The sequence below is a fragment of the Patagioenas fasciata genome, chromosome 3 (assembly GCF_037038585.1).
Source record: "Patagioenas fasciata isolate bPatFas1 chromosome 3, bPatFas1.hap1, whole genome shotgun sequence".
Classification (NCBI taxonomy): domain Eukaryota; kingdom Metazoa; phylum Chordata; class Aves; order Columbiformes; family Columbidae; genus Patagioenas; species Patagioenas fasciata.
In genome coordinates this window covers 119098578-119154692 of record NC_092522.1, presented here as the reverse complement: position 1 = coordinate 119154692, position 56115 = coordinate 119098578, and the positions used below count along the sequence as shown (strand labels likewise).

The 56115-nt window shown below is 49.0% G+C and overlaps 1 protein-coding gene across 1 annotated transcript; it reads right to left on the bottom strand.

The window, feature by feature from the left end:
- Positions 1-409: 409 nt before the first annotated feature.
- TNFRSF21 (TNF receptor superfamily member 21) lies at positions 410-37212 on the bottom strand. Its single transcript, XM_065835181.2, has 7 exons — positions 37056-37212; positions 30321-30975; positions 28124-28621; positions 12525-12790; positions 6187-6240; positions 3203-3422; positions 410-1838 (listed from the first exon to the last, which is right to left on the bottom strand). The coding sequence occupies exons 1-7, from the start codon at positions 37107-37109 to the stop codon at positions 1609-1611; spliced, it is 1977 nt and encodes a 658-aa protein (XP_065691253.1). The 5' UTR covers positions 37110-37212; the 3' UTR covers positions 410-1608.
- Positions 37213-56115: the final 18903 nt, after the last annotated feature.

The window sequence follows — 56115 nt, the reverse complement described above, 5'->3', positions numbered from 1 at the left end:
AGCACAGCAGCTGCATCCTGGAAAATTAATACTCCAGCCCACGCCAAATGCCTGCAAAGCCTTTCGGAGCTTGCATAAAAACAAGCCTGGAAGCCCCGGCAGCCACCTGATCTCCCCACCACTATGGGGATTAACATGTGTCCCCCACCCCGGCTCAGCATGGGATGGAGCACCCCTTGGGATGCATCTGCCCCCGGCTGCAGAGCGCTCCAGCAGTGACTGTGGGGCTGGAGGCAGCACTGTCAACAGAAAGCAACCGCTTTTTGGCCCCAAAGCTAAAGGGGAGAACTCCCTCATCACCCCAAAATCTCCCTTTTCACCCCACCAATGGGCACCCTAAGCAGCCACTGCTCTGACCCAGGTGTCCCTGAGCAGAAGCAGGTGTTAAGTAAGTTAACACAGAATCATGTCAAGTAACAAACACCTAGTATTTATTAATAAATTAGTACACTGGAAGGCAATTTTTCAATTCATTCCCCTCTTCCCCCACTCCCACCCCTTCCCACAGGGTGGCACATGCCACCCTCATATCATGATTTCTTCAAATTGAGCATAGTACAGACTGTTCATTACGGGAGCATAATAGTTGCAAATATAATCAGACAGACTTCTTACGATGCAGCTTTTTTTCCCCCACCCCCACCCCCCTTTGTTTTTCCTTAATAAAAAGTGAAGTGTGATTTGAAGAGACTATTAAGACCAGGTAAAGGTCTTTGGAAAACCTATCGGCCACGTCTGTATAAAAAAAAAAAAATAAACAACCAAGAGACACGAGTGTAAAAGCAGAGCTTGGTTTAAGTCTTACAGCAGGAGGAGAGCAGGAGCACCAGCAGCCGCCTTCGCCTCCCCGTGTCCAGCTCCCTCCGGGGCCCCGCTGCTCCCGCACGCCGCAAGGCAAGATAATTCCTTACATTCGACTGAAGGCAAAGGACCTTTTCATCACCTCGAAGGTTGGTAGGGCTAACCCTTTTCTTTGTTGTTAAAGCGCTTTTGCTTTAGCTTATAGGAGCGCGATGCATTGTCCGGGTGAAAACCATACAATAAATAACCGTGCTAGTAAAATCTCAGCAATGGATATGAGCTATACAATAGTATGTTAAAAAAAAAATAGCTCAGGTGGGAAGCTTAGCTGCTTTAAGAGACGGTAACCAGCAACGATTTTCTTTTTGCGTGTTTTCGCCATTTACCGCTCCAAGGCGAAGGGAGGCGGTGGGAGACGGTCACTCCGAGCGATAGCTTTGACAGAAGAAGTGCGTTACAGAGCAATCCCCGATTTGATGTGTTAAATTACACCAGATTCGTGGTCTTTTAGTTCGTTAACTGCATTTTTTTTTTTTTAAAGTGCATCAACTGATCTGATTGGAATGAGAACAAGGAGCAGAGAGGCTCGGGGAAGGGGGCAGAGGGTGCAAAGACTTGGACTTAGCGATAGTTAAGGTGGAGGGGTGCAGCGCTGGTTAACTGCGCCCCCTCCAGAAACCAGGGACACCTCAACAAAAATACTGGCCATATATTCTACAACAAAACCTGCCTGCATATTGTCGGTCGTCTTAACGAGTGCCAAGCTAGCTCTAGCAGATATTTGGAGAGCGTGCGGTGACCCAGTGCCTACAGTAAGTCGGGAAGGTGGCTATAGACAGAGTCCAGGAGGGTCTGGCTGGCTTCCTGGCTCTTGACTCCGGCAATCTCAAATAGCCTGTCCAGCTTGTCTTCGGCCTGCGGGATCTCCTCTATCACGTGGAGCTCCTCGGGGTTGAGGATGTGCAGCATGTCATCAAAGATGGGCTGCAGGTCGCAAGGGTCCAAGCGCACCTGGCGCAGGACGGTGTCCTTCTTTTCTGTGGGAGGGAAGGAGAAGGTGGTCAAGAAACCCCTCCAGAAACCTCTGCTAACCAGGGCTTGTTCTCCTTGGAGACCTCAGTCCACACTCGGGTGCCATCTGAGGAGGGACACACCAACAGGAGAACTGAGGGAAAAGGTGGAAGGTGATGGGGAAGGGACGAGACAGGGAAGCCAGCGGTGCTGAGGCACCTAAATCCAGGATCCCACTAGAGCAAACACAGCATTTATAAACGCCGAATGGCCAATACTGAAAAGTGAAGAGGAAGAGGAGCCAAAAAAAGCTGAATTCTGCTCTTTTGTGTTGTTTTCATTGGCTCAGCTTCATTTCTGCACTCAAGTATAAATTCGGTAGGTTGACTGAGCTCAGTGTTTCACCATCTTTAGAAGTTAAAGAAGATTAAATGCAGCAAATTACAAGCAGTAAATTAAACCTCCTCAAAAAAGTGGGGGTGACTAATGGTGATTGACATGTCAAGCCACATGCTGCAGCAAGCAGGGCCAAGGGTGGAAAAAATTCAGTCTTGAAATGACGTTTTTCTGGTTTCACCTCATGCAATAACCCACAGGTCAACGCAACAGCCAAAATTCATAAGAAAATCCCCTCCAACATCCAGGGATGCTACAGCTTCACTGGCAGCACTTCAAAGACTTAAAAGCCTTTAAGGGTGTTTTCCCTTCTCAAATCTATATCACCTCTGCTAACAGGATGTTCTGGTGTGGAATCAGGATGTGATATACACATGCCAGAGAGCCAATCTTCCCAGTTATTTACTTAAATGATATAGAATCACAGATTCATTTAGGTTGGAAAAAACCTTCAAGATCATCAAGTCCAACCATTAATCTAACGCTGTCAAGTCCACCTCTAAACCACGGCCCTAAGAACCTCATCTACACATCTTTTAAACCCCTTCAGGGATGGTGACTCCACCACTTCCATGGGCAGCCTGTTCCAATGCCTGACAACCCCCTTCCATGAAGTATTTTTTCCTGATATCCAATCTAAACCTCCCCTGGTGCAATTTGAGGCCATTCCCTCTTGTCCTATCACTTGCTACTTGGGAGAAGAGACCAACCCCCTCCATGCCACAACCTCCTTCAGGTAGTTGCAGAGTGATAAGGTCTCCCCTCAGCCTCCTGTTCTCCAGGCTGAACTTCCCAGTTCCCTCAGCTGCTCCTCATCAGACTTGTGCTCCAGACCCCATACCAAGCTTGGCTGCCCTTCTCTGAAGGGCTTTCACAGCCCTTCTCTGTTGGGCTGAGCCACATGTGGCTCTACCACATGTGCTGACCACAGGGGACATGCCATGGCATCCCTTCCGTCTTCCTGCTTCCCACCCCCCAGAGCTGATTTTGGTACCTTTGGTAATAAAAGAGCCCGTCCGGCTGAGCGCGGAGGAGCCGCTGGAGGTCGAGTCGCACCGCAGGAGCGGCTCCGCTTCGTCGACGAAGAAGCATTTCTTCTCCGAAGGAGAGGGCTCCACGGTGAGGACGGCCGCCTCGGGGGGCTTGGGGCTGGGGCTGGGCGCGGGGCTGAGCGGGCTGGGGCTCACGGGCAGCGCCAGTCTGTCAACCTCCACCTTCGGGGGGAAGAAAGAGAGGGAAAATTAACTTGGAGGGATGCTATGCAGTGGGGTCACACTCAAAACCATCTGCATCATAGCTTTCAACACACCCCAGCCTGTCCTTGGCAAGTGGTCTACGAATCCAGGTGGACCTCTCCTCCTCCTCCCTGGGGACATGCTGACCCAGAATGAGCACTGGAGGTGACCTGGAGCAGACATAAGCACTGGGATTTGGCACCCTAGATCTCAACAGGCAGGAGGGGTAACATCACCTGCACTCTTGGTACGAGCAACCACAGCAGAGCATTTTAACCTGGTTTTCCTTCTCACTCTGTATTGGGTTTGTGTGGAAAGGTTGTGGTAGCAGCGAGGCTACATGGGTGGCTTCTATGAGAAGGTGCCAGAAGCATCTCTCACGTCCAACAGAGCAAATGGCAGACGGCACTGAGACAGACCCACTGCTGGCCAAAGTTGAGCCAGGGGTAGCACCTCTAGGATAACATAGTTAAGAAGAGGGGAAAATAAACAAAAAAGCCTCTGGGACATAGCAATTGCAGCCAGAGTCAGGAGTGAGAATATGTGAGAGAAACAACTCTGCAGACACCAAGGCCACTGAAGAAGGAGGGCAGGAGGTTGCTCCAGACACCAGAGCACCTGCAGCCCATAGTGAGACTGGCTGGCCCCCCTGCAGCCCATGGAGGTCCATAGTGGACCAGAGATCCAACTGCAGCCTGTGGAGGACCTCACACCAGGGCAGGTGGGTGCCCCAAAGGAGGCTGTGGCCCCGTGGAGAGCCCACACTGGAGCAGGATCCTGGCAGGGCCTGTGGCCCCATGGAGAGAAGAGTCTGGGCTAGAGCAGATTCGCTGGCAGGAGTGGTGACCCCATGGGGACCCACACTGGAGCAGTTCATGAAGAACTGCAGCCCATGGGAAGGACCCACATTGGAGAAGCTCATGAAGAACTGTCTCCCGTGGGAGGGAGTGCACAAGAGAGGCTGGAGCAGGGGAAGAGCATGAGAAGCTCTCCCCCTGAAGAAGGATGAGCAGCAGAGAGAACTGACCACAACCCCCATTCCCCATCCCCCTGTGCCACTGAGGGGAAGGAGGTAGAGAACTCGGGAGTGAAGTTAACCTTGGGAAGAAGGGAGGGAGGTGATTTTAAGATTTGGTTTTACTTCTCATTATCCTACTGTGATTTGATTGGGCAGCATCCCCACATCCCAGCCTGGCAGCTTGGGCACCTTTGCAGGTCACCAGGTCCTCCCCAGACAGGTTGCTCAGAGGACCTTTTAATACAGGGGTGTCAAACTCACATTCACCAAGGGCCACATCAGCCTCGTGGATGCCTTCAAAAGCTGAATGTAATTTTAGGACTGTATAAATATAGGAGTAGTTACATTTATGTCGTCCTAAAATTACATTCAGCCCTTTGAAGGCAACCACGAGGCTGATGTGGCCCCTGGTGAACGTGAGTTTGACACTCCCAATACAATATTTAACTTCTTCCCAAACCCTGCATCCCTGCTCGACCTGTCAAAGCAGATTTGTAAGCCCTTATCCACGTGGAACCCACTCTCTCAACCCTCTTCACAACGCTGTTTTCTCCTCCCACAGAAGAAAGACCCGGCAATTCCTGCTCACACGCTTTTGCCTGCTACCCAGGGATTAAAATGCAAAACTCAGATTAAAGGCTGCAGGACAGGGAGCCACTGAGCCACCTCTGCACTGGCATGGATGTGCCTGCGCATTCCTCATCCATGTCGAGGAATTTGCCACCCACAAATCACATGTCTGCTGAGAAGCCCATTAGTTCATATTAAATTAACACTGAAGCCTGTTCGTGGCAGAATAAAAGGGTTTCTTTTCCCCCCGCTCCCCATTGAAAATAAACAGGGAAGGATTTGTTCTAGCTCAGCATGTTATGCAACAGGCATGTTAAAAATAAAAGTCAGCTTTAATTTTTAATTAAAAGAATCTGCCTTCTCTGAAAGTCCCTTTCCAATACAGCTCATCAACGAGAATGAGCCTATTGCCATTAATGGGGGAAAAGCAAGGGAAGCACCAGAACAGTGTCTGGCCGCTTTCCAAATTGCAACTCACCCTGATTTCCCCTTTAAAAATAACAAACAGTCTTTCGGGGTTTGTTTTTCCTCGTGCAATTTGTCTATTAAATATCCAATCACAAACCTAACTCCTGATTTCCAAAAAGGGACCCAATAACTGAGGATCAATGACTGGGAGGGGCAGGGAACATCCAGCTGCCCCGGTTCTGCCTTCCCAGCAGAGAGGAAAAACCCTTCCCAGAAGCGTGCAAGTCATTTGGAGTTTAATTAAACAGCTGCTAAAGCTGTTTAAGGGAAAAAGAGAAGACAATAACCCGAGGTTATTTGACTGTAGGCGTCCTGGGAGCCCTAAGCTTCCCAAATAGCTCAATGGTTGCAAGGCTTACGAGACAAAGTCAACAGGATGCTCGGATTTGTGTTAATATTTAAACTGTGGGAAGAAAGCGAGTGGGAATGAAGGTTTTAAAAGGCCGAGGAAAAGCAAAAGGTTGCTGCGAGGTGAAGCCTGTGGAATAGGTGTAAAAATACACTATTCATAGCCTGTGACTCATCTGCTTGAAACCACCTTGGCCGTTCCTATTTTTGAGAACGGTGGTGCCCAGGCGAAACCAAGCTCTGGCTGGAAAAAAAAATAAATATAATAATAAAAAAAGCCCAAGCAAAACAAAGCACTCTGCAGCCCTTTTGCCTTCCCAGAGCCGCCGCATTTCTCACCTTCGCGTCGTCCTTGCAGGGGTCCTGCGCTTGCCACTGCGGCTGCATCTGCACCTGCACAGACAGACACACAGCAGACTGTCAGACACACGGTCCACCCAAAGGTGCCACGGTGGCTTTGACACATCAGCAACCTCCTGCAACCGGTTAGTTGTACCAGGGCACCCCACCAATTTAATTCTGAGTGCTGCAGCAAGAGGTTTACAGTGCCAAAGAAAAATATTGCTAAAAGCTCCTGTGTACTCAGAGCCCTTTGGGATGTGGTTCGAGTACCAACATCCTTTTGGATCCTAATGCATCTGAGAGGATGCTTGAGGTAGCTCAGGGTGTCTGAAGCTTCTTTCTAAAAGAAAGAAAAGGTGACAGGAAGGGATGAGTGCAGAACCTGACACAGACTTGGGACTTTGTTTTCTTTTCACAGCTGCTCCCAACAGCTCTGTCTGAACTGGCTGGTCCCACTTTCTGCCTATGTTTTACTGTACAGCAATAAAAGCTCAACTTGGACAAACACACAGGGCAGCTGCTGTGCTAATGTAAGGAAGGAGAAGCCACAGGCATTAAAAACACCTCTCCCTTGGGTGATGCTTCCCTGAAATTCCTGCTGCAGCACCCAGGCGGTGAGAAAAGCCAGTGGTGGGTCTGCTGCTGCATCAGCTCAGCTTTGTGCAGCCATGTTTGGGTTGGGTTTTCTCGCCCCAACACAAACAAGACTCAAAACTATTGCTGGTTTAAAATTAAATATAAATACAAAACGCGGAAAATTTGTCAGGGAGCTGGGTTTAGAGGAGCAACCTCCGCAGAGGCCGGCTCCACACCCTCTTGGGACTGGGGATAAATTTAGCACCAAGGCCACTGTTTCCCAGATTCCCTGCCAAAAAGATGACACCCAGCTGACACCAGCCTGATTCCCAGGTTTGGTGTGTCTCTGTGGGGGATGCGGTGGGGGAAACACTGGAAAATGAGGCAGGGTGGGCTGGATGATGCCGTGGATGCAGGTGGTGTTGAGGGGGGATGCTCTTGCTATGGTGCCCCACGTACAGGGAGGATCTACCTGGATGAGCAGCTTCATGGCACACATGGCAGTTGGAGATCCACCCTCAATGCAGACCAGACCTCGGAAGACAAAACACCACTGGCCAGGCCACAAGGTCTCACTGAGGTGGCAGATGCTGCAGAGCAGAAGGCAACCCCTTTGGCCAAGTTGAGATGAGCGTGAGGGTGCTCAGCACTCTGTGGTAGGAAAGCCCAAATGTCTTTCCCATGTCCTTCACTTAATCACAGAATGTCCTGCATTGGAAGGACCCACAAGGATCATGGAGTCCAACTCCCGTCCCTGCACAGGACAATCCCACAGTTCACACCGTGTGTCTGAGGACGTTGTCCAGTCTCTTCTTGAACACTGTCAGGCTTGGGGCCGTGACACCTCCCTGGGGAGCCTGTTCCAGTGTCCAGCACCCTCTGGGTGAAGAACCTTTTCCTCATGTCCAACCTGAACCTCCCCTGGCACATCTTCCTGCCATTCCCTTGGGTCCTGTCACTGGTCACCAGAGAGAAGAGCTCAGCCCTGCCCCTCCTCCTCCCCTTGTGAGGAAGCTGTGGCTGCCATGAGCTCTCCCCTCAGTCTCCTCTTCTCCAGGCCAGGTTTTATAAGACTGCTTGACACCATCTCTGTGGTAGAGCTGGTGTTCCTCAACATGAGGTAGCCCTGGAGAAGAGCTACTCAAGTCAAGCCTCACTCAGGACAGACAAAGTCAGGACTGGAGAGGGTATAGACACCAAGACCAAACCACAGCAATCCACAGAGGAAGCAGCTCTTCCCCACCAGCCCCAGCCATTTGTGAGCCAAGTGCTTCTCCAAGCAGGAGAAGATATGTTCATGAGAGCTCCTGGTGACTTCTCCTGCTTATGAATTTGGACATCCACTTTTTTCAACTCAAATCATGATGAAGAGTTGACGAAGCCATGATGAAGAGCTTTTAAACTTAACTCCACGTTAGTCAGTACCAACTTCAGCATCTTCTCACCCCATCATCTTCTAGTTTCACCCTATGCTCCCAAGTCCAACATACATCAAACACACAGAGCAAAGGAGATGTGGCTACCACAACACGGAAACCTCATTAATAACCACTTCTACTACAAAGTTTACATTTTTGTGTTTATGTTATTTATATTACTTTATAAATCAATAATTCTTTGTTTATTGCACATTGTCCAGGCTGGTTCAAACCCAGCCTTGGGTTTGACAAAAAACAACTTGTGGTTTAGAACAAACCTATTTGAAAACAGCAATGCTCACTCCAGCAAAACCCAACCAGCCATAGCCCTGCCCTGAGGCTTCAACCACTTGATCCTACAGCTTTGTGCCTCAAATAAAACCTGTTTCAAGTCCAGAAGGGAAAACTGAATACAATTTTGGTTTTGTACATGGCTCCCTGGGCATCTCCCAGCCATCGGACCTCTGCCAACCCCCCAACTGGGAAATGCAGTCAACAGCTTCACCCTCACTCTACCATTGACGCCTGATGTTAACGCAGTGCAAAACTAATTGCTAATAATTGGGTCCAACCCAGTTCTGCTTTGCCAAAAGAAGAGACGAAGAGGATGAGCAGAAGCTGTTTGGGCCTGAATTTGGGGAATGCTGCTCCAGCTTCTTGCCCCTTCTCTCCCACCCCCCAGGGTTTTGACCTGCAAAAGAGGAAGAACAGGAGCCAAAGGCACTGCCACGGCCTGGACACGAGGCTGCTTTCACATCCTCTTCTTCTCCAGCACCCCCTAAAAACCCCAGGGCTTAACCTCAACACCAGACCCAGCCCTGACATATCTGCTGATTCACGGGATTATCTGTGATGTGCAATTAGCCATGGACCTAAACCTTGTCGGGCTCAGGGCTGCAGCTCCCCCACCTCCATTTTTCAACATGTCCCTTATTATTAGATTATTTTTTAAGCTTTGCTGAGGCTGCGCTGCTGAACACCCAGAGCAAGGCTGTTTGCTTCCCCTCCATCCATTCCCTGAAATACTGCAGCCAAGCCCAGATGAGCCATAAACAAAAAAGATATCAGCTTCAAGCATTGCTCACGGTAGGACATTCATGGTAGCAAACACGGCCAGCTGTCCCAGCAACACCCCCGGCAAGCACAGACACCCCTGGCTATCTGCAAAATGCTGTTACACACCCCCAAAAAATCCAGTTACCCAGCGCCTGCGTTATACTGAACTTTTCCACTTTTAACCCCAAAATGGAAAATTACAATTTATTGCGATAGCAGTGGAAAACCTCTCCCCTTCCCCCTTCTACCCTCTAATTTTGCTGTTGTCAGCATCATTAATTTGGGGTGTGCCTGTGCTCACTAAACATTGCCCGGGCTTGTGTGCCAGTTCCTGGCGAGCCTGCAAGGGGAGAGATTTTGCAAACCTTGAGCCTGACAAGTGTATGTGGTTGGGGCAGCCTTTAGCAGGAGCCTACAAGTTAAATGCACCCCAAAAAACCTTCCCACAGCTGCTGTGCTCACCATATTTTCTGGATCAGCTGCAAAAAAACCAAACCAAACCAAAACAACACCAGAAAAAACCTAGCAAAGTGATTCACAGGGCTAATCTCGTTTTAACCTAAATTCATTCAGCCCAACGCAAAACCAGTATAATCTTCCCCAGCTAAAAAAGGTAGCGAGACTTGAGCAGAGTCCTTCCCCACCCAATAGAAAATGCTCCTGCCATGTACAGAAACGCTCCAGGGACTCTCATTAATTCCCTTATTCCTATCGGGGGATGTAAATATTTGAATTTCAGAGCCCGAAAGGCTGCTGAGGGAATAGGGCATCACAGGAGGGAGCAGCTTTGCCTCTGCAGGTTTCACAGGCTGAAGCCAGATGTCAGATAAAGGATTTGGGATGAGGATGTGATAGCAGTGGGATGGGATGGTGAAGGGAGGTTGGCTGGGTTTAGGGTACCAATCTGCTGTCCAAGAGATATGTCATCCAGTAACACAATTTTTACCTATGAGTTGCGGGTGTTGGTACTTTCTCAGTATACAGGGCCATAGGGAGAGGATGGGGAAGCGACCATTTGCACACAAGGATGCCAAGTAAGGGCCAAAGGCATCACAGAGGGCGCAACTACCCACACATCCTTCCCAGGCTCATCTGAGACACATGGCACACATGGGATGCTTGCTGCTGGGCTGGGTCACCCCAAGGGCTTCACCCTGCTAGCTGCCAGGAGGATGCATTCATGTGCATTGCTTATGAGAGTCCTCACTCCCTTCACAGAATCATAGAACAGTTTGGCTTGGAAGGGACCTTCAAAGCTCATCCAGTCCAACCCCTGCCATGAGCAGGGACATCTTCACCCAGATCAGGTTGCTCAGAGCCCTGTCCAGCCTGGCCTGGGATGTCTCCAGGGATGGGGCATCCACCACCTCCCTGGGCAACCTGGGACAGGCTCTCACCATCCTCACTATACAAATTTCTTCCACATGTCTAACCTGAATCTCCTGTTTTCTAGTTTAAAACCATCACCCCTTGTCCTATCCTAACAGGCCCTGCTAAGAAGTCTGTTCCTGCCTTTCTTATTGGTCCTTTTAAGTACTGAAAGGCCATAATAAGGTCTCCCCAGAGCCTTCCCCAGGTAGAACAACCCCAACTCTCTCAGCCTCTCCTCATAGAAGAGGTGTTCCATTCACAAAACAAAAAAGCTCTATTTTCTGTTGCTATTATATCTCTTTTTTTTTCCCCAAGCCAGCTTCTGCAGGGCTGCTTGCTAGAGAGGTGCAGCCCAGCATCCCCACCTGCCACCAACGGGGCAACCTGCTCCTTCCACCAAACCAGTTTGGTGCAGAGAGAAAATGCCTCGATTTGTCTGCGTTTTGGACAGAACAATTACCAAGAGTCAAAACTGAATTAGCTCTAATTAAAGGCTTTCCAATCAGCAGATTTGGCCCCCGTTGCCCAAACCACTTCTCGCAGCTTTCTACATCCCTCCCACGGCCACTCCATCACTGCCTGCACCTGCAGAGTGGGAGCCGATCCAGTGAGAAGAGGCAGACAGGTTACAGCAGGTAAAAGCTGGCAGAAACGCAGCGTGCTGCCGTGCTGAATGTGCACCCTGGGGTGATTTTGAGTTTTGACATCTCACGTGTCGCTTCAGTGCAGCAACTGGTCCAGGACCTTCAGGGCAGAAGAACACCCAACACCTAAGGCTGATCATGAGGGATACTCACGCAAAAAAATCTGATCAGATGCATGGGGGAGGAGGATATGCCAGCTCAGGTAAATTTGTTAAGAAAAAACAACATATCCTTTGCTGAAATGAGCCCTGTTTCTCACATGAACCCACCTGAGTCACCTGCTCAAAAGATCAGCAACCCAATTTTATCAGTTTCTAGACAAGTGAAAGCTGTATGGGACCATCACCTTTACTAGCACTTGCAGAAGACCACCAAACTATCAGAGCCAAAAACCCAAAAGCACAGTGACAGCTAAGGCAGCGGTGGCCAAAGCAAACATGACTGAGGAACCTTCCAATTATTCACAGTCAGCTGAGACCCTGCTGCAGGATATGCTGCAGCAATTTATTTATTCATTCTCTCTAAATATGGGACAGCTTGTTTTAAGGCCAGAGCTGCCACAGAAGGGCAAAAACTCTAGAAGACAGTACACAGGGACTCCCCCATGCCACCCATCCCCTGCTTGGAGGAAACAATTCATTGCTCCACAACACCAATGTTTAGTGCTCAAGGATGCTTGGCCTTTCTCACAGAATCCTGGGCACTTAGTTTTAGCATTTAAGAGGAAGCTGAAAGGTGGTGGTTTTTTCCTCCCTGTCCCCAACACAAGGGCTCAAGTACCAGGTCCTCGTGACGACCTTCAGAGACACATGGAAACTACAACATGTGGGACTACCGACCTTGTCAAAACTTTGACAAAGTTTTGAGGAAAATTTGGCAAAGCTTTGCTCAAAAGTAACATAAGACTTAAATGTAAGCCCCTGAGAAGTTCTGAGGGGCAGGGGGGAAGAAATTTTAAAATGAGGGTGGTGAAACACTGGCCCAGGTTGCCCAGGGAGGTGATGGATGCCCCAATCCCTGGAGACATCCCAGGCCAGGTTGGACAGGGCTCTGAGCAACCTGATCTGGGTGAAGATGTCCCTGCTCATGGCAAGGGTTGGACTGGATGAGCTTCGAAGGTCCCTTCCAAACCAAACTATCCTCTGATTCTATGGAGCCCAGCTACTTGGCTTTTAGGCAGGCTTGATCCCACACACCCCCATCCTCACCATGGCCAGACAAGACGTGCACCACATCAGACAAGAGCACCCAAAGCCCAGCCCATCGTTACCGGCGTGGTGTCCTCCATCAGGCCTCGGATCTTCTCCACCACGTCGTTGCGGCGGTGCTGGCGGAGGGCGCTGATGAGCTGGGCCAGGCTGGCCTCGGGCCCGCGGATGGTCCAGTGCTGCAAGGCGGCGTAGGCGCGCTCGTGGTCGGCCGCGTAGCCATTGGAGAAAGCCGCCACCTCCCGCTCGCTGGCGTTGCAGAGGAACTGGTAGATGTCCTTCCACTGGCTCCCCACCTGGGCTGCCACCAGCTTCAGGATGTCGATGCCTGTGGGGCAGAATTGCTACAGGTGAGGGGTGGGGGTCTGCAGCCTCTCAGCATTGCAATTCTAAGCTTTAGCAAAGCTTTTCCCACCCCCAAATAGCCAGGTTCTTCTTCTCTTTAGGTGGTGTTTGTTTGGAGATTTTTGGGGTATCTTGTCAATGTTTATAAATTTCTCAAGGGTCAAGATAACAGACTCCTTTCAGTGGTGCCCAGAAATAGGATGAGGGGCCCTGGGCACAGGATGAAGCACAGGAGGTTCCATGTAAACAGGAGGAGAAACTTCTTTCCTTTGAGGTGCCAGAGCCCTGGAACAGGCTGCCCAGAGAGGTTGTGGAGTCTCCTTCTCTGGAGACATTCAAACCCACCTGGACACATTCCTGTGTGATCTGCTCTGGTGAACCTGCTTTAGCAGGTGGGTTGGACTGGATGATCCCCAGAGGCCCCTTCCAACCCCAGCCATTTGTGAAAGACCTTTTATGGAGCTCTGCAGACAAGTAGCACACGTAACGTGCTCAACACCTCCTATGCAAGTAAGGGGTGACAGACCCATGGGTTGCTCCAATTGAGGCACACCCACCCTAAAATAAAGCATGTTAATTTAACTGTAAAAAAACCCTGGTACTTGGCCACCACACGGCTGCAGGAGCAGGGAAGATGACAACACAGTCGCCTCTACATCTGCATAGCAGTCACCACTTTGGATTAAGAGGTGAGTCACCAAAGCATCTCTATAAAGATGAACATTTCCATAGCAGAGCACCTACAGCAGTTATGATCATATGTAGAGCCACTTCCAGCCTAGACTCGTGGGATGACTCAGTTACAGGACAGGAGACCCTACTCCAAGCAAGTGTTGAGTGAATGGAAAATCTGCTATGCGATCTGAAAAGCAAAAATGCAGAGCCTCCCCCAGAAAAGCCCTCGAGACACATTGGTTCAAGATGGGGAGAGTTTCCTTCCTTTAGCTTTGGTAACCTTGCAAACAGCACCTCATGCTTGTACCTCCTCACAGGTCAGGAGTCAAACCTTCAAATAAAGCCATAGCAGCTAATTAACCCTGTTTAATCAAGCTGAGCAACACCTTGTTTCAAACTACCACATGAAGGCTTGGTGTAGGTGACCTGCAATGAGAAACTCACTTTTTCCAGAGGTAACCACACCTAGGGTTTCCTCATGGACCAACACACGTCTGTCACTACAGAGACTGTCTCTCTGTCCCTCTGCAGGCACGACAGTGGTGACAGCAAAACCAGCTGCTTACGGAGGATTATCAAAGTCAGAGTCTTCCCTGCTGGCCTAAAATGTCACAATTTCTAACACAATTTAGATCAAACCTCCCAACTGCACCTTCATGTCACAGCCCGGATATAGCCATACAGATAGACACAATAGGTATATATATAAAAATATATAAGCTATACAGCCTGACATAGGAATATTGATATCTCTTTTTACAGATATATTTAAACTACACAGCCTGATATAGAAATTTTAATGTGTGTATATATGTATATACATACACACTTTTATCTCTCTCTCTATATAATATAGATATTTTATAACTGTGTGTATATACGCTTATATACACTCACACATATTAAAAAAACCTATGCAGACTGATACAGATTTTTTTACTCGAACATTTCTGACTAATAAAACAAGCTTATCAAGACCTGCTATACATAGACTTTAGTTATCGCTTCTGAGCCAGATAATGTAGCCATGACCCCACAGCTCCCAGAGCATCCGCAGCCGGTGTTTGACCAGCTCTACAGCCAAAATGCTGAAATACAACCCGCATTTTGCATACCCCTACCCTCCTCCCACCGTAACCACCAAACCTCCCTCTTCCCAGCTGATTTACAGCAATGTAAATCTCTAATCACGGATATAGGAGGGCCAGGGTTTCTCCTGGCATAAAAGCTCAGTCCAGCGTGCAGCAGCCTCCCAAAAAACAAACTAAGCACAAGACTTGGTTTTAGTTACAGAGAGACTCAGAAGAGGAATTTGAAAAGAAAAAAGGCCTTTTTCATTATTCAAAATAAGCCCAAGACAAAGATGATGTTCCCTAGCATTTAGGAACAAGAAAAGGCTGCGAATACGCTATTGAGATTTATGATGGGGCTAATTATCTGAGGCACATAAATACATACTATCATCCATCATGCTTCAACATGCTAGCAGGAATTAAGCCTGGCCTTGTTAACTCCTCCCGTTTCTCAAATTCCTCTCCCTTGACATCCTTACGCTGGGGCTGGCTGTCAGTCCTGTGCAGGAAGGACAGACAGCCCAGGTCACGCTGGCACCTTTGGGTATCACACCCCTCTGTCGGTAAGAAGCCCAAAAGCCAACTCAGGTTTGAAGTCATAGCCTTTAAACCAGAAAATTCAACCAGTTTTGGCAGCAAAATCAGCAAATCACTGGGTTTACGCAGCCAATGCTTAATTTTATAATTTTATCACTTGACCCAGGAAAAAAATATGAATCCCTGACTTTGAGGGTACGAATAGCTCTGCAAGGTTTGTGCACCAAGGTAACAACTGCAGTGCAAACAGGGATGAGCAGGTCTGCTGCTGCCTGTTATATATCGATATGGATATATTAATATATATAGATATAATGATATAGATAAATCTCAGTGCATTAGTTGTCATCCCAGTGTGTAAGTCATTATGTCAGAACTTTTTCTACCCTCATATTCAGGGATTATTTTTTTTTCCTGGGTTGAGTGATATATAGATAATGCTGCCCATTTACATCTATCTATATATATATATATAGATCACAGATCTGGAATATTGTGTCCAGTTCTGGGTCCCTCAGTTCCAGAAGGACAGGGAACTGCTGGAGAGAGTCCAGCGCAGGGCAACAAAGATGATGAAGGGAGTGGAGCATCTCCTGTGTGAGGAAAGGCTGAGGGAGTTGGGGCTCTTGAGCTTGGAGGAGACTGAGGGGTGACCTCATTCGTGTTTACAGATATATAAAGGGTGAATGTCACGAGGATGGAGCCAGGCTCTTCTCGGTGACAACCAATGATAGGACAAGGGTTAATGGGTTCAAACTGGAACACAAAAGGTTCCACTTAAATTTGAGAAGAAACTTCTTCTCAGTGAGGGTGGCAGAGCCTGGCCCAGGCTGCCCAGGGAGGTTGTGGAGTCTCCTACTCTGCAGACATTCAAACCCGCCTGGACACCTTCCTGTGTAACCTCAGCTGGGTGTTCCTGCTCCGGCAGGGGGATTGGACTGGATGAGCTTTCAAGGTCCCTCCCAATCCCTGACATTCTGTGATTCTGTGATTTAAAAAAATAAAATGCTACCCATTTTATACATAAAAAGAGCAGAGCCGGTCCCCCCAACAGTGCTGTCCTGCAGTAAGACAAAGTATTACAGCCAGGTGGGAGCTTTGCCCACATCCACTCCCACACACATCAGCCATATAGAGGCATTAAAACAATTTGCTGGTTTATGACCTCTGCGTGGCACATCCAGTCCTCCCGAAAAAGGAAAAGCCCCTACGCTACCTGCTCCCATCTACGTATTTAATGCTGATAAATCCCAGTATTTACAGCTGCTGTACTAGCGAGAAAAGTTTTCAGCTGGTCACAACTTGATTTGCACCAGTTTTATGTGGTGGCATGACATTTATGTCCTAATGTTCTCGCACAAGATTTATGGCAAAACACTCATGCTCCTACTGACATTTTCAAGTTCAGTATATTTAATCTCACTGTTCAATAAAGTGGCCCCATAAACATGTTTATATCCCTTAGCAATAATATCCCAGGGCATGAGAATGCACCAGGCAGCAGAGGACTTAATGGTGCGTAATAATCTTTGGAGAACAAATGTTCCATTAAAAACAAATTTGGAAATGTCTACCTTAATACTATAAGAACCTTAAACTCATTTTCTTGCAACTATTAAATGAATTTAAGCCACATATGTTCGCTCCATCCACCACAATATTGTGCAAACAAAACCCCAAAGAGATATGGAAGAGACACAGATGTGAGCACAGATTTGGCTCCAGTCAGTTAGAAAACCATTGCTCCCTCTGTTCTTGAAAAATGAGATTATAACCATTACATGACAAGTTGCGGCTGCACACTGCCAACTATTACTGCTCAAGCCATTTACAGTAACTTAATTCACTTGTTCAAAAATAAAATAAAATGTTAATGCTTATAATAAGCTTAGAGTCCTATTATTTCTATATTTCCATAAGCCCTACAGGTTACTCTGTAGAGCGCTAATAGTGCCAGAGCATCCTGTTGGGATGGAAAGGTACCCACCAGGGTGCATGAAGCAAAACAAACATTTCCACCTCGGGTACCAGGTCCTCCTCACCACCAAACTAGGTGGACCTTCTCCCGCCACGCTCATCCGCACACCAAGGCTGGAGACAACACTCAAAGCCCTCCAGGCTCCAGTAATCCAAACTGAAATGGCCGAGCTTGGCAGGGATGGTGCTTTAACCCACCTGTTTCATGTTTCACACACGAGGCTGGTCACAGCCACATCAGTGCAATGGTAAAGCTGCTCTGAGCTTGCAAATACCAGAGAACAACCTGAGTCCCCCTCCTTTTTTTGGAGACGGGCCATGGGAACAGCCTGGGAGAGCTGCCACCACCCTGCTGCTAATGCAGGAGGCACCACCACCAGCAGGAACCATCACCATTTTTCACCCAGCAATGCTTGCCTGAAAGGACACTGGAATTGAAGAGGAACTCTTGCTGTGAAACCTCCTGAGATGAGTCCAGCAGAGCTGTGTGTGCAGTCGCCATCCCAGAGAGGGCAATGGCAGCATCTGAAGGATGCAGGACATCCATCTTGTCTTGGGTACCTAGACAAGTGGCATTTCAACTGGAAACGTCTAAACATTGTGACGAACCAACTCCATGTATTTCAAAGGTGGTAATAAGCCTGGAGCAGTGAAGAATTCCCCTTCAAGCCAGGACAAGACTTGTACACAAGGAAAGGCAAAGCCTGAGGGTGGATGATACACACGGTAACATGGGTGCATGCAGGGTGCACTAAAGTCACTCGGTTTGTTCAGCCTGGAGAAGACTGAGGGGAGAGCTCATAGTGGCCACAGTTTCCTCACAAGGGCTGAGCTCTTCTCCCTGGTGACCAGTGACAGAACCTGAGGAAATGTCAGGAAGATGTGCCAGGGGAGGTTCAGGTTGGATATGAGGAAAAGGTTCTTCACCTAGAGGGTGCTGGACACTGGAACAGGCTCCCCAGGGAGGTGTCACGGCCCCAAGCCTGACAGTGTTCAAGAAGAGACTGGACAACGTCCTCAGACACACGGTGTGAACTGTGGGGTTGTCCTGTGCAGGGACAGGAGTTGGACTCCATGATCCTTGTCGGTCCTTCCAACTCAGGACATTCTATGATTCTAGGCAGGCCTACAGTCAACAGAGCAAATGTAGACAGTTCTGCTCACACAGACAGGATGGACAGACACCTGCAGAGCACTGCAAGCGAGCAGTAGTGCCGAATATGTGTTCAGCTCATCTACAAAGATGCTGAGCTGAAAGAAGGACCTTCACGGAGAGGCAGGGCAGGTCTATAAACAGGTCTCTCACCTCCAACCATGTTGCTCGCCTCAGTCTTCCTCACAAATGTTATTTCAGTGACTTCCAGATGCTTTTTTTTTGAATCTGATTCAATGTTTTCCACATCTGTTTTCAACTCCTTTGGACGTCTCCTGCCTCACTGCTTGTGCGCAGTTTGACCTAGACAGGGCACTTACCCCTTCCACTCATGAACATCGCTGAGATGGTCATCATAGAAGTGCATGGGACTCAATTGTGCTTTAATGGTTTGTTCAGGATAAGCGTCACTCCTCTCTGACATTACTTATTCACATCTTCAAGTAAACTTGAGAAGAGTGGAATAGCTACCCCACCAGAAGGCTACACCCAAGCACCTGACAGCAGATATGGCAAAGTTTAACCACAGCCCAGCCACAGAGGAGCTTTGGTTCCTTCCTCTCCCCACCCTCTCACAAACAAAAAAATACACCGCTATTCTCATTTTCAGAGCTCAAGCCAAAAGTAATTTGTTATTTTGCAGAAAACTGGTGACTGAGAAGCTGCCACCTTCAAGGAAAAATCTCATGCTCAAGTCTACAGAGCCCTCCCAAGCCACATGTCCTGTGGTACCACTCATAACAACGGGATGTAGCACAGAAGGGTTAACACAACACCAGTTTAAGTGCTAGGATGTCTTATACAGCTGGGAAGGAAAGGTCAGGAGATACTCCACAACCTGTGGCACACGTGTGGTCTCATCTAGTGAGCAGCTCACATGCCCAAGCTTCCAGAGCCAGCTTCATGAATTTCCAGATAGGTTGGATTTCAGGAAATCCACACTCCATCCCTTCATTCACAGGGATGAGTCCCACCAGTCTGCCCACGACACGTGCAGGAACTGACCTCCACCATCCCAGTACCAACCTGGAGCTTCCACCACCTGCCCAGTAACACAGGTATCCCAGAGGTGGGCAGTATTAATTGTTACACTCACCCAACACACAGACCAATGGCTTGTTCATCAACACAATCCAGACCTCCCATAATATAGACATTGAAATTCAACTTTTCTCTGCAAAAGGACAGGACTTGCCATCACTGAGTCCTCACCCTGCATGGGAAGAGCTGCCATTTCATCACTTTCTCCATCTGCCCATTTCAGAGCACATGATACCATGCGAAATGACAAATCCTGACCGTGACAAACTGGCTGGATTTCGACACTTGCACAGACCCAGAGGATGAAACATCATGGGTGGAGAGCACAGCCCAAGGGCACACACAAGTCAGACGGGAGAACCACAGTGATGCAGCCCAACCCTCGCTTTTTCAGATAAAAGCTCCAAATCACTGCGAACAGAGCTCTGTGCCTGAGCTCATCGCACCCACCTCCTCCAAATATCACCCTGACTCATGCAAAACAGCCACAGCCTATTTTTACCTCCCAGAACACACCAAGCGCCTGCACGAGCAACTGAGTCAGGACGCAGCACATCCCAGCTCCACTTGACAGGACACCATGGCTCAGCCAAACCAGCATGTAGAAATCCCAAACCCAAAACACAAGTACCCTTTCAAAATGTGAAAGTTTCACCATTCTCCCCACAAAAAAGGGGAGGTTGTTTAAAACTAAATGCAAACCTCCCATCCTACCCCCACCCCTAAATATACTTTATGTCCTAAATGAGGAGGTTTGGAAGATGCTCAAGGTCCTGCACGTGGGTTGGGATAACCCCCGGTACCAGTACAGGCTGAGGATGAAGGGATTGAGAGCAGCCCTGCCGAGAAGGACTTGGAGGTGCTGGTGAATGAAAGACTGGACATGAGGCAGCAATGTGCACTTGCAGCCCAGAAGGGCAATTGTATCCTGGGCTGCATCACCAGCAGCGTGTCCAGCAGGTGGAGGGAGGTGATTCTGCCCCTCTGCTCCACTCTGATGAGACCCAACGTGCAGTTCTGTGTCCAGCTCTGGAGCCCTCAGCACAGGACAGACATGGACCTGTTGGAGAGGGGCCAGAGGAGCCACAGAAATGATCTGGGGCTGGAACAGCTCTGCTGGGAGGACAGGCTGAGAGTTGGGGTGTTCAGCCTGGAGAAGAGAAGGCTCCAGGGAGACCTTACAGCAGCCTTCTAGTACCTAAAAGGACCTTTGAGAAAGACGGAGAGGGACTTTTAATAAGGACATGTAGTGATATGACAACAAGTAATGGATTTAAACTGAAAGAGGGTAGATTTCGATTAGATATATGGAAGAAATTCTTCCCCATGAGGGTGGTGAGGCACTGAGCAGGCTGCCCTGAGAAGCTGTGGATGCCCCATCCCTGGAAGTGTTCAAGGATGGGTTGGATGGGCCTTTGAGGAACCTGGTCCAGCAGAAGGTGTCCCTGCCCATGGTAGGGGTGGTGAAACTAGATGGTATTTAAGGTCTCTTTCAACCCAGACCATTCTATGATATAAATATCCAGACACCCACAGATGCCAACCTAAGGATTGAATTCACGTCCTGTATTTTTTTGCCCAGATGAAGCCTTGGCAAGCAAGGAAAAAAAAAAAGTCTGCCTTGTTATTTGAGGAGTTGTGTGTGAAAGCCTTACCAATGTGAGAAATCACAGTCCTCCCAGCGCAGAAACCAGTACTGGGTTTTTTTTGGCAAAAAACACCTGGGCTCAGTGTGTTTTTCTGCAAGGACAACCCTCCTCTCCCCACCGAGCTGCCCTGCCTTCAACACTCACACCTACACCTTAACAGGCAAGGCACGAATTCTGATCCCTTATTCAATTAATCCAGGGGCCTCCTAGGAATTTTGACCATGGAATACTATTTTTTTCCTGTTTGTGTTTTTTTTTTTTCCCCATTTTTTTAAGCAGACTTAGGAGCAAACGTACCAGCTCCCCAGGGCAGCTCTGCGGAGCCATGCACACATTGTGGACAGACGGCTTGGGTAGCAACACGATCAAGCACTGGTCTTCAGGTCGGCTAAAGCAGCAAGGCTGAGGAGCTAGATATGATAAACCTGCACATGATTAAGCTTCCTCCTCTCTACACAGAACAGCAGCCTCCCTCATTTGTGTTTTCCAAGACTCCCTTTTACCATTAAGCCTCTGTCAGCTCCATGTAGCTTCCCAAAAGGTCAAGGATGAGTTTGGGGCCAACCTGAGCAAAGTTTTAAGACAAGTGGTTTAAGGAATACGTTTTTTTCAAATAGTCCTGAGACATCACCCCAAAGCTCCCACAGCAGAACTCTGCGCTGCAGATGAAGGGTTGCTTCATCCCACCCTGAAGTGGAGCATCATGTTCATGTTGGAGCAAATACAGCTGAAAACACAGAGCTCCCGTGCAGCCAAATGAGCTCCAGTGAGGGGGCATCCTCGTTTTAATGCTCAGTTGTGCCACAGCATCCATATTTCTCATGATTCCCAGCACACCCCTTCCAATTTAAAAAGCTCCTTTTCTGCCTAGGTCTCACTGTGCAGAAGTGGACAGGCTGATGTTAGAGGACCAGCAGTCATATGCCTGTAGATCATTAAGCTGCAGATACCAGGAGAGAGATTCCTCTGAAATAAAAAAACAAACACCAACCCGCAAACAAAACCCAACACATTCTGCCTCTCTGTTTTGGCAGGTAGACAAGACATTAATCCCTCATCTCACGCTTTGCCTGCCAGAGTCATATTAGGGTTTGCACACAAGCACAAGGCTGCTCCTCGCCAAGCATAACCGCAATTACCAAGTTATGTGAGCAGTAATGGGCACACCTGCCCTCCTGAGACGCTGTCAGCCATCGCTGCCCTACCTGTGGTCTGGGCACAAAACCCTGAGGTCACAGGTTGAGACTGGCGACGCTTTTAACCCCATCGCTCCTCCCCATGCTCTGCAGATTTGCAGAAGAGACAGAATCCCCAAGGGTGTGTTTCCACAGTAGCTCCCCCATTCTCACCCTGCTTCCCAGCGTGATGCTCCTGCCACCAAGCTGTGACCTACTCGGGAGCTGATCAAGGAGAAAGAACACCTCTGCAAAACAAAACCACTACACTAGCTGCCTTTCATCTCATTTACCCATATGAGCACTAAGGAGGAGTTCTGAAGTAGCATCCAGTGCCAGGAGTCACCCTGTAGACCTGCAAGTGCCATCCCTGCAGTTGGGTTTCCCTATTTGTGATAGCAGCTGAGTATGAAACAATTTAAGGCTTAAGAATATCCACTGCTGGGTTGTTTCCCTGCACTCGTTTCCCTTCATGAGGGGCTGGATCTACAGGAGAGATTACAGTTATGTGTGGGCTTGTTTAGTCAACGCACTGTCTCTTTAAAAGAGAATCAAGTAATAGTACTCTGATAAGCATCTTCCAACACTAACCATAAATGAGTATCTGATTCCACATGAGGACAAGTCTTCAGTGACCCAAGATGTCCTGATGCGAACTGCATGCGCCCGCTGCTCGTATTCACGGGGGATGCCCTGGAGCAGCAGCGCAGGGCCAGGCTCTCCAGGGCACAGGGCTTTCCAGCAAAGCTCTTGTCCCTCTTCCAACACCCTCACTGACCTCTTTTGGAGCAGACCAAGCTCAGGTTTAGCCCAGGTTCTACAGCAACTGAGCTACTCCCTACAAATCGTCAACAAAGATGGTCCCGGCTCCCAGTGTGATGACAACTGAGCATCCCAACAGCTGAGCAACCAAGACCCCAAATCCCAACACTCCCCCCCATCTTTTCAGCCTCATCCCTCAACTCTCCACTCTGCTTTCGACCCTGAACCATTTCCAGCACATGCTCATCTACCTGCAGTCAAGCATCGGCTCCATCTTGGCTGCAAAGAGCAGTTTATCTCTCCAATTATTCAACCAGAGGCTTCCTGGCTTCACTCTCACCACCCACTGCAATAATGTGCAATTACCAGACTTGAAGAAAAATCAAAGGGAAGCAGCATCTCATGCCAGGTCAGTGCTGCCAAGATCTGTTCTTCGGTCTTTTAACTCCAAAAAAATCACCAAACTCTCTTCTTGCCTCTTAGCACATCTTTCAGGCAGCATCTTCCATACACAGGAGGTTTTACCCCAAAACAAAACATTTTACAGCCTTCGCCTTTCATCTTCTGCTACTCAATGGGTGAAAGTCAAAGGCAACACTACCAGCAATGTCTGCAAGATTATTTCAAGTCCATCTTCACGTTTGGCATAGACTGATGTCCAATTTAGCATTCCCAAGACATTCAGGCTTCAATTCTCCATTTTTATTACAAGCTCAACTCCTTGCCTTTGGCAACAGATGAAGAAAGGACTTGGGTATTTGCTAAAATGAAGGTATTGTTTAGAAGAAAGTGCTTCCAGTGTGTAGGCTGCTCTTGATCTTCTAAAGAAAGCCGTCATACAAGGTTAAAACCACAGAGCTCTATCAGCCCAGTACCCACGGCGTTCAGGCACCACACTGATTATTTTTTCTCTGGAAATCTTTGGCAAACCGCTTTTCCCCTTTGGATTCCCATCTGCAGGGTTACCATGTAAGAGCCAGCTGAAGCAGCAAGAGGTCCATCTTCTCCAACCATAACTGCACCACTGATGTTTGCTCTACCTTTTTGATCCCACATAGGTGAGATCTTGGGGCTCTTTCTTGGGAGAGCCCCTGTCATTGGGACGGACACGAGGACAGACATGGAGGTAGGGTGGCTGCTAACTCAGACCATTAGTCATCAGAAACTCTTCCCAGATCTCTGAACCATTTAATCCTGGGAGAATCATTGGCATTTGCCGCCTTGGCTGGAACACGTCCACGTTAAGGACATGGGTCTTGTTTTAACACCGGCCTCCCAAGCTACTGCTATTTTTAGGTTTGGGCTGTTATTTAAGGCATGTATTATGACCAGAGGGAGCACAAGGCAGAGACACCAGCTCATGGGAAGATGAGGACAAGCAAAACACCCTGTGATAACAAATGCTGCCCAAGACTGCACATATATCTCAACTATTTAAGCAACTCGGTATATTAAGTCCCACCAGGAACTGGCCGAGAGTTTGAGCAGCTGCTTCCACCCTAAAATCCTCCTCTTTTGGGATGTAGCCCAATCACAGCGAGATGTCTTTGCTCCAGCGCTGAGCAGGGCTGATGTCACCCAGAACTGATGGCCTTGAAGGAATCACTAATAAAATCCTTCAAACAGGCAAAGCCTTGGGTGCCCATCCAGCACGACAGGAGGTGCGAAAGGTGCCGGAGCAATGGCAGCCACCCAAGCACAGCTCCTCAGAGCAGAGGCTGCAGCACCTACGTCAGAGCCGGACTTCCCTTTCAAAGGTTAAAGCTGTTTACTGAAAGGATTAGGAGGGAGGAGATGGTAAACTAGGAGGAAACAGGGGGAGACTGTGCACAACAGCCACGTACACAGGCTTCACCCAGCAATAAACACACCCCAACCCCTTGTTGGCGTGACTGCCAACGTATAGGTGGGGAGGTTATACGGATGTTGGCACATGGTCAGCACCAGACCCCAGGATTTCAGCCCCAGAAGATGATTTCTTGCCCTCCACACCCCTAATGCAATCACAAACCAGGCTGGCGCCTGAAGACCTGGGGAGAAGCTGTGGTCCTCACATCTATGGAGGCTATGCTGCTGCTTACCATAAAGGGATCTGCATGGGAGGGGCAAGACTTTCTCTCTGTGACAGCCTGAAGTTTGCCCCTGGCTGTTTTCACCCTTATCTGAAATGCTGCCTCAGCCTGATTTGGGTACAAACACTGCTGGAGCAGCAGAGGGCTGAGCCATGACACTGCAGCTCTACAAGTACATCTTCGCACAGGGGTGTCAAACTCACATTTACCGGGGGCTGCATCACCCTCACGGTTGCCTTCAAAGGGCCAAACGTAATTTTATACAGTCCTAAAATTACGTTTGGCTCTTTGAAGGCAACCATGAAGCTGATGAGGTCCTCGGTGAAAATGAGTTTGACACCCCTGTCTTAGCATAACAGACAGTTATTAAAAAAAACAGTCACTACATCTTCTCTGATTTCAAGTAAACAGAGTCTTAAGAGTCAGTTACTTCAACAGGAAAAGCAAGGAGGGATTTACACACCACCACAGAGAAGAACAATTTCCATATCTGACACAGCAGAGTACCATCACCAGGAAAGAACTAATGAGCCATGCCCTTCCAGCTAAACCCAACGCGACTTACGCAACACCAGTGCTGCAGTAAAAGCACGACAAAGCATTAATTGGTTTGCGCTTGTCTGTCTGCCTTCATTGCACAAAGTTCAGCTGAGGATATTCAGAGGCGGGAGGAAGTCATGGAGCCACCCAGGCCAACACGGAACCAGCGTGACCACTGCAAGAATGATTGGGAGGGATGTGCCAAACCACCCAGTCAGGAGCCCCGAGGAACACGGCTGAGAGAGTTGGGGTTGCTCAGCCAGGAGAAGAGAAGGCTCTGGGGAGACCTTATTGGAACAATTCAGTACATAAAAAGGGCTGATAAGATAGGGACAGATGTTTTAGAAGGGCCATTTACAATAGGACAAGGGGTGATGGTTTTAAACTAAAGGAGGGGAGATTCAGGCCACACATGAAGAAATCTTTTACAATGGGGTGGTGAAACCCTGGCCCAGGTTGGCCAGAGAGGTGGTGGATGCCCCATCCCTGGAGACATCCCAGGCCAGGTTGGATGGGACTCTGAGCAACGTGATCCAGGTGAAAATGTCCATGCTCATGGCACAGGTTGGACTAGATGACTTCTGAAGATCCCTTCCAGCCCAAACGGTTCTATGATTCTAATTTGTCTCCAGACCTAAGGGGCTTGATCAGATACTGGGCCAGTTTATCAGCCAAATATGGTTTTGCTATTATGTCCAGCTTACTTCCCAAGACAAAGGGAAAACTTGGCCAATATCTTGTGAATCTGATACACTAGTTCAATCCATCTGTTAAAGGACAAAGACTTGAACAACTCATCTTGGGAAGCACAACATGACCCATGAACAATGCTGACCCCAGAGAATGAAAATATCTAGGAGGTGGGGTTGTACATACATGGGTTAACATAGCTTCATTGCTCACCATGTATCACCTTCTCTTATCTGCAGTTTCTTTAGCCTGAATCATTCTTGGTGACCAAACACACAGCACTGCTCACAAAGGCAGCTCTCATGTGGCCTCCAGAAGAAGGTTCAGATGGGCCTTTCAGCACAGGGTCTGAAACGCCAGGTTAGAAACCAAAGCAGTTTGGTTTGGTCCCTGCACTTGAGCACTCCCCAACCTGTTCGAATTCAGCCTCTGCTCTGAGATAACAAACATTTGCTGCTCCAAAAAATAGGAAAGTGAGAAATTCAATCAACTGGTAATTAAGGTCACGTGGAAAAAAGTTACTACAAGTTAGTAACAACCAGCTGGTTTTGGCCAATGAGCCACGGCCAAAGCCATGCAGTATTTCTGGCAGCACCCACAAACAAGGATGTTTAATAAGGTTCTGCAACACCATTGTAGATCACTCACCATTGCCCCAAGGACCATACTCTGGGTACCACAGATTTTAGGGACAATGGAGTGCAGCGGTTACTGGAAAAAGTTATTGCGAAGGGAACAAAAAGCACAAGAAACCACACCCCAAGAATTCAAAAGAGTTAAAAGGAAACCAATAAGTAGAACAAACATAAGAGAAGGCACAAAACTAATTCTAACAAGATCTTACTGGTTCTATAAATGCATTAAACAAAAGCAAACAAAGTACAGGCTTATTAATCAGCAGGAAGGAGAAGAGAGTACATGACAGAAGACGCCCTACTCAAAGCTGGCTTTGCTTTGTACTTAAGCGCTCAAGGATGACTTGCATCAAGCACTGATCTCTCTTAAACCTTCCAACCTTTTTTCAATCCATTCTTTGTATGTCCCTGCCTTGTTAAATGTGCTTTTCTAAAGGTGAAGTGTGAAGGGAAGTTTAAGGTTGAGCAACCTCAACCCAAAATAAGGCCTTGTCAGGGCTGTCTGCAGAGGATAAGAGGGGTCAGAACTGCAACCACAGCTTTGCAGAGGAAGAACCACACATCCTGCTAGGGAGATCATAGCAGCTCGGTGGTTCATGCCACCATTAATTTATCATTGACTTTTACAAATTCCAATATAATAACCAAAACGGGTCATCTTTGCAGTCTCATCAAAAAGCTGGCAGCAAGACATCCACCAAAAGAAGAGAAAACAATACAAACTGGATCCTCCAGAAAGACCTCATGACACTGATGGAGTGGTATGCCTCTATGACATGGTCTTTAAGGACAACCTTCCAGGCTCCAGCATGGACAAAGGTCTTGGAAACAGAAAACAGTGGTTGGGATTTAGGACTAAGAACCTGAAATAGAGGTGTTGCCAAGAGGTGGGGGATGACTCAACCTTCCAGGAACAGATGGGGTGAGGGAAAAAGGACAACATGAAAGACAAACAGACCCACATCTGAGTCACCAAGAAAACAGGCAGAGAGTGAAATAGAAGAAAAGTGGAAAGGGAAGGAAAAAAAAAGCCTTTGCTCAAGATCCTTCCACCACGAAGGGGTGGGAAAGCAAAGGAGAGGAACTGGGGCAAGTAGGTGACATTCCCTCCATTAACCCCTCCTTTGGGAGCAGAGACACACCACAGGAACAGGGACGGTGAAAAGCCAAGGATGAATAAACATCTGAGGAACCAGTGTGTGGCTTTTGGCATTGCTACAAGACTCAGCAAGTCAGAAGAGCAACCAGTCACTGGACATTGGAGCAGCCTTTCCAAAGCATTGCATGGGATATTAGAGAAGATGCTAACACCCACAACCCCAATCACTACCACTCACCGTGCCCATTGCAGTAATAGATCCACTTCTCTCTGTTCTGTGTGGGGGTGGTGGACTTTTTCATAATAGCTTTCTCCACAATGGCACTGGGATCTTGCCTGGGTCCCTTCTTCAGAGTCCGTGAGCTCTTCCTGACGCTGCAGACGACTATAACGACCAGCACCAGCAGCAGGAAGAGGACGATCATCCACGGCAAGTGTTCATTGATGTCAAAGTGCTGGTGGACGTTCTGCTGACCTCGCCGGGGGGGCCTGTATGGTATGCTGGACTTCTCACCCCCCGACATCTCCAGCGCTGACTGCTTCTCCAGCGCTCGGCTGGTTTGCTTGTGCCGGTAGCTCTGTGCCTGGCTGGTGATGCCAGAACCAGCGAGGGTCCTGCCAGCACCGTCCGTCTCGTTGGCAGAAGTTTCGTTGTTGTAGCCCGTTGGCTCCGTCGTGCCACTGGATGTGCGTGGCACAGGAGAGGGGACAAAGTCAGGAACTGAAGAGTTCAGACCTGCAAGAGGAGAGGAGAGTTCAGTGTCACGGCACCGGAGACGCGATACGGCATCATGTCACGGTCTGAGACTTGTCTGAGCATCTGCTCGGCCAGCAGACAGAAACCCAATGCCAGGCAGCGAGAAAGCGAAGAGGTAAAGTTGAGGTTTGGCTCTGGGTACAGTTACAGAGGTAGGTTCAAGGTAAAACTGACCCTTGTTGGTTAAGGCTAGTGGTAGCTCTTTAAAAAAAATGAGTTATTACAGGCATGTTGTCAATCTGTGTTTGTCCCACATTCAGTATCTCTTGGAAAACCTGCAACTTTGAGGGAGTTGATGCTTCTTTCTTCAGTTTATTAATGATAGTTTTACTCCAGTTGTGGAATTCGGTATTTGGGCTAGAAATAAGTAACAATTTGAAGGCTTAGTATCTCTCTATTGGGTTTTGTCAAGGGAGCACAAACATTTTTATCAGCACCACAAGCAGCTGCAGATGCGTCAACTACAAAACCGGCTTCTGAAGCAACAGGAAAAAACCCCAACTTCCTCATAAGATCTACTTTCCATCTTTATTGAGCTTTCTTATCAACCAACAGCTCTGCGGTCCCAGCCAGTTGCATGATCAAAGCCTGGTGAGAAGAGGAAGGGCTTACTTTGGAAACTTGGCTTTTGAAGATCATATCCCATCCCAGTTGAGCCAGAAAGTGAGTGTAAACATCTGTAACCTGATTTTGCTTCTGCCTTGTTTATCCAAAACACTGTGACTAGAATACAAACAGGTAAAATGCTTTAACTTTTACCTAATTGTCTACAGTTGATTTCAAAGGTCAGGGAACACCCTCCCGTCCTCTCCCAATGACACATAAATGTCATATCAAGCTTTGAGACCTAACAAAGGAGAAGCACTGGGTGTCTACCACTGTCAACACTTCCCTGCTATTGTATTTACCAACTCAGGTGTAAAGGCCAACAAAAGTTGCATTTTTTTATTAAAACGCCCCATTTGAGACACTGTAAGGAGGCAGCTTCTCAGAAAGTGCTGAGCACCACCTCAAATGGGGCCCCACAGCACCACTGCCACCAGCCATGGCTAAAGCATCTCCATAAAGACTGTGACGACGATCATTTCCAATTAAACATGAGAATGAGAAGGTCAGCCTGGTACTCCCCACAGGTGACAACTAATGGAAATCTCATAGGTTAAAGAAAACAACTTATGGTACAGCCCAGCCTCCTGCGAGAGTTGTTTTGGCAACGCTTACCATTCAGACCAATATGCTGGCACACTACAGGGCGAAACTGAGCAGGGAAAGCACGGGCAGGAAAGCAGAGAAACCCTCAGGGAAACAGCCTGATGGAGCAAAGCTCCTCTCCTGATGGGCTTTTCTGGCTGCACGCTGCTCAGGTTTGCCCCAAACACACCAAGACTTGCGCCAGCACAACATACAGACAGGAAAAGCGGCTGAGGAACGTGATGTCCTTTCAATTCAAACAGCAGAACAGGCGGGAGTCAAACCACAACCGCAGTCTCCGTGAAAATGGTACTAAGAGTGGTTTAACAGCACTGAGGGCAACCTGATGCACTCTGGGGCTGCTTTCTGGCCACAAAGCAAAAACATCATCTATGCTTTAGACCAGACTGCCCTTTAACAGTCTAAAGCAAACCTTGACTGAGGCAGGAACACAAGCCCATACCTGTGTTTTAGTGGTGGACATTACCTTTGGGAAGCTGAGAGGTTGGTGGAACTTCATAGGGCTCTTCATCTGCTTCGGTGCTTGACGAAGTCAAAGACGTGTTGGGAAGAGACGCTGGAGAACCACAGACATTGTCACTCTCCTTTGTCCCCGGCTTGATGACCACCATGTTTTTCGCAAAGCAGTCCGTGTATGTTTTGCACTTCATCACACTAGAAGGCACATCAGAAAAGGTACCACGAGGGCACGGCTTGCACCTCACGTCTTCCGTCTCAGTTCCTTTCTTGCGGACGCCCCAGCCGACCGGGCACACCGTGTAAGGGACACAGGTATCGTTCGTCTGAAACGTACCCGACAGGCAAGTGCACTCACGGTCGGTCAAGGCAGTACAACGAGTTTTCTCGATCATTGGCAGTTCGCAGGGTTTTCTACAAGGGTGGCACCGCTCTATGCCGTTCTCATGCTTAGTAAAAGTCCCATCTGGACAAGGGCTGCACTCTCTTAAGGTACTCTTCGTACAGTGTTTCGACACGTAGGTTCCTGCAGGACATTTGTCGCAGATCAGCTCTTTGTTGGTGGCACGGTCGAGGTGGCGGTACTTGCCGGGGGGGAGGCTGATAGCGTTCTGCTCGGACGTCAGCTTCGACTGACCGTCAGCAGTGCCCAGGAGCACAAACAGCTGGAAGACAGACAGGAGGTTGTTAATCAGCAACAGCACACGACCAGAGCCCTTTCTGCCAGCGATCCCTTGTGGGATCACAAAGCACATCCCAGAGCTGTGGGACCACAAAGATGTTTCCGGACCCAAGGGGAGGGACCTCAGCGAGGTCGGGGTGGAAAAGAAGCGGTGCAGATGGCAGCAGGCTCTCCCTGACACACCGCCACCTACGACTATCATTCCTTAAATTTGACACCACGCTTCTCAGCGAGACTAAGCATCATTTACACTGCAACCCTGCCAGGGCAGTAAATACTGCTAATTGTGTTTCAGCAGTACGTCCTACCTGGCCACCCCTGGAGAATTCAGAGCAGCTTTGCGTTTTGAGGCTGAGAGGTTCCAGCACAAGCCAAGAAGACAAAAAACCCACATGCAGGTGGCTGCTCTGACCTGTAAAGCTTTCGCCTTCCGTATTTGTTCATCTGCACTTGTTCAAATAGTTACCTTTCCAAATAACGCAAAACTGGATGAAATTCAGGCTAGCAGGTGTTACCGGATTATTTCTCAGCCCCTCTGCCCTTCCGTAATTTATACAACCCCACGCAAGCCTAGGGTTTGGCGAGACTGCAGGGGATGTTCTTCTTCGAGCACCCAACCGCATCTGAACCCTCTTCAAACCAGATGTGTTCGCAACAGGAAAGAAACCCCGACGCTATTTTTAAGCCGTTTGAGGAGCTCTGCTGTAACTTAGTTCCTCATTGCATCAGACACAGGTAAAAGGTTTTGAGACACTGAACTGCACCCAGCTGGGCTTGGCTAGATGATGGGTACAAATCTATTTACCTATATCAAATCCCAGGGATTTATTCCCTTAATTCCTTTGCATTGAGGCTGCTCCACCTCCAAGAGATGCCTCATTTACCAAACAGGACTTCTGCTTCCTCCAGAAGACCACAGATTCAACATCAGTTATGCCAGCAGAAGTAAGACACCAAGAACAAAAGGCATCTCAAAAGAAAGGCTGATACAACCTTATACAACATACAAAACAATAGAAAAAACATCTTCAAACAGCCACAGGCTGGGTTAGGAGGAACAGAGAGGAACAAGTCAACGTTACTTTGAATTTCCAAAGACGCTTTCCTACACTGAAGGTAAAAAGACCAGAGACCCTAACGCTTTTTAACGGCACAGCCAGGCACATAAATCACTTGTCTATGTTATACAAGCCCTTATTTTTGCTCTGCTACCTATTCTGGGCTGTCAGCCAGCAAGAACACATTCATAAGAGGGGGGAAAAAAAAAGCCTCCCAACAAGATGACTCTGCAGAAGGCACATCGCAGCAGAGCCGCAAGCCGCGCCGCATCATTTTTGGTGCAGTCTCTTGCTTCCTGGAAACACACAGCACATTTCTGTCTCACCTGCTAAATAATTTACAGCTTGGGATTTGTACAAAACGCTTCATTTTTTTTTTTTTTTTTATTATTTCTTTTTTCCCTCCCGAAGCAGCAATTACAGAGCAGGCAGAAGCAGGCGAGCCCGCAGGAGCTGACGAGGATCCTGCAGCGGTCGGGCTAATTACAGCACGTCAAATTAAAAACAAAAAGCGGGGCTGCCTTGGCAGGTGGCAAAGGCTTACAGGATGCACTCTATTTTTCCCCTCCTTAAGACATGATTTAACGAAGCGCTTAGCTGGTTGTAAGGAAGCCTGCTGCCCATAATCCTCATGATGCAACCCTGAATTAGCAAACCAGATGCAGCAGGATCCCAGGGGGGTCACCTGTGTTATTCATCCTCCTCCCTGCGCCAGCACCAAACGGGACGGGGTGTCGGGAGAGGCTGGAAAAGCCCTGGTTCTCCTGCCATGGATGAGCTGCGTTGCCACCAGCACAGATCCCGATTTCTCTCTCTGCATTGAGTCATACCCTGGGAAACCCATCAACAACCCTGTTACAAGTATGTGCCATGGGTCCCATCCTGCTCTCCCTTTTCTGCTCATCTCCGGCATCTTTCCATCTCTCATCTGCATAACCAAAGCCCATGGGATCTGCACTACTGTAACAGGATCGGGTTTGTTTTTCAGTTGAGTTTGAGGTTTCTTTTCAAACCTATCTCAAGCAAAGAGGTACTAGCGCTTTTGAACATCTCCAGATCTTCAGCTGCACATGTGCTTCCAAGCTTAGGGACAACAGCAAGTCCCAGTGGGGGAAGGTTAAGCAGAGTTGAGCATCTGCTACTTATCAAAGAATAATTTTGGTTGTAAGAGATATTCAAGGTCATCAAGTCCAACCATAACCTAACTCTGGCACTAAATCATGTCCCTAAGAACCACATCTCTGTGCCTTTTAAACCCCTCCGTGGATGGTGACTCCACCACTTCCCTGGGTAGCCTGTCCCAATGCCTGACAAACCTTTTCGTGAAAAACTTTTTCCAGATATCCACTCTAAACCTCCCCTGGTGCAACTTGACACCATTTCCTCTCATTCCATTGCTTGTTACCTGGGAGAAGAGACAAACACCAAATCACCACAGAAAAAAGGAATTGGTGCAATACAACACTATAGAGCAGATTTGGTTTCAAGACGTTTCGGTGCTGTTCTCCATGCCCAACACAGGAGCAGCTCTCGACTATGAAGCCAAAAGAATCAAGAAGACGGGGTGACCACGATCCCAAAGAGCATGCCCAGTTGAGCACTGATCACGGAATCACAGAATGTCAGGGATTGGAAGGGACCTCGAAAGCTCATCCAGTCCAATCCCCCTGCCGGAGCAGGAACACCCAGATGAGGTTACACAGGAAGGTGTCCAGGTGGGTTTGAATGTCTGCAGAGAAGGAGACTCCACAACCCCCCTGGGCAGCCTGGGCCAGTGTCTGTCACCCTCACTGAGAAGAAGTTTCTTCTCAAATTTAAGTGGAACCTTTTGTGTTCCAGTTTGAACCCATTATCCCTTGTCCTACCGTTGGTTGTCACCGAGAAGAGCCTGGCTCCATCCAGGCCTGCCCTGCACCACTCAGGAAAAGGTGTTTCCCAGCCACTTCCACCAGTTCCAACATGTGGAGGTTTTATGGTACAAGGAAAGCAGATCAGGCCAGGCAACACACTCATTTTCACCTCCCACACCAGGGAAATGGCTTAGACAAGGGGACCTTCATGCTCGGCTGCAAACAAACCCTCGAGCCACAGCTGACATGGGCATGATCCACCTTACCACCCCCCAGCTTGATGTCTCCATCCCAATGGTTGCATCTAAGCCATGCCTCCATCACCCTCTTAATTAATTGCATGCTGCAAAAGGGTAATTTGCACAGTTAATAGCTTTTAGGGGTCACAAGCTTCCTGGGCACACACATGAGGGACGTGGCTGGCAATACAACAGCTCATTTGGGACCCAAACCCACTTGGTGGCCCAGTGAGGCAGAACACTGGGAGAAAGTTGGTAGAACTACAGGCATTTGTGTTCTGAAACAGCGTGACACCTCCAGGCAGCCACAATCTCAGGTTGTGTACAGTGCCACCCTGCTGCCAGCCCTGCAGGGAGGCAGCAATAAACCTGAAAAATATATTAAAAAAGACAGGTCAACGCAGGACACTTGACCCTGGTAGAGAATAGCAAGGCCAGAGAGCTGTAAGACAGTAGAGATCGACAGTGCTAAATTAATACTCTGGGGAACTGTTTCTGAGCAAAATCAGCAGAATTTAGTAGAAATGGTAGCTGGCTCCATGGCAATGCCTTGGCACAGGTCAGGGGTGGGCTGCACAGCCCTTCCCAAAGGTCAGCTGCACCCTCCGCCGACCAGCACCGGGAAATCTCTTGCGACATTTAAGAAGGAAAAAACAAATAATAAAACAAACCCAGAAAGACAAATAAACTGGTCTGGAAGTTTTACGGTAACTTTGCAGCAGGGAAGAGCCCATCTCCTGCCCGGCTCACTGTAAAAAGGATCAAGTTACTCTCTCTGAAAAAAGTTGCCTGTGAGGAGAGTACCAAGGAACAAAGCAATTTTCTGCTTCTTGCAAAGCATTCAGCTATTTCAGCTGGTTTGGGGTTTGTGAAACCAAGAGTCCAGGGCTTACCCTGCTCAGCGGTCCCTTCATTACATCTCAAGAGCAAAACGCAGGCAGCCGAGTGTGCCAAAACGGCAGCACTGGCACATCTGGTCCCCATGAAGGAAAACCCAGCAGCTGTTTCCGCAGCCAGAGCCAACCAGAGCTCACAAGCATCCCCAGCGGCCATGGTTCTGCTCCAAGCAGATGAAATGCCCAGGGTCCCCAAACCTCCAAATCAAAGCAAGGTGACATCGTGCTGGGTATCAGGGGAGATATTGGAAACTATCTCGCAGCTGCTGGTGGACACCCAAAGCCCACGTCAAGCAAGGGAAACCACAACCAACACCAACCTTACGCAACCGCTGCCGAGCAGCTATCGCTCAAAAAACAACCAGGCAGATTTGGGTTTGCTCCACCACTAAGAGACCCACCAAATATCGATTTGAAGTTACTTCCCTCGGGCTGGAAAAACATTAACTCTTTGTGGTGCTAAAGGGAGTTGCCCAAAATTTTGAAGATGTCGATGTCAAATGAAGAATCCCTGGCCGGTGGCCAAGGGAGCATCCTGCCAGGATACGAGCCAACGGGAATTTTGTCCTACAGCTCGTTTGCTCGTACAATCAGCACATGCAAAGTGTGAGTAACACACATGCACAAGCAATGCACATTTGCTCAGTCTTGGCTTCATTTTGGAAAACTGCTGTTGCATTTCCCTATACCTTTTGATCAGGGGTGTCAAACTCACTTTCACCGGGGGCCGCATCAGCCTTGCAGCTGCCTTCCAAGGGCCAAATGTAATTTTAGGACTGTATAAATGTAACGACTCCTACATTTTTACAGCCCTAAAATTACACTCGGCCCCACTGAAGGCAACCGTGAGGCTGATACAGTCCCCGGTGAAATTGAGTTTGACACCCCTGCTTTATATCACTCTTTTTTCCCCCTCCCCCCTCTTCTATACCCGCCATTCTCAGCTGACCTCTAGGATCCCGGCTGGAGCTCCATATCTCAAGCTCCCCATCAGCATCTCATCTTCCAGATGTGCAACAGCGCTCGCCTCTCCCAGTGGGAAACCAGTGCTCGAGAGCACCCGGTCAGCACCGCACTTCTTCGCTACTGTGTGAAGTCACCCTTCGCCTTCAAAGCAACGAGGCTGTTTCCCAGCTAATGCTCTCTCAGCTTTAGATTATTTTTTGTTTACTCAGATTCCTGCCGAGCCAGCACCAGCTTGCTAAGATCCACCTTGAGTTCAAGAGCAAGTGCACTCCTTGGTTACACAACCCAGCCGCAGCAGCTGCGGCGTGTGCCTGACACACCAAATTACCGTCTCTCGCCAAAAAGACAGGATGTAGCTCCGAAGTGCTGACTGGGAAGGGCTCTATTTGGAAAGGTAAACCTGAGGGTGAACCCAGAGGAAAAACATTTCTGTGTTAAGCCAGGGCGGCTGCCTGCAATTAGTGTTGGTGGTGAGTTTTGCTGCCTGTCCAAAGGGTGGCAAGAAAAGCAGCTGGGAGGGAGAGATGGATGGATGGACAGACTCCAGGAACAGTGCTGAGCTTAGGGAACAGGGCAGGGGGGTGAAACAAGGATCCACTCAGACCTCGAGGTGCGGCACAGCCCTGGATGAAGCCTCTGGGGAGAATGCCGCCCTTTGCTGCCTGCAGTAAAGCAGGGATGGAGAGGATGGAGCCGGCGACAGGGAGGATGGAGCCGGGGATGTCAGACCCAGCCAGTGCCCGCCGGCAGGGTTGGGGGCGCGGGGGCTGGGGCAGGCAGCACCGCCGGGGTGGGCACTGGGGAGCACCCCACACCCCACGGCACGGCGAAGTGGGGGGCAACAGGATACCCAAATACACACATATGCCCCCCAAAACACACCCCTGCCCACCCGCCCCAAACCAGGGAGCAGCACGCACCCCACGCGCGGGCGGGCAGCGCTGCACTGCAGCACATCCCCACCCCCCACACCGCGGATCTTGCGCGGGCGGCGCCGCAGGGACGGACCGACACCCCCCACCCCGCTCCGCGCACACACACACTCAACACTCACCGTGAGGAAGCCGGTGAGCCCGGCGGCGCTCCGGCACGCCGCGGCGGCCCCCATGGTGGCGGCCGGAGCCGGGGCCGCCGCGCAGCGCGGAGGGGCTGCGGGCGAGGCGCTGCCCGTCCAGCCGCGCTGCCTCAGGCGGCGGGGCGCGGGGCCGGCGGCGGCCGGCGGGGGCAGGCGCCCATGGCGGCGGGCCGGGGCCGGGCGGGGGGGGCCCTGCCGCCCGCCGCGCTCCCACCTGCCTGCGGGGCCGCGGGCTGCGCTCTGGCGCGGCGGGGCGGCGCGCACGTGGGGCGGCGCGGCGGGGCGGGGCGGCCTTTGTGGCGTCAGCGGCCGCGCAACGGCGCTCCCCGCGCAGCGCCGCGCAGCGCACACGGACGCCCCCTATTCTGACACCGCTTGCATGTGGGGAGGAGCAACCCCAGCATAAGCTGGGGAATGACCTGTTAGAGAGCAGCGTAGGGGAAAGGGACCTGGGGGTCCTGGTGGACAGCAGGATGACCATCAGCCAGCACTGGGCCCTTGTGGCCAGGAAGGCCAATGGTACCTGGGGTGGATTAGAAGGGGGTGGTCAGTAGGTCCAGAGAGGTTCTACTTCTCCTCTACTCTGCCCTGGTGAGACCACATCTGGAATATTGTGTCCAGTTCTGGGCCCCTCAGTTCCAGAAGGACAGGGAACTGCTGGAGAGAGTCCAGCGCAGGGCAACAAAGATGATGAAGGGAGTGGAGCATCTCCCTTATGAGGAAAGGCTGAGGGAGCTGAGGCTCTTTAGCTTGGAGAAGAGGAGACTGAGGGGTGACTTCATTAATTACAAATATGTAAAGGGTGAGTGTCTTGAGGATGAGCCAGGCTCTTCTCGGTGACAACCAATGATAGCACAAGGGGCAGTGGGTACAAACTGGAACGCGAAAGGTTCCACTTAAATTTGAGGAGAAACTTCTTCTTAGTGAGGGTGACAGACACTGGCCCAGGCTGCCCAGAGGGGTTGTGGAGTCTCCTTCTCTGCAGACATTCAAACCCGCCTGGACACCTTCCTGTGTAACCTCATCTGGGTGTTCCTGCTCTGGCAGGGGGATTGGACTGGATGAGCTTTTGAGGTCCCTTCCAATCCCTAACATTCTGTGATGCTGTGTGATACGCCCCCACACTCCCTCGCCTCATAGTCCACGTGCGGCCACGTAGAAACTGCGCACAGCTTGGAAACTCCACAGTGCCCTGCAGCACCGCATCCCTCACTTTCCCCAAGCAGTCTGCATGGCTTTCCACGCCGGCGTAGCATCCCCCCTGCCCAGTTGTCTTTGGGGTGTGTGAGGCCATGGGTCTGGGGGTGATGCTTACAGGGGCTCTGCCAGAGAGAGCGCCTGGCCCCGCTGACCCAAACCCATTCTTGTGCTGGTAATCTGTGCATTGAGCATGCGGAAAACGAGGGCCCCATGTGGTATTGGTGCACCCACTGCCTGTCCCTCCGTGCTGGGGTTCGGTTTTGGGTCCCTCACTACAGGAAAGACATTGAGGTGCTGGAGTGAGTTCAGAGAAGAGAAATTAAGCTGGTGAGGGTTCTGGAGCACAAGCGTGATGGGAGCGGCTGAGGGAAGTGGGTCTGTTCAGCCTGGAGAACAGGAGGCTGAGGGGAGACCTTATCACTGTCTGCAACTGCCTGAAAGGAGGTTGTAGCATGGAGGGGGTTGGTCTCTTCTCCTAAGTAACAAGCCATAAGATGAGAGGAAATGACCTCAGGTTTCACCAGGGGAGGTTTAGATTGGATATCGGGAAAAAGCTTTTCACAAAAAGGTTGCCGGGCACTGGAACAGGCTGCCCAGGAAAGTGTTGGAGTCACCATCCCTGGAGGGGTTTAAAAGATGTGTAGATGAGGTTCTTAGGGACATAGTTTAGTGCCAGAGTTAGGTTATGGTTGGACTCTATGATCTTTAGGGTGTCTTCCAACCAGAATGATTCTATGATTCTCTGCAGGGTTGCTTACTTCCCACCTACCTGAAACCCTAGGGATGAAGGGCTGTGTAGGACTGCAAAGGAAATTATTTTTTGCTTTGTCTCCACATCATGTTGCTTTGGGTTTTTGAGCTTTGTTTGCTCTCCCTCCATCGTCCTCCTTAAAAATTGGGTGGTAGTTTTGCTCAAGTGGAGCTCAGCCATCCTGAGGCTGGTAACACTCACTGCAGGACAGTGAGTGTTCAACAGCATCAATTTTTGGGTTGGGATTTTTATGTTCTTTTTATTCTTGTTCTGCAACTCAGACTAGCTATAAGGAAGACATTTTTTATGATGAAGGTGGTGAAACACTGTCCCAGGTTGCCCAGAGAAGTGGTGGATGCCCCATCCCTGGAGACATCCCAGGCCAGGCTGGACAGGGCTCTGAGCAACCTGATCTGGGTGAAGATGTCCCTGCTCATGGCAGGAGTGGCACTGGATGAGCTTTGAAGGTCCTTTCTCACTGGAAGCTGAGAGTGACCACAGCACAAGCAACATCTGAACAGGCTGTGCAGAGCAGGGTGCTGGTCACAGTGTTCAGCAATGGCCATGGCAAGTGATGGAAACAGGTCCAAGTCTATCCAGGGAGTCAAGAGGAACAGAAGATGGGGTCAGAGACAGGATTAGAAAGGCTGCAACATAATTCCAAGGTCCTTTCAGGAGCCAGGAACAGAGATGATGCTTCAGGATGGGTCCAAGGTCTGACCAGAAGACAGGGGCAGGGGTGGGGGAGGCTCCAGCTAAGGCTGATCAGGGCCTTCAAGGCTTATGAGTGCACTGAATCAAGGCATTATATGCCTCTCTACATAACTGGTTGTCTACTGAGGAAAACATTCAGAAATCCTGCAGAAATCCTGTTGACCAACAGTCACGTTCTGGAGGCATCCTGAAGGCAGATGGAACAAGGGAGGCTTTCAGTGCCACATCAAATTGAACAGCACAAAATCCCCATGAATGACAGAAAATATAAAAAAAAAAAGAAAAAAAAGGGAAAAAAAGAAAAAAGGTGGTGTTCTTGCTTGACAGGAGTGTGAGTTCCATCCAAGCCCTTCTGAAGCCCTTGAGAAGCCTCCTCTTGATTTTAGGGAGATTTGAATCCAGCTGGAAGGCTCCCCTCCTAGCCAAAGTGGACTTTTTCTCCCTGTACTCTCTCCATATCTGATCTTGGAAGGGAGCTGGAAGATAGCAACGACCCTTGGGAGCCTGGGAATGAGCCTGGAGAAGAGCTTCCCTCCCAGAGCTGGAGTAGCAGGGGCAGGACTGCTGTTCCCAGGAGGGAAAGAGCCAGACTTGTGTCACATGTGCAGGACAAGGACCTTCATCCACATCTGGCCCTGCTGCTGTGCAAGTGCTGCAGAGCCCCACGTTGGGCTTTGCCTTCCCCTGGGGCCACCAAACTCAGGAACAACGTGCTCTTCCCAGGAGGTCAAGGAAGGGAAACCTCATCACATGCAAAGCACGACGCAGTAAGGCTGCCCAGAAGGAAACCTGGGATGCCTGTCGCTGCTTTTAATCCAAAATAAATCGGGCAAATTGAAGGTGATAACACAGCGAGGTCAACACCAGACTTGGGGATGGTAGAGGGGATTTTAATTTTAAAAAGGTACAGCGTTGATGCAATACAAGGACAAGTCTGGTCTTGCTGGTGCGGAGATAACTAGGTTGGTTGTGCCTGGGCTAGAATAGGGTTTGAAATGCCCTGGCAGCACCGACCCACACTGGATCCATCAGCAGTTTGAATTGTTCAGATTTTATTAGGGAAAATCAGAAAAATAATCATCTGGAGGACGGGGTGACTCAGGGGATTGGCAATAAGATGGATCATGTTACTGCCATGGAATGGATTCCAATTAGTTACATCCACTTCTAATTATTATTATTTACACAGAACCTAAAGGCCGTCCACAGATTATCCAAAAAAGCGTGGGCTGATCTGTAAATCCCCCATCCCACCCCCCTCGCAGCCCTTGTAATGACAAACACCAGTCACGCTGCCGAGACTGGTTCATACTGGCTGTGGCATAAATTGCTTATTAATGTCCGATTTGCTGCATCTCCACTATTTTTTCTTTGAAAGGAAACTAAGGAAGTGGGTGGCTGAGACTGAAGTTTCGTATTAAGTGTTTTTGGTGGCAGCAGAAGCTTGAGAAGTTCCTCCTCACCACCCCACATTCGGTTCCTTTTTTCCCCTTGTGCCACCACATTGTCATTCAAGTACAGGCCCATGGTATCAAGCATGTCAGTGAACTGCTAGGATATTAAAAAAAAAAAACAACAAGAAAGAAGGTGTTTTTAATCAGAGTTGGTGAACCTCACTGCTTATGTTGACCAGAGACCCCTGGGTTTTTGCTAAGATGGTGGTGGGAGGCCAAACAAGCAATGGAGGAACATCCACTGACCTCGTTTGACACCAGAAACCATCTTCTCTTCAACAGCGAACTCTCCTCTCTTGCAAGGAAAAGCCAGTGGTCCTGCTTAGTCATCTGAGGCTGTTTAAAGCATATTAATGACATAGGAGGAATTGTTCCGCTGAAAGAAGTTTTCTTGGGAAATGCTAAAGAACGTGCTATAGAACCATCACTTGCTTCATCCTGTGGAAAGCAGACGTGTTCTGGGAAGCAATTTCTCATCACTTACTTGCAATAAAAGAAGCCAGGTTAACAGGACAGATGTAATTTACTTTCAGATTTTCTTACTCTCTGTCCATGGACCATTGCTTCCACATCTCTTGTAGAAACACAACACTTCTGTGTTCTGTTGCTGTAATGGGAAAGTAGCTCCAATTCATATAGAAACCAGAGTTCTCATTTGCATTAACCTAAATTGGGAAGTTGAACCAACATAGCCTGCAGACTTCCCTGGGTGAGGGAAAGGAGAGTTTGGGTGGGTGTTCTCACCCTTCTGGCCCTCCTTGTGATCTCCAGGAAATTGGGAAAGGAAACATCTACCAAGAGCAGATGTTCCCAGCAGGAACATATATATATATATACACACAGAGATATATATAAACACAGTGGTTTCTAGCAGGATCCATGGCAAATGCAGGAAGGTCTTTTGGGTGGTTGAGGTGAGATGAGAAAATGTTGGTCTTCCAGGGTGAGATGGTAACTGAAAAAGAGCATGAGAATGTCCTGCAGATCAGCAGACAGAGCAGCTCCCCCGTGGCCGTTTGTCTGGACTGGGACAGAGCGCACTTCTGCTGTCTCCTTATTAAATGAACTTTGCTCACCTTATGCTGTGGGAAAACAAAATCATGTTTTCTGTTGCAGAGCTAGGATGAGTCTGGGTCTCCCTGTGGAGAATCCAGTTCCTGCCTTAAACTTTTTGCCAGCAGCAAGTTGCTTTTGTATGTTATTTTGATTCCACTGACTGAGAAGCATTTTGAGGGAGAGAGATTTCCTTAATGCAGGTGTGTTATCAGTGATGGATCTCCTGCCTAGGTACCCCAGGGGTGGCAGCTGGGAAATGAAATGCAGCCCTGGTCGATGCAGGTTTGGTGGCCATCACTCATGAGCTCATCTGTCTTCTGGAACCATAGAATCATTTTTGTTGGAAGAGACCCTCAAGATCATAGAGTCCAACCATTAACCTAACACTAGCACTTAACCATGTCCCTAAGAACATCATCTAAACATCTTTTAAACCCCTTCAGGGACAGTGACTCCACCACATCCCTGGGCAGCCTGTTCCAATGCCTGACAACCCTTTCCATGAAGAAATGTTTCCCAATATCCAGTCTAAACCTCCTCTGGTGCAACTTGAGGCCATTTCCCCTCGTTCTGTCACTTGGTACTTGGGAGAAGAGACCAGCTCCCTCCATGCTACGACCTCCTTTCAGGTAGTTGTAGACAGTGATAAGGTCTCCCCTCAGCCTCCCTTTCCCCATGCTGAACCCCTCAGGTCCCTCAGCCATTCCCCATCACACTTGTGCTCCAGACCCTTCACAGGAAAAGGCTGATGCACGTCTGAAAAGCACGTTTTCCCAAAGGACTTTAAGAAAGGAGAAGCTCAGCAGCTGATGACAAGGTTGAATGCATAAACAGGACTTTAACCCTGCGCCCAGAGTAACACCTGCAGGATAACCAGCAGGTAGGATGGGGAGATGAGGCTGCACATGATGCACAGCTGGTGCTGCATCTTCGCCTATGGCAAGAAAGGGGACTGGGGCACATAGCATGGTAAATCCCTTCCAGGCCAGTGGCCTGCTGTAAAGAAGTTTCCCTTCTGCCCCAGAGCAGCACATAACGCCAGTGCTGCAAAGCAGAACAGTTTATCTCCCTCTCAGAGTCATGGCTGCCTGTACACCAGGTTCTGTGCAAGTGGAACAAGCCCAGTAGTCATGCCTATACGCTTCAAGGGAAAAATAATGAAGGCGTGTAAATTTAAGGCTTCTTTTTTGGGGTTTTATCCTGTTGGTTATACAGAGTCTTGTTTTGCAGGAGGTGCTTTGGCTCAGATGGGGAGTGAGGCTCAGATGAAGCCTGAAGGCTCATCTCAACCTCACCAAAAATCACAATGACCCTGGGCACATAATGTAGTGCCCTTGTTCACCTTCCTTCTTCTCTTTGGGTGAAAGTGCTCCAGGGCTGAGGCTTGAACGGTGCCTAACAAAGCAGAGCCTTGCTCTCAGCCGGGGCGTCCTGATTCTGTGCAGGAAATGAAAAATGATCATTTTTATGTATATATCTGAAAGCCTTGCAATGTCCCTAAGCTTACACTGGAGAAATCAAAGCAGCAACTTAAGCAGTACATCCATGATCAGAGAGTTGGCAGCAAAGCTGAGAGCTTCACAAGAAGCATAAGACCATGTGTTGTCTTGCTCCTTTGAGCCCAGCACAGCCCAGGTGGGATGTGGAGGTGGCAAGAGTGATGGGTGGTTTGCAGAGCTTTTGGAGACCACTGCAAAACTCAGCGTGAATTTCCCAAAGCCAAGTGTTTTCTTGGGAGGGTTGTGCACTTTTGTAGGTTCAACATCATGAAAATAGAGCGATCAACCTCCCCCCGCAAATCTGTGGCTCATGTCGGCTGTGGACACAAGATCCCTTTCGTGTCAGATTACCCAGTGCACGTGATGCTGCCGGCTTTATGCTTCACGTCGCCTGCAGAAGGACTGTCAGAGTGGCACAGGCAGCCACTGCCTAATCCAGCTTAAATCCTCCTGGTACGGAGATGAACCAGCAAATAACACCCACCACCTCTAACCCAGCAGGCTCCATTTTGCTCGGCTCAGCACAACGCTTATTTTTGCTAGAGCTAAAGCTCAAAGCCAAGCTGTACAGCCTTGGGGTTTTTTTTGGAGCCCCAGGAGAATGTCATTTCCCGAGTGACCTTGCTCGGCCACCCCAGCTGCACCCAGCGGGGCGGACTTCACTGCTGAGTGATCATGGATAATCTTAGTCACAGCTTAAGGTCTCCTCCCACCCCACTGATTTCAGGAGGACCTCACGGCTCTGCCACCACGGGGCTGAGGGCACACAGGGCTGTGCCAAGGGCATAGGGCCACCAGATAAGGGTGCTCATGGAGGGAGGATGGTTGGCGTGAGAGTAATTCACAGGGGCTCTGCTGTCCCTGCACTGTGCATGTTATTTTACCTTTTTGTGCAGGATACAGAGTTATCCAGCATGGTCACTAAGGGTGACTGCGAAGAGCTTAAAATAACGCCGGACCAGGCAATACGAGCGCATGTAAAACGCAGTGTCCTTCAAGAGGGACAAGGATTCCCTCCACACCAGTTACTGCCACCCAGGACTGAGTTCCCAGAGCCTTTTGGAGACTCCCCCGAATATCAGGTCTCAGCACAGCATCAGGTGAGGAAGGCAAACAGCCTCCCCTGCATCCGTGAGGATGGTGATGGGTGTGGAGAAACCCTGGATGGGGAGGGCTCAGCAGACATGGTAGCATGGGGAACATGACGCTGAAGTCACAGATGATACACAGAAAGCCAATGGGGGAATTAGTAACATATCATTCATAGCATACGTAGGTGAGGGAAACTGGAAATGTGCCAGGTCTCTGAATCACCAGGATTTGTGCAACCACAGTCCCAGGTGTTCCCCGCCACATCGTCTGAGTGCTGCTTTTCCCTGAAGCAGTTGATGGTGGAAAACACGTCCCAGGCAGCCTGCTGTGACTGTAGGCAGCTACCTGGGGTCCAAGCTGGACGTCCTCGGCACCGTGGGCAGTGGGGCAAAGTGGTTTGGAGATAGTGAGATGTTTCCATCTTTCTTTCATGGGCTTCCATGGGCCAGCACAACGGTTTAAAAGTCTTGCCCAAGTTTGGCTGATTTAAATCAGTTCAGGCTATTTAATCATCACATAAGCAAACACAGCTTTAACACAAATACTTAATGTTTGTTAGAGTATCTTGGTGGTTTGTATTAGGAGGTGGTTGTGCCATGGAAACTTTTAATGGGAAGACCCGGGGGGCAAGACCTCCAGCACAATGGAGCTCAAACCTTGCTTTAAGCACAAGTTTAAGAGGCAAGAGGAGCATGTAGGAAAATCCCTGCAGTCTGGCACTCTCCTGCCTTCACACATTTGAACTGTGTGCAAATCCTCCTCCAGGAAATTTAGTATTACCCTTGGTGCTAAATAACTCTGGAAGAGAGCGTGGTTAGCGCAGGTTATTGCTGGAGAGAATAAGGCTTTGTGTGTAAAGCAGTGCAGAGGTCACAGGGAAGCTCATGTGAAGGACACATCCTACCCATCTCACCAGCCGCCAGGTCCTTTCTAGGGACTGGGAAGTTTTTGTCTGTTCCCTTGTCAGCTTTTCAGACCTTCTCCTGGGATGGTTTCTGGTCCTGCTTGACACTGCAGTTATGCTCAGGCTGGGTGAGAAGGAGACAAGAGGATAAGTCCCACTCCCCGAGCAAAAATTGCCTTCAGCGATGGCTTAAACATGTCAGCTTGAATTGACCTTGAAAGGGACCTCTAAGAAAGATGGGGTCAGACTTTTTGGCAGGGCCTGTCTGATAGGACAAAGGATGATGGTTTTAAACTAAAGGAGAGGAGATTCAGGCCAGACATGAGGAAGAAATTGTTGCCCCTGAGGGTGATGAGACACTGGCCCAGGTTTCCCAGAGAGGTGGTGGATGCCACATCCCTGGAGACATCCCAGGCCAGGCTGGACGGGGCTCTGAGCAACCTGATCTGGGTGAAGATGTCCCTGCCCATGGCAGGGGTGGCACTGGATGAGCTTTGAAGGTCCATTCCAACCCAAAGTATTCTGTGATTCTGAGTCTATGACCTAATAGCTTGCCACTGCCAAACATGGAGCTCTCATTCCTGTCCTTTCTCCTGCAGCTCCAGGCCACCAGCCCGTCCTCCCCTCTGTCTTAGCCTTCATGCTGGCTGATTCAGAGCTGAGTTAGCAGAAACCTGTTCTCTTTTCTTGCTCAGTTATTTTGTGCCAGATTAGTAGTTTGGGTGTGTGGAGGCTGTGCAACACCAAACCTGATGCAAGGGAGAGTGAATGGGGGGTGGGGTGGTGGAGGATGGTCTCAGGATGTATGTTTTGTGGGGGTTGCTCGTTATGCAGGTAAACACCATCAGAGCATATTCCCAGGTGATATAGGATCAGAGGAGAAGCAGAGATGAGGCTGTAATGCAACCTTTCTGGCAGCGCGAGAGCAATTAAGGAACCCTTGATTTCTAAGGATCTTTACAAACACATCACTAATCTCCAGCCAGAAACCTGGGAAGATTTAATCAAACCGGCCTGGGTAATCAAGGTACTACCCTGCCCTGCCCTGCAGGCCTTTCCCCACCATCCTGCCTCTGCTCTCCTTCCCCCACCACCATACCCAGCCATATCCTTCCCCTGCTTCCCTTCCCAGCTATCCTTCCCCACTTGTGAACTAAGAAACTTAAGAAAACAGCGCTTCTCCAAAAGGAAGAGAGGCCAGGGAAACAGGAAAGCAGATAATATAACAATAAACAACCACCCCGTCCAAAGTACACAGAGAACTGTTCAACTCTCCCTTTCTCTTTGCTTTTCCATGGCCTCCCAGGAATGCTGGCTACTGCCTCCATCCCACAGCCTCCCGCTGTGCTCAGTTCACTGGTCTGAAGCCTCAGGCTGTGCATTTCTCCCAGGCAGCAGATATCCAGCCATCCATCTGTCCATCCATCCATCCATCCATCTGTCCGTCCATCCAGCCAGCCAGCCATCCATCCATCCATCCATCCATCCATCCAGCCAGCCAGCCAGCCAGCCAGCCAACCCCATTAGCCACAACTCTTCATTAGCTATTCAGTGGTACCCTTAGCAGGAATCCCATATTGTCCTCTCACAGAAGGCTTCCTATATGAAGTCAAAATCCAAGGGCAGCCCTTTTTCTGTGCAGTATTTCTGATGGTGGTTTTCTTGAGCTAAAGTTCTGAGGTCCTGGACTGAAAGGAATTTACTCTCTACAACTATCTGAAAGGAGGTTGTAGCATGGACGGGCTTGGTCTCTTCTCTCAAGTAGCAAATGATGGGACAAGAGGAAACATTTATTCATGGAAAGGGTTGTCAGGCATTGGAGCAGGCTGCCCAGGGAAGTGGTGGAGTTACCATCCCTGAAGGGGCTTAAAAGATGTGTAGACAAGGGTTGTAGGGATGTGGTTTGGTGCTAGATTTGGGTTATGTTTGGACTTGATGATCTTAAGGGTCTCTTCCAACCAAAATGATTCTATGAATTTGACCCAGGAGCAGGAGTACTTTTGGACTTCCAGTTTCCACCTCTGGGTTCACCTTATGCTCAGGCAGGAGTGGACGAGGAGACACTAAGAACAGGAGCATGGGGAGATGCATTTCTGTCCTCAATGCCTGATGAATGATGTAGTGCCAGGCGAGCGAGGAGCTGTTCCCTGTTATTGTTGCCAGATGAATGGGAGACTTTTACGATGGCTGGTTTTGGAAAATCAAATGCTGATTGTGACAGGGGAAGGAGGACTGCAGTCCTCATCCCTCCTGCGCCCCGCGTTAGGCAGAGAGGGGGAGTGGGCACAGCCCCCTGTCCTCTCCCCCTAGGCTTTGTTCCTAGGGGTGACGTGCAGCATCCCAGACGTGACTGCGGATCCCACCCCCCTGCAATGTCCTGCTCCGTCTGAGGTTATTGTGCGATGCCCAGAACAATATGTTGTGGTTAGGGATGCCTGGGAGAGTGCCGGGAGGCCCCTCGCGCCCCCTCTCTCTGCTAGTGCTGGTGGGAGAGGCAGCTTTTGGCCATCTGGTAGCTGTGGGATTGGTGGAGGTCCCCCAGCAAGGGAGAAGCAGCAGTCATCAGTGCTGTTCCTAGACAGGGAGGCCAGCATTTGGCACTGACTCAGCCACAGATGTGACTTGGGCACAGGATGCCCTCGGGCACTGTAGGATCACAGGACAGCTCATGTGGGAAGGGACCACAGGAGGTCTCCAGTCCAACCAGCCAGCTCTGGGGTCAGGCCAGGTTGCCCAGAGCTTTACCCAGCCGAGTCTTGGAAACCTCTGAGGTTGGAGGGCAGCAGAGCTTCTCTGGGCATGCTGTATTAGTGCTGGACTGTCCTCATTGTGAGACCATTTTTCCTCATATCCAGTCTGAACCTCTCTTGTTTCAGCTTATGCCTGATGTCTGTTATCCTCCCACCACGCACCACTGTGTAGAGCCTGCCTTCATCATCTTCATATCCACCTTGCTATCAGTTCCCTACCAAAGCTGTCTTTTCTCTGACCCTGTACCCTCAGCCTCTGCTCCCATGCCATGTCCTGCAGTGCCCTGAGCATCTTGGTGGCCCTTTGCTTGTGTGAGGTGTGTTTGGCTCAGGATCTGTTAGTCATCTCAGAATTATAGAATCATAGAGTAGTTTGAATTGGAAGAGACCCTCAAAGGTCATCCAGTCCAACCCCTGCCATGAGCAGGGACATCTTCACCCAGATCAGGTTGCTGAGAGCCCTGTCCAGCCTGGCCTGGGATGTCTCCAGGGATGGGGCATCCACCACCTCTCTGGGCAACCTGGGACAGTGTTTCACCACCCTCAGTGTAAAAATTTCTTCCTTACATCTAGCCTGAATCTCTCCTCTTTAGTTTAAAACCATCACTCCTATTGTAACAGGCCCTGCTAAAAAGTCTGTCCTTATATTTCTTATAGGTCAATTTTAAGTATGGAATAGCCTCAATAAGGTCTCCCCACAGTCTTCTCCCTCCCTCCTTCCTTCCTTCCTTCCTTCCTTCCTTCCTTCCTTCCTTCCTTCCTTCCTTCCTTCCTTCCTTCCTTCCTTCCTTCCTTCCTTCCTTCCTTCCTTCCTCCCTCCCTCCCTCCCTCCCTCCCTCCCTCCCTCCCTTCCTTCTTCTTCTTTCTCTTCTTTCTCTTCTTTCTCTTCTTCTGTTTCTTCCTTTGCTATGTGCAAGTCCTTTGGCCAACAAGTCTGTTGGGAGATGGTCACCACATTTGGTAGAGGGAAGGCAGAATAAAGTTCTTCTTCACTAATTACCCAAGGAGTGACAGTGTCTTTAAAGGCCATATGAAGTGAGACATGTAGGAAAATATCCTTTCTTTTCTGTGGATGAAGACAAAGACCCCCTTGGCTGCTTTCACAAGGAGGTCCCATTCTTCCCCAGCTTACCACAGCAGCAGTGCTGCTTCTCACCCTCACCATAGAAAGGTCCCTTGCCCAGACCAGAGTATTTATTCCCAGGACTTCCCTGCCCCAGGGCGGCTCATTCATCTCTTGCAGACAGAACGGAGCCTGTCACAAGACCAGATGCAGAGCAGGCAGAGCTCCCCGTGAGATCCTTCACCACCAGAGATGATAAACAGATGGGGAAATCTGCTGGGAAAGGCACTGACGTAAGAAGTAGGTGAGAGGCTGGAGCATTGTCCCCAGGGAGGTGGAAACATGCTGAGAAAGCTGGACACAGAGACCAACACACAATGGCTCTTTGATTCCCCCAGACCAGAGCTGCTAATGGACCATTTCCTCTCCCAGCAGGTCGGAGATGTCTTGCCCTTGGGTTATCTCTTGCCCTGACTTCTCCTCTCTGGGATTTCCTCTGACCTCCTTCAGGAAGCTGCTGGGCTTTAGTCATCCCATGCTAGCGTCCCTCGTAGCATCCCTGTCACCAGAGCTGCTGTGGCAGCAGGCATCGCTCTTGGGAGGATGACCTACCACTACAACACGTGTATGGAGCATGGCTCTGTGGAAAGGCCTCAGCCTTCCCATCCGGAGGGAGAGATGGGGTCAGGCACTTCTCCAGGACCTCAGTCTGGCCGACAGATCTCCTTGGAGGGGTTTACACACCAGTGCTGCATCCTGCTTCATCAGTCCTTGGAAGAACGGAGCCATCCGTGTAGTTGCCATCCATGCAATTATTTGTGTATTTTACATGATATACCTCTCCTTTTCCTTCTGAAAATCAAATGGGGAGTAGGGCCCCCATTGCAACCCACCTTCTCCTGGCTGCCAAGAGAGTGATGCCTCAGGCCACCACACCAGGCGCACATGGGACAGAAGTATGATCAAGGAACTCATCCCTGCAACGACTGGGTGCTGAGCTGTTTTTTACCATTAATATTAAATTTTAATAACCAGGGCTGAATTTTAATAGAGAAACTGCATAATTCCACTTTACATCCTGGCCCCAAGGCCAGGTCTCTGGCATCAAAGGGTCCCTAATGATGAGGTTAGGGCTTTTTTCTGGCTAATGCAACAAAAGTTCTTATTGGATTTGGGAATACAGGAAACAAGTTGCCCTGTGGGGGTGGGGAGGGAGTTACCAGGGAAGCCTGAGATGCGAAACTGCCGGGAGGCTCTGACAGACAGACATATATTGCTGTTTATAATACTTAATAGCCAGCAACACTACAAAGTCCTTTCTTTATTCATTTCTCTCCCTAGCCCTTCACAGCATGCAATAACTTGGAGTTATAAATTAAACATGCTCCTTGTTTTAATATATCATCTACTTCTTATTCCACAATCCTTTAATAGGCTTTTCAATTGCCTGTCATAAAATCATGCATCCTCTTCACAGGCTGGGAGTGCGAGCGTAACCATGAGTTCATTGGCCCATGTCAGAATTAAATAGTGCTTTTAAATCTTCACATTAACAAAAGCAAGGAACACGAGCGGGTACATGGAACAGTCATCATTAAGGAGAATTGTTTTCTGTGGCAAAAAATGTGGAAAACCAGGCCAAAAATACGTATTTTTTTTTTCTCTTTGCCCCCACTAAACAGAAAGGCATTACACAGTGTTTTAATTATTGCTGGGTTTATTTCCAACGGCTTAAACCCAATTAGAGTCCAAAGGGCTGAGGCAGAGGGCTAGAAGACCCACTCCAAGGGTGGCCACACATCCATGAGTTGATGCTTAAATTGGACCATCCAGTGCCAGTCCTGCTTCATTCACTGGAGATGTGGCTGGTTTTCCCTGCTCCTGTGCTCAGCAATGCTTAAACCTGTGCTGCTCATTCACAGAATCATAGAATAGTTTGGGTTGGAGTGGACCTTCAAAGCTCATCCAGTCCCACTCCTGCCATGAGCAGGGACATCTTCACCCAGATCACATTGCTCAGAGCCCCGTCCAGCCTGGCCTGGGATGTCTCCAGGGATGGGGCATCCACCACCTCTCTGGCCAACCTGGGCCAGCGTTTCACCACCCTCATTGTAAAAAATTTCTTCCTCATGTCTCGCCTGGTTGGGTCAATCCAGCTGAGATGATCCTGCCAGAGCCAGGACCCCCAGGCAGGAGAGGGGACCGAGGAGAAGATGGAGAACGGGGCAGCAGGTACCACTCTGCTGCCGTCTCCAACCTTGGTGCACCCACATGGTCAGCACTGTGTGCTGCTCTGGTCTCTGCACCCCAAAGCTGGTGTGCTGGGGGAAGAAAGGCCAGAAAAAGGCAATTAGATGGTTAATGGGGATGGAGCAGCTGCCGTGTTGGCATTCAATGTGATTTTCTCTTGCAACACCGGAATATCTGCTCTTCATAACAGCTAGCTGTATCCTGGAGCTTTTATCACAGCTTCTCCTTCCCGCCAAAACAAAGTTAAATCCTCCAACCTTTCTACTTTTTCATATCTTAATCTTTTTTAGTTAATTAACATCTTTTTCAAAGTGTACCCTAAACAGGAGACTTGGTCCAACTGCAACCTTGTCAGCACAGAGGAAAGCTGAATAATTACCTCCTCTGGCTTATACACAACAGTCTTGGTTTTGCATCCTAGAAAGAGATTTACTTCCTCTGCTGGTGTTTTCCCATCAGCAGATTTCTCATCCCCATCCTTTGTGACCTGCTGTACCTCCTCTGTTTCTGCCACACCGTCACCTGGTAAGAGCTCCCTGGTGGGCACCAAGCATTTGATATCGCAGCAGTTTGTTCTGGTTTCTATTTGGTTTCATCTTGTTCCTTTCAGGCTTTTTCCTCTAATTTTTAAAGATCAGTTTGAATTCTGATCTGGTCCTCCTGGTGCTTGTGATTCAACATGACCTGCATATTTTAGAAGTGCGTTCCCTGGGCCAGCATTCAAGTTAGTAAATTAAAATATTGAATAGAAGCACCTTTATGCCTGCCTGATCCATGCTCAAAGTCTCCTCTTCATCTGACTGAAAAGTGCCATCGGTGACTCCAAGTGTCTTGTATTCAATTGTTCCTAAATTCACTTTCCCATATTTCCTTAATTTGAGAGAATTTTTGAAATGTCAGACAGGACTATTTCAAAAGCTTTACCTGAATTGAGGCACGTTTTGGATAACCAAGAGGGAGCCCGAGCTGAACATTAGTCTGGTTTAGACAATTTATTCTTGACAAAATTCACCTTCTCTTATTAACCCCATATTCTCCTCTGGCTTAGTATCAACTGTTTATTTAATAACTTGCTGTGAGAGCTTTCCAAGGCTCAAAATTAGGCTTTTTATGTGTAATTCCCCTCTTTTTAAAGACAAATATTGTGCCTGCTGGTTTCTGCCCCATGGGACCTTTCATAGCCTGGGGTGGCTGGGAAGATCATTGTGATTGCTTCCTCCACCTGTGCTGATTCTGCCTTCTCCATCCCACCTAAACTGTCTCCAGCTGGTTTCTTTCTGCTCCACTCCTTGGTTTTTGATTAACCTGTAATTAAAGTGAATCAGCTAGCAACAAGGAACCTTTTCTGTGAATGCAGCACTGGCCTTTTCTGAGTCATCCTTTGGTTTCTCTCTTTTCCTCTTTCTTTTCCTTCTGACGTATTTGTAGATCCTCTCGTTGCCTTCCCACCCTTGTTAGCTGAAACTCTTTCATCCCTTCCCATGTGGTTTCGCAATGGGGTGGTTTTGGCTGCAAATGAGTAATGAGCTCCCGTGGTTCCCACCTCCCTCCGCCCTGTGTTGTTGACCCTGGGTTTGCAGCAGGACCATAAGGGTCAAGGTTGGTTGTGGTGTTTTCTGCCTTTCTCCTGGCAGGATAAAGCACCCAGTGCCTTTACAGCTTTTCCCCGCACTGTGTTGGTTGTCTTGGTTCCCTAGGAGCTTCCTCATGGCTTCCCTACCTGTCTTGAAATCAGCTGATTTGGGTCCAGCATCTCGCTGCCCTCTCATCTCATTCAAAAAATGAATTCTGCCACTTTGTGATTGCTCTCCCCAAAATCACTCTTCCCACCGATTCCCAGATGTGTCCTCATAGTCACAGTCCAATCTATGTAGCTGTTTGTCCATGTGAGCTGGAACTTCATCGCCAACATCCTGGGGACCTGGAGGACTCTGTCCCTGCCTGTCTCATTTCCAGTGTGGGTAATTGAAATGACATCCTTCACTTTGGCTGTTCTTCATAATTGGAAAAATCTCTTTAACCCCTTCCTCACATCTCCTGCCATGGACACATCCCAGGCACAGCTGTCTCCCTCCCAGCACTGCCTTCCTTTCCTCCGTTCTTCCCGGATTTCCTCCCTAAGGACATCAGTAGGTTCCTGTGCTGTGTGTTGGTCATGTATAATGTCATCATCGTGGCTGTGCCTTAAGAATTCATGTCGTACTTGTTTATTTCCTAGATTCTTGGGGGAGGTTGCATAGACATAGTAGATAATCACTGTGTTGCCCTTTTCCCTTCATCAGGTCATTCTTATCCCAGCACTGGAATTTCTCCAGGAAAACTGGCTTGTCCCATCTCCCATATTTATGTACCCCTGCCCACGGCAGAGGGTTCTCAGCTGTGAAAATTCAGCCACCAAAATCTTCATCCAAAGCCAGAGCTTGCTGATATGTCTCACACTGCTCATCCCAATGACAATCAGGCTGAAGGTTGAGTTTTCTTTGGTCGGAGTGAGGATCACGCACCTCCCAGCTTTGATGTCCTACTTGCATCCAAACCTGAGCACTGAGCCCTCTTTGGTTTTGTGGCCACCTGGGAAGCCTTGAGCCGCTCCAAACCCCATAGGCACCAGGGGCTGATGCTCACAGATTTAATCTTCCACTCAAACCAGCAGGTCAAGCCAACCTGCGTCACAAACAAGAGACCCAGGATGTAGAAGAGGGGTATTTAGAATGAAAATTGGGTTCTGAGGTTGGCCCTGAACAGTTGAAAATGTTATAATTAGGTGTGAGATGCTGCTGCTAATATTGCTGGCTGGAGCAAGAGATTCAAGCACCCTTCCACTGATTTTATTCTGCAGTTCAAGAGTTTGTTTACTGTACATTGCAAAATAGAGCCCTTCATCCCTCCCCATTTTGTGTTGAACAAACAATGCTATGTCTCTCCTGCCACTGCAGTATTAGAAAAAACTGGGTCATGCGTATAATTCTGCAGAGGGAAACAAAAGGCCATTCTGCCCCTGTTGGATCTCGTATTTATGGATGCTATGGCTCATTATGGTAATTCTCACTTGAATCCTGCATATAATTAATAGCTAATAATTTGGCAGTGGCATTTTTACACGCAGATTTAGGGAGAGATTCATGTCACAGTGGACAAGACAGTTAAATATGACTCATGTAAAACTGCTTGCAGACTTTCCAAGGCACCAGATTCCGATCTTGGCTTTGTCTTCTGGTTTTTCATGCACTCTCCCATTTTGAAGGGTGTTGTTGATAACTAATTCTTTCATCTTTTTGTATTCTGCCCCATTTTTAAAAAATTACGACCATGTCTGAATGCAAAACAAGATGGCCAATGAATTTATTCAAAGTATAATGTCGACATCTGTTCTGTACTCACAGAGGGACAATTTCAGGAAGACGGTAAATTGTGGAGACACAGGAATATTCTCTTGCTTGTGGGTTGTACATATTGATTTTATAGATGCTCATATACAAATTGGAGAAACTCGACTTTGGCTTGGTGAACAGGCTGAAATCACCAGCAGTAAAAAACGGTGTAAATTCATTGATTTCTGGCACATTTTAATGCTTCTTTGTGCATTTAGCCAATTATTATCTCTTGTATATGCACTCAGTGACTCGTTGCAGTAATGGCAACCTCAGGCCAGAGAGATTAAAATAAAATTTAAAAAATAAAACAGGAAAAATGTTTCCGTGGCCGTGGATGACAATAAAAGTGTTCCTGCTTTGCTGGGGTCAGGATGGGACACAACCACTCCCCTCCGGGCAAGGCTGGAGCGAAGGAAATGATGAAGCAAAAACCACTCCCATTACCACTCTGGGATTATCGGTCATAATCCTGCGGGGTGAGACAAGGTCTTTGGGTATAAATGTTGTCTTCCAGCCATGTCCATTACAGAATCACAGAATCACAGAATCGAGTGGGTTGGAAAAGACCTCAGAGATCATCAAGTCCAACCCTTGGTCCAACTCCAGTCCATTGACCAGATCATGGCACTAAGCGCCATGTCCAATCTCAGTTTAAAAACCTTCAGGGACGGTGAGTCCAGCACCTCCCTGGGCAGCCATTCCAATGCCTGACCACTCTCTGCACAGAATTGCTTTCTAATATCCAGCCTCAATTTCCCCTGGCAGAGTTGAAGCCCATGCCCCCTTGTCCTATTGCTGATTGCCTGGGAGTTCTCATTCTTGCATGCTGCTGCATTTCTCTGGCAAATCTGGGGTAACATATGTTCTAGAAAAGCGATGCTACAGACCCCCCTCTAACTTCCCCAGGTGCACATACAAATCCACATCATTAT

What these genes read in the sequence shown, in the direction of transcription:
- TNFRSF21 (XM_065835181.2), bottom strand. Translation starts at nt 37,109, where the DNA reads ATGGGGGCCGCCGCGGCGTGCCGGAGCGCCGCCGGGCTCACCGGCTTC. An exon ending in AACCTCTCAGCTTCCCAAAG is followed by an intron (nt 28,622 to 30,320) that starts GTAATGTCCACC and finishes CTCCTCTTGCAG; the next exon opens with GTCTGAACTCTTCAGTTCCT. An exon ending in CTATTACTGCAATGGGCACG is followed by an intron (nt 12,791 to 28,123) that starts GTGAGTGGTAGT and finishes TCTGCCCCACAG; the next exon opens with GCATCGACATCCTGAAGCTG.